Here is a 53,795-nt window from a genome sequence, read left to right on the forward strand (position 1 = left end):
GTCCTAAAAAAGTGACCAAGGACAGAGTATGAAAGTTCACCTCCACATAACTGGGGCCGTAAGGCTGAAGGAAGGAGAGCTGCCAAAAACATGTCAACATCGATTTTCTTTGGTTTTCTGTTGTTTTGTTCTGTTCTGAGACAAGGGCTCATGTAACTCAAGCTGGCCTTAAACTCACTATGTAGCTGAGGATAAGCCTAAGCTTCTGCTATTCCTGCCTCCACTTCCAAATGGCTGGGATTACAGGCATTAGCTAACACAGTTGGGTAGAAATTTAATTTCAAAGATAGAGTAAATTACTTGTGATACCATCCCAGTGATGCACACACACACACACACACACACACACACCAATTTTGTTTAAATATTATACATATACTTTGTTGTGGTGTTGTTTGGGAGGTTGGTTTTTTGAGACAGGGTTTCTCTGTGTAACCCTGGTTATCCTGGAACTCACTCTGTAGATCAGGCTAGCCTTGCAACTTACAGAGATCCTCCTGCCTCTGCCTCCCAGTGCTGGGTTCAAAGGTGTGTGTCACCACCACCTGGCTGGATGAAAATTCTTAACCATATCATCAAAGCTTAGCTCTGCTCTAGACAGAAGAAAGATGGATGACTGTTACTCTTTCTTTAGGTTCTCCTCTAATAAGCATGTACTCATCATGTAGTCAAGGCTAGCCTTAAATTCAACATCCCCCTGCTTCTTCCTCCTGCATAGAGAGACTATAGAAAAGAGCTACCACTCCTGGCTTCATGTACTTTCTATCAGAAAGATAGATTTACCCTGAAATTTCTCATTTAAGATGACAACTTTTGCTGGGTGGTGGTGGCTCCCAGCACTCAGGAGGCAGAGGCAGGTGGATCTCTGTGAGTTCCAGGACAGCCAGGGCTCAACAGAGAAACACTGTCTCAAACAAAACAAAACAGAGGGCAACTTTCACTCCTAGGAAAAGGCTTACCCTTTGACGGCAGCCTCGGAATAAGATTCCAAGCTAAAAGCAACACTGTTCTGGAATGGGCGTCTACAATGAAGGCTCAGACTGGCTCTCTGCTCTGTACGCTGCTAGTGTTCTTGCACTGGACCTTGCTGGGGACCCCGCTGGAGAGCCAGCTCTTGCAAAGCTATGGAAGTGACTCAAAAGTTGCTACAAATATGTGAAAACACAAGTCACAAGTTATATTCAGTGACCACGTATAAAAGTTGCTTATTTCTTAAGAATGGTTGTAAAAACAATACTAGGCACTAGCGCCACCTTGTGGGAAGCCTGGCAACTACCGTGACTAAGAAGCAAGCTGTTCTGAGTTCCCTCAGTCAGGCTTTCTGATAATCTGCTAAATTAAACATAGATTCCCCAAAGGAGCTGGTACTGTTTGTTTGTAAGAATGTCTAGTCTTGATTCCAGAAATGCCTGTGAGAGGAAAAGTGGGAAGGTAGGGCAGAGGGACAAGAATGCAGCACACATGCGTTTGTGGACTACAGTGCGTGTGGTGTCCATGTGCAAGGTCACACTACTGCCATGAGGCAGGGACTCTGCAGAATAAACAGCAACTCCCCCACGAACTTACTATTTTATAATGTCAGGAAGAAAAGTCGCGCATTTACAATCACTGAGCCTTGTGCTGTGAAGTTGTTTTATTTATCAATGACGGGTCAGTTATAATCAACTGGGTACAATTCCAAAATAGAACTCTTGTTGGATTCTGGCCATAAAATTCTGTTCAAGCTTGTTAAGATCTTATAAAATAAGAAAGTTTCCCTAATAGTTTAGAAAAAATACTAATTGCTAATAAATTGATTTTATACTCAAAGTAGTAGTCTGTAACATTTTGAAAGATGAAACATTACCCTTTTTAAATTCCTAATGTTATCAGTTATCTCAGTGTGCCAGGCTCCAGGGGAGGTGAAGTCCTCACACTGTAACCTGGTCAAATGGCTCTGGGAGTGAACTGATTGCTAAGGATCTCAAATGCAATGGAACGTGAACATTGAAGGGAGTGGGCACTGCCTCAGAAGCAAGTCAGGAGATGTGCAACAAGCAGACATCCTGAGGAGGAGAGGGAGGCTGAACGCTGTATCTAAGAAAGGTGTATACTTGTCTGCCCCACCCAGCTGAAAACCCATTTTCAGAAAAGGACTTCCCCTGAGATAGGGAAAAAGCAAGCTGGGCTTTGGTCCTGTATACACAAGCAGGAACATTTTCAAGCATGTAAAATAAATCCAAGTGATAAAGTTGGGATGGACCCCAAACAACTGAATATAGAAAGCAGGAAAGATCAAAATCATGAGGTTGAACTGGGAATATGAACCTGACTCTGGGTCATTCTTCAACTCCCTGCCCCATAAGATGCAATGCAGTGGAGAGGTGAGAGAGTCACAAACATCTTCCCAGGGCCCAATTTACTCCAGAGAGCAGTCTTCATTTTCCCTCTTAACAGGAAAAGCAGAGTGGAGAGTGAAAATAAAAGCCAAGCTTTCCTTGCACACAAAAACAGGAGAGAAAGGAGGAGAAAGAATAGACTCCTCAATTAAAATTCCAAACCATAGACTCCCTTTAAAACTACAGCCTTGCTCCATCAGAAGTACCTGGGGTTAGTGTAGCTTAGCATTCTGAGCCAGCCACCAATAACATTAAGCAGGAGGAGGTAATTTTGACCTTGGCTCCAGCTCCCATCTGTCCTGACCTGCAGGAAGCAGCAATCATGACAGCTTGATGGGAATGTCATCCCCATACTTTCGGAGCAGCTTCTGATGGTTATAGTCCACTGACCACTGCTGGGGCAGGTGCTTAGGCTTCATGGAGTCCAGGAAGTGCTGACGCCAGCGGCTCTCCAGCTGCATGAGGGAGCGCAAACCACCCTCAGTGTGACGCTGTACCACCTTCAGTCCATGAGGAATGTAGCTTTTATTGTATATCCTGTCAAAACATGAAGTTGCAGAGGGTCTGAGCTAAACAAGCATTGGGCAGTCGCACTGGCAGATAAGAGAAAGACGAACCCCAAAGGACATAGTGGTTTTTTTGTTTTGTTTTTTAAAGATTTATTTATTATGTATACAACTTTCTGCCTCCATTTATACCCACACGCCAGAGGAGGGCGCCAGATCTCTTTACAGATGGTTTGGAGCCACCATGTGGTTGCTGGGAATTGAACTCAGGACCTCTGGAAGAGCAGACAGTGCTCTTAAACACTGAGCCATCTCTCCAGCCCAGGACATAGTGTTTTAATGTTTTTAAATATCTTTTTTTCTCACCTCTTAATACTTAGCATATAAGGCACACACTGAAGGCATTTCGGGTTTTGAATTACACTGACAGGAAGGCCTCACGCAAGCAACCCTATAGGGAAACCTGGCTGGTGATGGGTGAGGAATATTGATCTTGTATTTGCTGGACCAAAGCTACTCAGGGAATAGCTTACTTCTCTGTAAGGCATTGATGATTTATTCTAAACCATACTCAGTATTAAAATAAGGTGTTAAATCAGTCTACATAACCTGGCTTCTCAGAACACTTCCAAACCTGGATTAAAATTCAAAATGGTCTACTTCTTTAGTGCTTTCTTCCTCACAAAAAACGGACCACATTGGCACGAATGTTTCAGTCACAGGGAGATGTTCCTCTGGCTGCTCAGCTGTGCCAATGGTGTACTGCAGAAGATGAACCCCCTGCCTAGTTCCCAGCTAGACAGGAAATCAGAAAAACTGCTGAAACTCTGTGGACAGAGCTTCCCTCCATCTCCTTCAAGGGGGTAAAAACACCTTTCTCAGAAAAGCACCTTGCTCCCAAGCCTCTTTCCTATCAATATCTGTATTTCCAGTCCTTCATCCAAGCCCCCACCAGTTTAGCAACTTTGGACTCTCCCAATGTTTGCAGGTGTTTTATTATTTGCGTCGTCAGCTTCCCACTTCTTTTTTCTATTTTGCTTGCTTACTTGTTTGTTTGTTTTTTGGGATGTGGTGTTTCTGTGTAGTCCTGGATGCCCTGGAGCTCAATATGTAAACCAGGCTGGCCTTGAACTCACACAGACCACCCCCTCGGCCTCTGAGTACTACCAGGCCCAGCCCCATACATTTTAATCTGTCTTCAAACAGCCTGTTCTCAATCTCAATCCATCATCTGACTCAATGACCTGCTTATTAGAAAAGTCTAATAAGTCTAGTAAGAATCTTCTTAGAAAAGGCATGGTGGTGCACATCTTGAATCCCAGGACTTGGGAGGCAAAGGCAGGAATATCTCTTTGAGTTCAAGGCCAGAGTGAGTTCCAGGACACCAGGACAGCCAGAGCTACCCAAAGAAACCCTGTTCTGAGGGGTGTGGGGGACAAAAAACCAAAACAAAACCTCTGAACAATAAAAAAATAAATAAACCGGGCAGCGGGGACAGACACCTTTAATCCCAGCACTTGGGAGGCAGAGGTAGTTGGATCTCCAGAACAACCAGGACTGTTACACAGAGAAACCCTGTCTTGAAGAAACAAAATCAAATATGTGTGTGTGTGTGTGTGTGTGTGTTATATGGTATAAGTAAGAAGTCATTAAGTATGTATTAGGAATAAAAAGCAACTGATGTAGTTTCTGAGTGTGGTGCAGCAGGCTTCAGTGTATCTCTAATATTTGTTCAGGAAATCTTTGCAGTATCTCTGAGCTGTGGAAGATCAGTAGTATAAGTGAAATAAATACTTTTTGAATAAAGAAATAAATATTTGCTACCATAAAGTTTTTATATTTTTTATTATTGAAAACAAAATACTGTAGGCAATCAGCCTCATTATCAGTTTTATAGACCTCTAATCCTATAGAAAATAATAACTGCATAGTAATCCACACTGCTTATTGTTGGAGCCATGTACACGTTCATGCCTCGGGATTAGAAACTTCTTGTTTAGAAACACTAAGTTATGTTGTGCTAATTCAACTATGTACTCATAGGGAAGGAGAGGAAAAGAGGAAGGAAGGAAGAAAAAAAGATTAAACAGGACAGCAGTTTGCTCAAAATTCCATCCAGTGAGTCCAGACACTACACGCAGTGAGACAAGAAATGTGAATGAATGCACTAGCTGAGAATCTCCCGGATCTAGTATAAAGTGAGAGACACAAAATCACATATACTCTACTTCATGGCAATTCAGAGATCTCAGGGTATTCACTGGCTATTACTTTCATCTTACGTGCTGACTTTAGATTTACCTCTACAGAAGAATGTGTGAGACTCAACTACACTTGACCTTGTAGAGTCAACAACAGATACCTCACAATTGGCAATCTCTCAAAAAAGAGTCAGATCTTATTTAAATGTGTGTGTGTGTGTGTGTGTGTGTGTGTGCACACATGTGCACCATGGAACATGTGTGGAGGTCAGAGGACAACTTTTGGGAATTGGTTCCCTCAATCCACATACAGGTCCTAGGAATCTGAGTAAAGCTGTCAGGGTTGGCAGCAAGAACCTTAACCTTCTGAGCCATATCAGTATCTCTTATGAAAAGGAAATTCTCAGATTGTTTGATTCTACCCCATGGTATCTTAAATGGAGACTAGATGAATAAGCATGTGGCTAAGCACTGGAACCGTGACGAGCATTTTCATGAAGGCTGCTGTCACGGGGTCATCCCTTATCCTTTCTCTGAACAGAATAAGGTGAACAGTAAGCTGTACCTGGTCTCCAGGCTGGCAGCCTTTTGAAGCATCTCTTCTGTAACAACATCTGTGTTATAAAACTTCCTGAGTGTGTGCAGCAGCTCTTCTTTCCGATGCGCAGGCAGGCTCTCGGCATTGAGCAGGGCTCTGGCTCCGGAACGCACCTGCCTAAGCTCTAGATCTTCCAGCAGGCGTAAGCCGTCCTCTGAGCCAATGGGAGCCTGGAACTCCTTGGCCAGCTGTTGCTTCAGATGGTTGTCATAGTAGTTGGAGATGGCATGGCAGGAGGTGCAGAGTAACAGCACATCATGGGAGTTGTGGTCCTTCATCTCAATGGGGAAATGCTTGCGGTACTCATGTGGGATGATGTTCTTCCTGGAACAAGCCCGCCGCAGAGCAGTGCTCATTAGCTTATGCTATAGAGACATACAGAGTCAGCAGGAGAGCCACTCAGAGCCTGACCTGGGCCTGCACATGACGGGGAAGACTTCTAACAGGAAGGCAGTACTATCTGTCACTCTCAGGCCCACCTGCCTGCCTTATCTATCTCTGCTTTCAGAGTCCTCTCTCCTTGAAGTAAGGACAGACTCCCTGATGTCAGGCTTCAGTGGCAGAGGCTAGTAACAACCACTGTGGTCCTAGAAAGGAGAGTCTAAGAGAAATGAAATATTATCATAACTCTTGATAACTTACAATAACTCTCAAAAAGTCTGGAGGGCTGGGCAAACCAACTTCCTTTATCTGAGGACTCCCTCACTCTAACATTAGTTCCTGGCTCGCCAAGGTCTGCCATCATTTTCTAAGCAGAATAAAGTCCTCAGGAAAAGCTCTCAGTGGCAACAGTTGTCCCACTTCGCAGAGAAAGGAACGAGGAAATGAATTACTAAAGGACAGCATGATGGCACATGCCTTTAATTCCAGCACTTGGAAGGCTAAGTCAGGAGGACAACCACATTCAAGGCTATATAGAAATATTCTGTCTCAGTCAGGTGGTGGTGGCACTCAGGAGGCAGAGGCAGGTAGATTTTAGAGTTTAAGGCCAGCCTTGTCTGCAGAAGGAATCCTGGGACAGCCAGGGCTATACAGAGAAGTCCTGTCACAGAGAAAGAAAGGGGGGGGGGGGGGGAGAAAGAAAGAAAAAGAGAAATATTTTGTTTCAAAATGAGGAAAAAGTGATGACTGAAATAAATTAAGGTGAAAAAAAGAAAAAACAACAACAAAACATACCAGGAATGGTAAGAAGAAGAGAGGGAATGGGAAAGCAAGGAGGGAGGGAAGTTGGAGGAAAGAAAAAGAAGAGAATTACTGCACAGGGGCCACGGAGAAAGCCCAAGCACAGGTACTTGAGCCTAGCGGTCAGCTTCGTGCTCATTAGGTAACCCTAATGTGAAAGAACAGTCTTGGGAAAATCTATAAACAAAACTAAGGCTCAGAAACTTGAGAGTTTCAGGTGGGGATACAGGGATACTTTAAGGTCTCCCTTAAAGGGACAGAGGTCATTAGAAATGGCCAGGCAGAATGCTGAAACTGTTAGGAAAGCTGGGGCATTTGTAGAGCTAAGTCTCTCTGTGTGGTGGTTTGAAAGAAAATGGCCCCCAAAGGGATACTACAAATAGGTAGTATCCCTATGAGAAGGTATGGTCCTATTGGAGGAAGTATGTCACTGTGGGGGTGGGCCTTGAGTTATCCCATGCTCAGACTACACCCAGTGAGACAGTTCACTTCCAGTTGTCTACAAGGCAAGATTTAGGAGGTTAGGCTACTTCTCCAGCACCATGCCTGCCTGAGCACCACCAAATAGCAACGATGAAAATAATGTACTAAACATCTAAAAATGTAAGCCACCCCAATTAAATGTTTTCCTTTATAAGAGTTGCCATAGTCATGGTGTCTCTTTACAGCAAAAGAAACCCTAAGATACTGCCATTTGGGAAAGCTTAACCAAGGCATCTTAGGGCTCAGCATGTGATTCCCCAGGCAATTCTATGGGTTAATTAGTCTAACACTATACTCACCGGATGTAGGTATCTGTCTTGCCACATACAACACACAGGTTCTCTTTAATCAACAAGTAATAATCCGCTGGGGATTCAGGTCTTCCTGCAGGTTCAAATTGTAGCCTGACCACAAAAGGTTCTTTACTCACCAGCTCTTAGGAAAAAGAAAACACATCAGTGCTGGGCTGTCCCCACCTCTGCTACCAGGAAGCACTCTTTAACAGTTATTTGTTATGTGCTAGCGGAGAACTCCGGGTTATGACTCCCTAGTCCTACACATCTCCATTCACTCTCTTCCACACCCACTCACGTCAAGACCCTAGTTATAAATAAATATGGCAGATGAGTCTCATACCTCCAATGCCTTTGTCCAGGTACCACTGAGCTTTTCTCCGGTCACAGGTGCAAAGAGGTTGTCCATCAGGGGCTTGAAGAAAGCAGTTATCATAGAGAGGGGATTTTCTGCAGGGAAAAGAAATCTCGCACTGAAAGCTGTTGGTCAAGTTACCCAAGACATTCCCACACTCACTTCTGAGTGACTCAAACTATTCTCAACACCATAATAAAACACATCACATATAGGAAAACAAACAGGCAGGAAGCCACAGTCAATCCTCAATAGGCAATGGCTAGGGAGCAGAGCTACAAATGAACTCTTAATGCCTCTGGTTCTACACTTATGGACTGAGACACTGGGGGTGATTTGGGAGTTGTTCACAGAGCTCTGCTGTGAATGAAAACAGGAACAGAGCACCAATAAACTGCCAAATCACTGAATTAAACAGTAAATTAAAACTGTAAAAGTTCAAGATAAAGTAATGAGGGCCATGTGGGTTGATTTCTGGCTCACATGCAATGCTTCCTTCAATTTAATCTTCTAATTCCTGAAGGTGTCATGCTCTAGGGATGCACTTCTGCTCAAAATCACTTACAACTCATCCTCCTCAGGAGGGTCGGTCACACAGGAGATTCTCACTAGCTACACAATACAGTCGGTGTGGGCTGGAAACACGCTAAGTGAACAAGAAACCTGAAGCATTTCTCCTGGTAAGGATGAGGACTTTATATTATTCATGTTCATAGCATTCTTAAACAACGGATAACAATTATATCCCCTTCAACTATCTCATTATCACTATTCATTCTGGGGAGAGGCACACACATTGTGCACTAGGAGATTAGTGGACAACTTTGCGAGTCAGTTCTCTCCTTCCACATGTGGGTCCTAAGGACTGAACTCAGGTCATTAGGGTGGGCAGCAAGTGTCTATACCTGGCAGCCATCTCTATAGCTCTATACCTCTTTTATAGGTAAAGTTACAGGCCTAAGGTTGCACCAAGGTCAGTGACAAAGCTGAGGTAAATTCTCTTCATTTCTATTTCAATTGACAAAGTAAAAGAAAAGTGAAAGAAGGGAAAGAAAAAAATACACAAATGAAGAGAAGTATAGTCCAAACGTCACTAAAATCAGGGAAAGGTCCAGTAACCCTGGAGAGCCTCTGCTGCCGGACTCAGGGTAAAGCTCTTCATCAGCAGGGAACATATGCGTTACCTGGCAGAATAGCCCACCCCCAGGGGCTTTCTTTTGTGCTTCCTGGGGTCTCTCCCTTGGTTGTTGCCTGATACCATTCCATCAGGCTTAGCCTTCCTATTTCTTGGCTTCTGTTGAGATTCCAGTGCTTCCGCATTAATCTCTTCACACAGTCGTCCAAGTCCCTTGCTTCGGAATGGGATGTCTACCATAGCCCTGCATTTTTCCAAGACTTTCCGCCAGCTGATTTGGTCATTTTCTTCCTCCTCATAGGAATTTCTAGAGAAAGGGTATCCAAGAAGATGGAGAAAGAGAGCCACTGAAATCTGTGCATCCCTGGCAGCATAAGTTACCTGAAGAGAAAAGTCAGAGGTCAGCAGGATGTGGAAGACAAGTAGAGAGAGTACCCTCACAGTCAGTCACAAGTGCCTTGGAAACACCACTCAGGGTAGCACTTGCTTAGTATAAACCCCTCAATTCACCCCCCATTTTCTCTCAAGCATTTTGCCTTTAATCCCAGCACTTGGGAAACTGAGTCAGGAGGAATGCCTCGAGGTTAAGGCTGTGTGAGCTACAATGTGAGGCTCTATCTCTAATACAGAACCAAACAAAACTAACAGTCTACTATGGCAGTTGAATAGATAGTTCAGTAGGTAAAGTGCTTGCCTTTACATGAAGATATAAGTATGATTCCCAGAAATCACGTAAAAGCTTTGTATGGTGACATTTACCTGAAATCCCAGAACTGGAAAAACAGAGATGGACAAATTCCTGGATCTCCTAAACCTGTCTAGGATTAGTGGTATGCCCATCTTTGTCCTTTTTGAGACAGAATCTAGCTATATAGGTTGGAATGGTCTGAAGTTAGAGACACTCCTGACTTGAGTTCCCAAAAAGAATATTCGAGATATGTGTTATCATGCCTGACATTTTTTTTTTTTTTTTTTGGTTTTTTGAGACAGGGTTTCTCTGTGGTTTTGGAGCCTGTCCTGGAACTAGCTCTTGTAGACCAGGCTGGTCTCGAACTCACAGAGATCCGCCTGCCTCTGCCTCCCGAGTGCTGGGATTAAAGGCGTGCGCCACCACCACCCGGCCATGCCTGACATTTTAAACAGGTGAATTTTATTATACAGAAATTGATCTTAATAAAACCATTTTTCACTTGCCACCACTAAAAAGAAAAAATAAGCCAAGTTTGGTGATACATACCTTTAATCCCAGCAGAGACAAGCAGATCTCTGTCAGTTTGAGACTAGCCTGGTCAACACACATTTCCAGGTCAGCTAGAACTACCCAGTAAGACCCTGTCTGGAATATCAGTCAGTGTATCTCTCCAGCCCTCATGATTTAAACTTATTATTTTAAGGCAGGAAGAGGTAGTTTCTCGGCCCTGTTGTAAAGATAAGTTGATATGTAATTTATTTATTTATTTATTTATTTATTTTTAAGACAGGATTTCTCTGTGTAGTCTTGGCTATCTTGGAACTTGTTCTCTAGACCAGATTGGCCTCTAACTCACAGAGATCCACCTGCTTCTGCCTCCCAAGTGCTGGGATTAAAGCTATCCAGCTTTATTTACTTATTTTATTTTATCTTATGAGTATTTGCCCGAATGTGTGTATGTGTGACTGGTGTCTGTGGAGTTACTGTAGCCTAAAATAGAGTTATAGGTGGTTGTGAGTCACTACGTTTGGAGCTGGGAATAGAACCCGGGTCCTCTGGAAGAGCAACAGTACTCTTAACTGCTGAGCCGTCTCCATCCCCCATTCTCTGAAATCTTAACCGTTATGCTTACAGTTAGAAAAAACAGCATTGTTAAATATTTTGCTACATTTGTTTATATGTATGTACAACATGTGCCACAGTGTGTGTGTGTGCGTGTGTGTGTGTGTGTGTGTGTGTGTGTGTAGAGGTCAGAGGACAACTTGCTGGAGTCAATTCTCTCCTTCTATCCAATGGATCCCAAAGGTTGAACTAAAGTTTTCAGGCTTAGCAAGCACTGTTATCCACTGAGCCATGTTGCTGGCCCCAGCTAAGAATTACTAACTCTCAAAAAAGAAGAATTATTAACTAACAATAACTTTTAAAAAGTCTCAGTTTCCATAGCAAAGAGAATCATAAATTTGGCCTTATATATGGTAACAATTAACTTTCCCCACTAACTTTTAATTTTCAAAGTTTTCAAGCCACAGAAAGGCCAAGAGAATATGATAATTGCTATTAATAACTGTTAGTAAGTGCTTTAATGCTCATTTTTATGTATTTTGAGGCAGGGTCTCACTATGCAAATTGCTATGTAAACCAGTGTGGCCTTGTAACTTGCTTTGTAAACCAGTGTGGCCTCAAACTCACAAAGATCAATCTACCTCTGTCTCCTGAGTTCTAGAATTAAAGGTATGTACCATCACAGCTGACTTTTATTCTTTTTTTTTTTAAAAAATATTTATTTATTATGTATACAATATTCTGTCTACCTGAAGGCCAGAAGAGGGCACCAGACCTCATTACAGATGGATGTGAGCCACCATGTGGTTGCCGGGAATTGAACTCAGGACCTTTGGAAGAGCAGGCAATGCTCTTAACCACTGAGCCATCTCTCCAGCCCAGACTTTTATTCTTTATAATATAAATATCACACTTTTTTGCTAGATGCCTATTAAAGTTAAGTTATCCTTATGAAGATACTTCATCTTGGGTCACTAAGAGGGGATCAGTGGGTACAAGTACTTGTTGCCCAGCCTAACCACCCAAGTTCAAACCCAAGGACCCACATGGAAGGAGAGAACGATTCCCTCAAGTTGTCCTCTGACCTCCACAAGCACACTGTGCTATACAGGAATACACACAATAAATACAAATGTAATTTTTTTAAAAAAAGATATATCACCTCTAAATATGTGAGCATGTATATTGCCTAAGACCAGGGAATTCTCCTGCATAATCCTAACACTAAGAATAACACAAGAATATTAGTGGTATTTAGCTCTACTGTCTCCAATGGTCCTAATGATATTAGTCTTTTACAAATTAAGATTCCTGATTCAGTATCTAGTCAACCATCATAAATAGAGCTGAGGCTATAGCTTAGTAGACTGCTTGCCTAGTACACAGAAGGCCCTGGATTCAATTCTCTGTGCCAGAAAAAAATTATAGTAGAATCACACATGTTGACACCACAACCAATAAACTATTTTTTACATGATAGCTTTAATGAGTTCTAAGCCATGAGCCACAGAATTTACTCAGGTATCTAGTTCAATTATTTTAGCATCCTGACAGAGCTAAGCAATTATAAACAAGAATCAATTTTAGGACCAATATACAAAGAAACTTTATTCCTCACTGAAGCAAACTAATTTGGATGTTTCATGGAAATGGAAACACATACTTTATAATTTCTGTGGCTGGCTTTTCTCACTTAGTATAATCCATAGTCTCATATTCATTTACATTCATTCTCTGTTTCCTGAGACAGGTCTCTTTGTAGACCAGCTTGGCCTCAAATTGCAGTGAGCCTCCTGCCTCAGCATCTTGGTAGAGACAGGAGACAGACAAACCTGTAAATGAGTCAGACATAGACAAGGAACCTCCAGATGAGAAAGCTTCTCGGCTACTATGACATGGGTACACAACTCAAAACAATCCCTGACAGACCTCCAAAACCAGACTTGTTCCCTGAACACTGCACAGCAAGTTAGGTCTTCCTACTCAGAAAGTTTTCCCTAACTGGTCCCCACTTTTCCTCCCATTTTACAAGCCAACTGGAATTACCTTCTTTGCTTTCAGTTCAGAACAGCGATTCCCTTCTTACACCCCACCCCATGACTACCAAGAGTTTCTTTGGCTTTCATTAAATAAATCCCCTATCTTTTGTTCACTCCTAATTGTCTATGTAGCTCAATCTTCTTGACCTGGAGACAAGAAGCAGACAGGAAAGAAAAATTTCCAACAGTTACAGTTGTGAGCCACCACGCCCAGCTTCAATGTGACATGATACTGTCAATATTTACCCACGTTAAAGCTGGGAAGTTGGCACATGTCTGAAATGCCAGCACTTGGGAGACCAAAGCAAGAGGATCACAAATTTATAGCATTCATCCTTTTTATCTGTTGAATATTATGCTATCGGTACCTATACCACATTTATTCATTCATCAGCTGATGGATCTCTCTCATCAGATTTTTTGTTTTGTTTTGTTTTTTTGAGACAGGATTTCTGTAGCCCTTGCTGTCCCAGATATCATTCTGTAGACCAGGTTGGTCTTGAACTCAGGGACCAGCCTGCCTCTGCTAGGATCAAAGGAGTACACTACCACACAGAGCTTTTTTTTTTTTTTTAATCAGCTTTTATGTCTTTTTTGTTTGGTTTTTGGGTGGTACTGGAAACTAAGTCCAGGCCCAGAGCATGTCATGAAATCTACATCCTTTACTCTTATGTCTCATTCTTTAATATGGATGGACAACCAAGGTTCTAAACATCTGGAAAAAACATGAAAGCCAAGGACCAAAACAAGCATTTATGAGAAAGAATGTTGAGGAAAAGGAGGTGATGCAGGAAATGGAAGAAATCCTCACTACTCTATGTCGGGATAGTATTTGTGTGAAGATATGTCTCTGTCTTACCTCACCTTCCTAAGGCACCTTCTGATTGGTTTAATAAAAAACTGAACAGCCAATAGCTAGGCAGGAGAAGATAAGTGGGACTTCTGGGGGAAAAAATTAGAGGCGGAAGAGATTCATCAGCCAGACTCAGAAAAAGCTGGACATACGGTACTAAGGAGAGGTAAACAAGCCACATGGCAAAATGGAGATTAATGTAAATGGGTTAATTAATATAAGTGAATCTACTTAGAATAAGCCTAAACTAAGGCCAAGCTTTCATAATTAATAAGAAGTCTCTGTGTCATTATTTGGGAGCTGGTGGTCCAAAGAAAAACCCAATACATTTGCCCCAATACAAAGATATTGCATCCATTAAATAGAAACAAAAAGCTATTTTAATACTGTGTACTCGGGGCTGAAGAGGTAGGCTATAGGTAAAAGTGTTAGCTGTGCCAGCCTGGTTACCTGAGCTCCAACCTCAGAACCAGATGCAGTAGCATGAATCTAGCACACCTACCCCAAGATGGAGACAGACAAGACAGCACAAGACTCTGTCTCAAAAGGATCAATTTGTGGGATCCAATCATCATCATCAAAAAAAAAAAAAAAAAAAAGGTTCTAAAAACAAAAAAGGAGAGTAGGAAATTTTCAAAGAAAATAATCTGAGTATTCTTTCCTGAACTGGAAGATAGGGGAATGCAGACAGAAAGGGTCCACTAATGCCTACCACCATGAGTGAGTCATCAAGGATTTCAAACAAGAAATGACAAAGAAGAGCAGTCACACATTCGAATGTTAGAAGTGAGAACACAAGGAGCAGGCCCTTCAGAGTTCTGAAGAAAATGGCTTCTGCCCTAAACTGCTAATAGCTAAACCACTGGCTAAGAGAGGGAAATCACTTATTCTTTCAGACATGCAGGGTAAGAAAAGGAAAAGACATGGGATTTAAACACCGCAGGATTTACTATAGAAGTGAGGTAGAGAAGCCACAAGCTCAGCCTGTGGTGGGCAGTGTGTCTGGAGAGCCAACATTCCTGACCACAACAGGGCAGCAGAGGATTGTAGGAGAACAAGCAAAGGGCCACAACAGAAGACCGTAGGGGGACAGCAGAGGGCTGTAGGGACAGAACCACAGGAAACAGGACAAGTGTTTATAGTTACTCAATCTGGGACAGCCAAGAGAGCCACAATTCTGCTAAACAGGCTGGAGTTAATTCAATAGTGTAAAGAACACTAAACAAACAAAAATACAAACATTATATCTTGGGAAAACAAAGTATTGTCCCTGATGAAAAGACTATCTATCTATATTGGGGATATTGGGTATGGAATAAACTCTTGTTTAGGACCCAGGAACTGAAAGAGCCCTAAGTAATAACTTTTGTATAAGAAGTCAAAACATGGTCAGGCAGTGGTGGTGCTTTAATCCCAGCACTCAGGAGGCAGAGGCAGGTGGATCTCTGTGAGTTCAAGGCCAGGCTGGTCTACAGTGTGAGTTCCAGGATAGCCAAGGCTATGCAGAGAAACCCTGTTTTGAAAATTCAAGAAAAAGCCGGGGCGGTGGTGGCACATGCCTTTAATCCCAGCACTCAGGAGGCAGAAGCAGGCAGGTCTCTGTGAGTTCAAGGCCAACCTGGTCTTCAAGAGCTAGTTCCATAATAGGCTCCAAAGCTACAGAGAAACCCTGTCTCAAAACCAAAAAACAAAACAAAACAAAAAAAAGAAGAAGAAAGAAAAGAAAAGAAAAAAAAAGAAGTTGTCTGTGGTAGTTTGAATGCAATTGGCCCCCATAATCTCATAGAGAGAGGTACTATTAGGAGGTATGGCTTTGTTGGAGTGGGTATGGCCTTGTTGGAGGAAGTGTGTCACAGTAGGGGTGGATTTTGAGGTTTCCCATGTTCAGGATACTGCCCAATGTCTCAGTCTACTTCCTGCTACATGTAAGAAGTAGGACTCTCAGCTACTACTCCAGCACTGTGTCTGCCTGCATGCTGCCATGCTCCCCATCATTGATAATAATGGACTGACCCTCTGAAACTGTGAGTCACCCTGACTAAATGTTTTCCTTTATAAAAGAGTTGTCATGGTCATTGTGTCTCTTCACAACAATGAAACCTTAACTAAAACAAAGTCAAAACATACTATGCACAAATAAGAAAGAATGACACATGTATGTAATCTAGAAGTATAATGGTAACTACCAAAAAAAAAAATTAAAGTGGTCCCCTCTAAGAAGGAAGAGCAAAAGAAGGAATGGGGTAAGACAGGCAGAGAACTGCTTACTGTTTCTTATGGTGAGAGGTATAGCACTTTAATATTTATGCATTTGTATTTTTAGGAAAAAAAAGCTATATTTTCTGAAGTGCCCAGCACACTCAAAACTAAAATACAATAGGACTCTTGAGTGTTTTATTTAAGCAGCATGAACGTTATTACCTTGAGGATCATCTGATAGTCAGTCTACTTTAAGGTCTTTCTACCCAATGCTCACATTGAAGGTTAAAATCAACTATTCCGATAAAAAGTACCTGGTCTTCAGTAAGAGTCTCAGCATCCCAGTTGCTGCAACGAAGTAGAAGGGACTTGTCAAGTGGAAAGTTCAAAACAGTCTCAGCAAGTGACTTCAGGCTAAGCCCATTACAGAGTATATTGCTTCTATAAGAAATAAATAAAAGCATATATCAAAAATGGGCAAATGGCATGAATAGAAAAAATTTTTAAATGACCAATAAACAGAGGACAAATAAGCAAAAGAAATCAAAGAAAATGGTGATTTTCTATCAGATTTACAATGTTTTTTTTAAACAAGTACATCTAGTATCAATAAATTTGTGAACTGGACATCTTTATGATCATTATAGAAACAGTTTAATAAGAAATAACTATCAAAAACTCAAATACAAAAATTCTCTGATCTAGCATTTCCTTTTCTGGTAGTTTAGCCAAAGGACAAAGATTCTTAAGTGGATGGATACTCACTGCAGCACTATTTGTGGCAAGAATTGTAAACAGACTAAGAGTCCTTCAGTGGTACTCATGCCTTACTTTTATATATGAATAAATATGACAAAGCTATTGTCATCTAGGAGGTAAGGGTATAAAAACCAATAATTGTTTCTGCTCTTCAAAACTTTCAGATTAAAACTGCTGCAGGGGGCTGGAGAAATGGCTCAGAGGTTAAGAGCACTTGCTGGTCTTGCAAAACCCAGATTTGGTTCCCAGCATCTATGCAGCAACTCATAACCATCTATAACTCCAGTTCCAGGGAACTTAACACCTTCTTTGGCATCTTCAGGAACTGCACACATGTGGAGTATTATATATACATGCAAGGGAAACACTTGAACACATAAACAAATAAATCATTTGTAAAAATTGCTGTGGGCTAACAAAAAGGATTCCATTGTTGATCTTCTAAAATCAGAGACTAACCAAGAGATACATGTAGAATTAAGAAAACATCAGTGGGCCAGTAAGACGGTGCAGGGGTAAAGGCACCTCCCACCAAACCTGACAATTGAGTTTAATCACCAATCCACAAGGTATAAGGAAATAATGGACTCATGTAAGTTGTCCTCTAACCTCCACATGTGTACCTCGGAAGGGGGAGACTCCCCCCCACTCACACACACACAAATAAAAACAATTTTAAGTAAATAGAATGAAATTCACATACACAGAAAACACCAAGAGAGCAAGTGTGGTGGGACATGTTTGTAATTCTAGGACTTGAGAAGTGGAGGCAAAAGATCAGGGGCTCAAGATCATCTTCAGCTTCATGGAGGTCCTGACCAGCAGGACTACTTGAGACCTTATTTATTACTTCATCTGAAATATTTAAATCTTTGGGCATGTATATGTATGTACATGTTTGTGCACATCCATGTTAATGTAGGTGTACATGTGCCACAGTATGCATTTGGAGGTCAGAGGTAACCTTGAATACCTGTCCTTATCTTCTCCCTGCTGCTCACAACTGCATCTGCCAGGCTAGTTGACTCAGGAGCTTCCTGGGATTCTGTTTCCACCTCTCACATCATACAGGGGCTCTGGGATTTAGATACGCACTACTTCACGGACTTTATGTGGCTCTGGGGATTCAAATTTAGGTCTTCACACTTTCATGGCAAACACTTTTACCCACTAAGTCATCTTCCCAGACCATGAGACCATGTCTTTTTTTTTAAAAAAAAATACATACTTTTAATCCTACATATGGAAAGCAGAGACAAGAGGATCTCTGTGAGTTTGAGGCCAGGCTGGTCTATACAATAAGTTCCAAGCAAGTAAGAGCACATAGTTGAGAACCTGTCAAAAAAAAAAAAAAAAAAAAAAGCCTAATGGACACACCTTTTTTAAAAAAAGTAGGCAAGAGATATAGTTTCAGGTTAGTTCATACACACTTTCCTAGCATGGAGCCCTGGGATCAACCCCGTCAGCACTAAAAACAACAACAACGTGAAGGACTGCTTGCCTAGCATGCACAAGGCCCTGGATTCAATCCCTGATAACAAAATGGTAACAAGGAAAATCAGTACATGAAAACAGACAGCATGTGACAATGGTCCAGAGTGAGCATCTGGAAGTCACAGAGCAGCAGGCTGGCAGGCAAAGGCCCCTGTCGGTGTAACAGCATAGTTCTCTCACCACTGTGATGAGGAAGAACTGGAAGCCATCCCTTACCAAACAAGCAGTCAACAGTCACATCTCATTGCCCGAGACCGAAAACACAAAAAGGCCAGGCACACTTGAGTAAAATAAACAGGTCTTGGGCGGGAGAGATGGCTCAGTGGTTAAGAGCATTGCCTGCTCTTCCAAAGGTCCTGAGTTCAATTCCCGGCAACCACATGGTGGCTCACAACCATCTGTAATGAGGTCTGGTGCCCTCTTCTGACCTGCAGACATACACACAGATAGAATATTGTATACATAATAAATAAATATTTTTAAAAAGTTTCATTCTTGTTCTGAAGAAAATACTCAATAAGTAAAATGCTTACCATGTAACATAAGGACCTGACTTTGACCTCCCAGACCCCGTGTAAGGCTGGGTGTGGCAGAATGCACCTGTAATCCTGGTGCCAGGAAGCAGAGAGAGGCTTGTTGGCCAGTCAGTCTAGTCAAATCTGTGATCTCCAGACTGAGTGAGAGACTCTGTCTCAAAAAATAAAGTGAAGGCTGGGCAGTGATGGTACACGCTTTTAATCTCAGCACTTAGGAGGCAAAAGATAGGCATGTACGACTCTGTGAGTTCTATCTAGTCATGGCTATATGTTGAGACCTTGTTTCAACAACAAAATGTGATGAAGAACAACTGAAGAAAACACTCCACAGTGACCTCAGCCTCCACACATGCACACATGCATGTGCACCCAAACACACATTTTTATTTCTAACCACAAATTGTACATTATCATTTCATGATAATATTCACCTTTGGCCTAATTCTCTTTTGGGGTGTTTTTGAGACAGGTGCTCATGACCTAGCCCATGCTGGCGTCAAACTCATACTCTCCTGCCTCATCTCAGAGAATTCAATGCACTTTCAATTTACATACATTCATTTTAAGTGTCTCCAAATGTACAGAGAGTATAAATGAGGACTGTGGTTTCTGGAGAGATGGTTCAACAGTTAAGAGCATTTGATGCTCTTGCAGAGGACCCAGGTTCAGTTCCCAGCTCCCACATAATGGCTCACACCCCTCTGTAACTCCACTTCCAGGGGATCTGATGCCTTCTTCGGGCGTCCACAGACACAAACATATAGGCAGGAAAAACACTCATACACATAAAAATATAAATAAAGAAATAAAATTTAAGTAAGTAGATAATGGATGAGGACTGTGCATGTACCTGAGGAATTAAGTGCGACCCCGAAAGACGGAATGAAACAGTTTCCACAGAAGAAAAGGCTAAGAAGAAAAGCCTCTCTCTCCAAGTGAAAGGCAAGACTGACCATTATATGGGCCCAAGGTTGGTTTGCAAATGCAAGTGCTGACCACAAGTCAGGTTTACCACAGGAATGGTGAAGACTTGGAAAGTTAAACTGAGTACAGAAATCAAAAAGGGAAAGCCCCCTACAACTCAGAACTCTGAAGTCAGGTCATTTCTGAAGAAAAGCCACAAATACAGACTCTTATGCTTAGTTTTCTGGATATAAAACAGACTTCACATGGAAAAAAATAAACTCTAAAGCTCCAACTTAGCCAGTGGGCAACTGGTTCATAACCACTTCTTCACAAGTGATTAGAGGTTTATCAAAAAAGAAATTTTAGTCAACTGAACTTTTCTCAGGCATTGGTATGTCTCCTCACGAGTTCAATATGCATTTTCAAAGCCTTTAGTACCGGTCCCCAGTAACTACAACATGTACAATTTTTCCCCGCCGTCACAGGCATCCTGACATGTATACAAACCATACCCCTGCTTCATGGCTAGGTAGCGGAGGTCCAGACACCCCCTTACAATGAGGCCATAATCCTGCAGAAGCTTGTTGGCATCTTCTGAGCATCCCACTCCTACTTTCAAGATGGTGCCATCTGCCAGGATGTCCAAGAGCGTTCTTGGTAGTGTTTTGCCTCCACAGATCAGCCGAGGCAAGCGAACCAATACGCAGAAGCCACTCGGGGAAGCCATCTGTAGGAGTGACAAAGGACTGGCTTTGCCTTCCAAATTCACCTGGGAAAGAAACAAAACAGAGCACAGTTCACATCCTTGCACAGCAGCACGACAAAAGGAGACTGACTAAAAAAACCAACCTAAGAAATATGTCCTTAGCTTCCCAAAGGAAGCAGCAGAATGGATTTGAGGTTAAATGCAAGGAGAACCTGTTCTAACAGATGAGGCCTTATAAAGCAGCAGTCTGAATAAATGTCATAGGGTCAGCTCCAGTCCACAGTGACCAGCTTACTCAGGAGCTCTGGGGCCCACACTGTCAGTCAGAGGAAACATGCTGGGCTCCAAAGGCTAAGAAAAAGTCTAAGGGCAGAGTACTAAATGGCACCATACCTGAGTGCTCTATTACACATGTCCTCATTTGCCTTAAAAGACAAGTTTCAAGGGGGCTGGAGAGATGGCTCAGCGGTTAAGAACATGGACTGTTCTTCGGGAGGTCCTGAGTTCAATTCCCAGCAACCACATGGTGGCTCACAACCATCTGTAATGAGATCTGGTGCCCTCTTCTGGGGTACAGGTATGCACACAGGCAGAACACTGTATACATAATAAATAAATAAATAAATAAATAAATCTTTAAAAAAAAAAAAAAAAGACAAGTTTCAAAAGGAAGTAGAGGCCAGGCAAGGGGTGCTTGCTTTTAATCCCAGCATGGGATATGGGGTAATCTATGAGTTTGAGGCCAGCCTGATCTGCATATTGAGCTAAACCACCCAAAGCTATATATTGAGAACCTTTTTCAAAAACATAAAATAATGCAGAGCACAACTCTGCCGGCATAATAGATCCTGGTGGGACAAAGTCACAAACGGAGTTTTATCAAAGAAAGAAACAAAGCACACATACTGAACATAAGGAAGGACTACTATATCTTAAGAGAAGAAAATATGCATATTATCTATATACTTACAATAATGTTTAATCTTTGGGGGGTATGACCCCCAAAGGAAAGTCTGAGAAAATGTTGTCTCTAAAAATACATACAGACAACACTTGTTCCTGTTTTCAAGGGTTTAGAAAGGATTCCAAAAGCAATCCACAAAACAGACAAACACCCAATAAATTCCTTCTCACTTTTTAGGAAAAGAAACTTTCAGCCCATAAGTAAAACAGCTTACCAAATATGATGGGATAATGGCAAGTCTGACAGTAACATTCAAGTTTCCCAGTGTCTACAACAGTAATTTTGAAGGGACAGTGATCTTGCCCCCATGGGAAATTTAAGTCTGGAGAAATCTTTGATCATCACAGTACAAGAAGGGAGTATGTAGGCATCTAGCAGGCAGGAGGCAGACACTGCTGCGCGTCCAACATCACAAGACACCCAACAGTACCCATCTCACAACAGCTACTCACAACATAGAACCATCTGCCAATCATGTCAGCAGTGGGGAGGCTGAGGAGCCCTGCCTGCTAGTCATGTGTGAGGCTCACAACACTATCTACAGTTACAGCTGGCACCGTCCTGGCCTAAAGGACTTGGAACCTTTCAGGAAGTGGAGACATATAGACCAAACTCTCACACACAGAAAGTGACATGGTAAAAGCAAAGGTATTATCAAACACAGTGTCACAAGTACTGGGAAAAAAATATTTCATACTTGAAGCAATCAAGATTACCAAGAGAAAATAGTCAATACCATCAAGAATTGTTACTAAAAACAAAATGTCTTTGCTCTTAAATTCTACCTTATGGTTCAGCACAGCCATGATTAAACTCACCAAAACCTTAGACTTTCTTCTTAGGCACTGCTTTACCAATTGGAGCTACTCACATATCCTCAGAAGAAAGTTGGTTCCATGTGTGGTGAAACACACCTTTGATCCCAGCACTTGGGAGGTATAGGCAGGTGGATCTCTAGGAGTGTGAGGACTACCTGATCTACATAGCAAGTTCTACGTCAACTGGGGCTACATAATGAAAACCTATGTGTCTCCCTGTCTGTCTCTCTTTCTCATATACACACCACAAAGAAGAAAATAAATTAAAATAAAATTTTAAAATGATAAAAAATTGTTCTCATATCTGATAGCTTTCTTTTTTAAAAAAAAGATTTATTTACTTGTTATATATACAGTGTTCTGCCTGCATGTATCCCTGCAGGTCATAAAAGGGCACCAGATCTCACTACAGATAGTTGTGAGCCACCATGTGGTTGCTGGGAACTGAACTCAGAACCTCTGGAAGAGCAGTCAGTGCTCTTATCTGCTGAGCCATCCCAGCCCCCTCTGATAGCTTTCTTACTCCTAAACTGAATCTAGACTAAGCGCATCTTCAGAGTTATGGAAAAATCGATTACTTGCAAAGAATCAATAAAATAGCAATGATTATCTTCAACAGCAACAATGGAAATCAGAAGACAATGAAACACAGTCTTGAAAATGGCAAAGTTAAAATTCTACACTCAGAGAAAATTTTGTTTTGTTTTGTTTTGAGACAGGGTTTTTCTGTGTTAAGAGCCCTGGCTGTCCTGGAACTCACTTTGTAGACCAAGCTGGCCTCAAACTCAACAGAGATTTGCCTATGTCTGCCTCCTGAGTGCTGGGATTAAAGGTGTGTGCCACTACCACCTGGCAAGAGGAAATATTTTTACAAGACTGAAAGAAAAAAAGATATTTTCAGAACAGTGGATATCTTATTATCAATGAATACTAGAAATAACTTCTAAAAAAATGGCATAAGGCTTAGGCATAGTGTGTATGACTGTCATCCCAATACTCAGGAGGTTGAGGCAAGAGAACTGCTACAAGTTCCAGACCAACCTTAACAATGAAGTACCAGGCTGGTCATGGCTATAAACAACATTCTGTCTCAAAAGAGTCAACCAACACACAAAAGCAAGAATAACTTTAAGAGTCAGGAATAGACAGATGTGACTCAGTGTTTAAGAGCACTTACTGCTCCTGCACAGACTCAAGCTGTGTTACCAGCACCCAAATGGGACTGCTCACAACTGCCTGTAACTCTAGTTCCAGGGAATCCAATGCCCTCTTCAGACTGCTGCTGCACCTGCACACACACACACACACACATACACAAGATAATATAAATTTCAGGGTTAGAGGGATGGCTCTCTCAGTGATTAAGAGTACTGACTGCTCTTCCAGAGGTCCTGAGTTCAATTCCCAGCAACCACATGGTACCTACAACCATCAGTAATGGGATCTGAAACCCTCTCTCACAAGCAAGCAGGCAGAGCACTCATACCTAAAAAAATTATGCAAATAAATTAAATCTTAAAAATATATAATATAAATTCATTTTTTAAAAGAATGAGGAATGAGGAATATATAATCCTAATACTCAAAAGTTGAAATTGGGGATACAGGGTGATGTGGGAATGATTTCTTTCTAATCTGTTGCTTTCATTGGTTAATTAATAAAGAAACGGCCTAGGCCCATTTGATAGGCCAACCCTTAGGAGAGTGGAGTAAACAGAACAGAATGCTGGGAGAAAGAAGCCGAGTCAGGCAGTCGCCATGATTCTCCCACTCCAGACCAGATGCAGGTTAAGATCTTTCCTGGTAAGCCACCTTGTGGTGTTATACAGATTATTAGAAATGGGTTAGATCAGTATGTAAGAGCTAGCCAATAAGAGGCTGGAACTAATGGGTCAGGCAGTGTTTAAAAGAATACAGTTTCCATGTAATTATTTCGGGGCATAAGCTAGCCGGGTGGCGGGACACAGCCCCGCCGCTCCACACTACAATAGGGTTTTGGGCTTGGATAGACAGTGAAACCCAGTCTGAAAAACAAAAAACAGTTAATAGGAGCTAGGGAGATGGCACAAGAGGTAAAAATATTAGCCTGTTGTGGAATAATCTTTTTGTACATTGTAAAAATGTGTCTTTGCCAAGGCACCTTCTGATTGGCTTAATAAAAAGCTGAGTGGCCAATAGCCAGGCAGGAGAGACTAGACAGGACTTTCTGGAAGACAGAGGAACTCAGAATGGAGGAGAGGTAAAGAATCACATGGCAGAACACAGATTATTAGAAACAGGTTAATTGTGGGAGCCCACAGAGTGGGTCTGTTCCACTTTGACTGGAGGTCAGAGAGTTCAGGCCTATTCTTGCTCCTTCAAGGCTACTGACAAGAGGTTTGACATGAGGTGTGGCTACTAACAAAGATATCTTGACCTAGGGTGTGGTTACTTGGTGTTTTGGGTATTAAGATGGCCCACAAAGGTGAACCCAGTCCACCTAGTCCAAAGTTCAGAGTTCAAGCCTATTCCTGCTCCTTCAAGGAGATGACAGGAGGTTTGACCCAGGGAGTGGCTGCCTACACGATACTTGGTCTAAGGTATGGTCACTGAATGTTCTGCATAAATAAACAGAATACTTAACTCAGGGTATGTTTCAGGTACTGAAGAGGCAATTGCTCTGTTTATTCTTTGTGTAATGAACACAATCTTTTTCCTTCTTCCCCCCGTTTTTGGATTGGGGTATATAAGCATATGGAAAATAAATGTGGGTGAATTCAGTATTCACCGATTGCCCTCTCAATTCTAGTCTGTGTCTGTCTTTTTCGTTCATATCTCTGTTCTGTCTACCTGGCATTTCTAATCCATATGCCCCTACCCTAGAACTTGCAAACCCCGTCGAGGCTGGACCCTGACAGTTAATTTAAGTTATACAAGCTAGCTGGGAATGAGTCTAAGCTAAAGGCCAAGTTTTCATAATGATAAGTCTCCATGTCATTATTTAGGGGCTGGCAGTCCAAAGAAAATCTGATGAGAAAGCCCAACCATATTTAACATTCAACATGGAGGCCCAGCCCATATATCCAAATGCAGGGGTCTGATAAAGCTAAGAAAAGTTCCAGACACGGAGCCCACTGATCATGGCGACAGAGTCAAGGCTCCTTTAATAGGCCCTGCTATACAGCAGAACACTTGAATGACAGGCTACCAACAGGAAACCAGTTAGAAAAGTCTGCCACAGGGCAGATCCAGACACTTCTTTCCAGAACTGGGGCAGATAGATGGGCTCTAGGCTAGTAGCCCATAGGCATGAGGCTTGGCTCTCATCAACCCAAAAGGGGTGGAGCCAGCTACCAGATCCAAGTGTTAAGAGATCCACAGTGGGTAGCATAGCTATTGTCTAGTCATTTAAGGTTTGATTCATGTGGTCAGAGAAATGCTGCAGACACAAAAAAAGTCAGGTCCAGACTAAGAAAATCTCTGAATAAGTACAGTATGCTTGAAAATGTGCTTAGGTGCTAAAGAAAGAAAAGAAAATGGAGCTGGGCAGTGGTGGCACACACCTTTAATCACAGCACTCCGAAGGCAGAGACACGTAGATCTCTGTGGGTTTGAGGCCAGCTTGGTCTACAGAGCAAGTTCCAAAGCTACAGGGAAACCTCTCTCAAAACAAACAAACAAACAAACAAAAGAAAAGAGAAAAAAGAAAATAAAAGAAAATGGGTATAGACAGTTATAGAAAAATATTTTGAAAATAATAAAGTCTTTAAAGAAAGAGTAAAGTAATATAAAAGAATAAGCCATGTTAAGAATGGGAAATACACAGGGCATCTGGATCCTGTATGGTGCTTTGTTGACTTTGATTTTTTTTAAGTGTTAATGTGCAAAAAAAACAACAGCTTCTGAGAGATATTAAATTGTGGGAAAAAATGCTGAATTAAACAAGTCTATATATTTTAAGGATGTCTTAACTTTATAAAGGAAGTCAGAAAATGTGTTGTGTTGGGGGAGAGATTATGCCTTTGTTTCCACAGGAAATAAAAAGCTATGGGTTTATTCAAAATTAATAAAGATCAGATCTGACCCTGGGAAACTTCCTGAAAATCTTGACTACAGACATGAAGGTAGAAACCAAGAAAAACTATAAGACAGGTGACATATAAGCTAATCCCTTTACATGGGAACAGCTTTGAGATTAGACCAGACATAATAAACATAATAAACATTGTTGGTCACAGAGTCCTCATGACTTATTATTGCCTGGATGGAGATTTATATTACAGTTTAGTTACACTGTCACACTGCACTTACAAAGTTGATAGATGCCTTTTATCTGCTCAAACAGAAAACAGAAAATCATCTTTAGCTGACTTGTGCACACCACACATTCCACACTTATGTTAATGCAGATATGTATGCTACCTTTAAAAGTTTGAGTGTTTTCAGAAAAAAAAAAAAAAAAGATAGCAATGAAGACAATTAGCCCAGGTGATCCAGCTGCTCGGAATCCTTCTGTTGCAGTTTCCTCAAAAATCTGCATCCAGAACAACTTCAAAGCAGCTAGCTGAGATGGTCCAGTCTCACAGACTACTTCAACCAGAACTTCAGATAAGCTCTGAACTTTCCCATCACATAGAGACTAAACAAAGAATAATACAGTTAGCTCTCCCAGGATTTGACCATTATCTCATTTTCTTAGGGTCCAAAGATGACGTAGTCCCCAGACAACAGGAAGTAATTTTTTTTTGGGGGGGGGGGGTTTCGAGACAGGGTTTCTCTGTAACTTTGGTGCTGGTCCTGGAACTAGCTCTTGTAGACCAGGCTGGCCTCGAACTCCCAGAGATCCGTCTGCCTCTGCCTCCCGAGTGCTGGGATTAAAGGCGTCCGCCACCACCGCCCGGCCAACAGGAAGTAATTTTAAGAACACAATGCTCACTTGGGAGGCAGAGGTAGACAGATCTCTGGGAGTTCGTGGCCAGTCTGATCCAGAGCTAGTTCTAGGATAGCCAAGGCTACATAAAGAGACCTGTCTTGAAAAACCAAAAATCAACTGTAGGGAGATAAGGCCTACAAGGCCGAGAGATGAGCCAACCTGCAGCCTGCTTGAGAGCCTAACAACAGTTGCTGTCAGAGGTCCTGATCGTGCCTAGCCAATGAAGGGTGACCACACGATGTCAATGGATCAGAATGTAGGCTGGGTGCTGAGAGGAAGGTATATAAGGCTCTCCCCACTGCTGAATAAAGGAGTCTGCTGTTTGCCTTTTACCTGACTCCCAGTGTCTGTGTTTTTGACACATGTCTTCTCACCCTCTCCCCAAGTGAGCCTTTAGGACTCAGCAACAAACAACAACAACAACAAAAGGAACATGATGCCCACATTCCCAAGACTTGGGGAGGATGGCTTTTGGTCATTCAGTGGGTTATGGATGTTTGTCATCATTTAGGGGGGTTGGTTGCAAGTTGTTACTGGTCACATTCATGGAAAAAACTAAGGAGAGGAGGTTAGATTCAGGGATCTCTTTTCAAAAAGAAAATAGGGGGATGTGGGAATAACAGAATAAAAGGGTAGATTATTGAATCTACTTTTAAACTAAAAAACAACTATTAATCTCAAATATTTTACATTGGTATGGATTTTCCTATATTGATACAAATTTAAGGTTGTTTTTGTTATAACATACTATAAAATATTGTGAACCTATGTGGTTCATTTAAAATTGTAATGTAAAGTTCTAGTCTTTGAAAGCTATTACTATAAACTGTTTAGAATAATTAATAATTACAGGTTAGTAGTTACTAACCATACTTGTAGTCATGTTAGGTATGTTTTCAAGGTCAAATAGAGATATATTTTGGATACAAAGGCAGTCTTCAAACACTTCAGAGACCTACTGAACAAGGCATTTAAGATGCTTTAATAGCATAAGGCTTTTTATGACAGTGAGGTAAGTCTGCTCCTGGCAGCACCAATCTACTTTAGAGAAGATGATGGGCATCAAAGAACCTCCATATAGAGTTTGCTTTGTATGTGGCAAAGCCAGCCATTGGGGAACTGTCCTTGCTTCCCTTGACTGCTGACAATATGCTCTCCAAATTGGACAAGCAGGACACAAAAGACCAAATTTTGCCAAGACAAGATAGGACAGTTCTTCAAAATTCCTGATTCACACAAAGTCTGTCAGATATTCTAGGCCTGTAAGTCAAAGATGGATGTCCCAGTGTTGCAGAAGAACCTTGGGTGACGATCCAGATAGCCAGTTTCCCTGTCATTTCTATAGTTTTGGAAGTTGTTTGCTCTGCATTTCCTGTTTGTTCAGGTAATATTTTATCCTTCTCAGGTCTCTGATGTAATCAAAGACTAGACAGTTATACTTTTTTTTGTTACCAAATTCAGAAAAGAAACTTACAAAAAAGGTGTAAAGTATATAAGCTGCGAGACATAATAGATTAAGCTGTTTATCTAAGAAAATGTTTTAAGATCTAAAACGAAATCCCAGCACTTGGGAGGCAGAGGCAGGCGGATCTCTGTGAGTTCGAGACCAGCCTGGTCTACAAGAGCTAGTTCCAGGATAGGCTCCAAAACCACAGAGAAACCCTGTCTCAAAAAACCAAAAAAAAAAAAAAAGATCTAAAACGATTTTATTTTTTAGGTTGGTAATACAAGTTATGATAGAAAGTGGTTTAGGTATAAAACTTTGATAGGATAGACAATAGTTTCTTCAAATTTGCCAAATACAAATGGACTGGACATTGTGAATGTAATTCTTACCCGATAACTGTTCTACTGTATATAGCTTTACTGCATTAGGGTTAATACCTTTCCTTCTTACTTAGACAAAATAAGGGAAATGTTGTGAGATAATCTTTTTGTACACAATGAAGGCAAGGCACCTTCTGATTGGTTTAATAAAAGAGTCGTATGGCCAATAGCCAGGCAGGAGAGAACAGGCAGGATTGTTGGGTAGAGAAAAGAACTCAGGATTGGAATCTAGGTGCACAAGAGATGTCAACAAGACACGGAGGGAGTTGGACATACAGAATTGAGGAGAGACAGAACTTACATTAATAGAAAACAGAAATTATAAGAGCTAATTGGGAACAAGTCTAAGCTAAAGGCCAAGTTTTCATAATAAGTCTCCATGTCATTATTTAGGGGCTGGCAATCCAAAGAAATTCAACGAGAAAGTCCAATTACACATGCAATCTTAACAACCTGAGTTTAATCACTGGAACCCATGTAAAAAGCCAATGCAGTGCTATACATCTGCAATCCCAGCACTCCCATAGAGAGATAAGAGGCAGAGACGGAAGAATCACCTGGAAATTCTTAGTGCAATTCTTTTGTTATATTGACTATTTTCTCTTTATAATCTTGGCCTCCTCCCAGTAGAGTCCTCTGTATGCTGTGCTGGGTTGTACCCAGGACTTTACATACTAGACAAATGTTCTACTAACTGAGCTCTAGCCCTAGCTCCTCAGACATTTCTTTGAGGATTGTTTTTCTTGAGTTTGTGTTTTTGTCATTTGTATATGCATATGTGTATGTGTGTGAATGCACATGTGCCATGGAATACATGTGAAGGTTAGAATACAACTTTGGGGATATGGAAGGCATGGCCCTAGCCTAAAATACTTAGAATTTTGGCAGGAAGAGAGGACATACAAACCAAGCTCATATACATAGAAAATATCAAAGGTATTTATCAAATACAGAGGACATAGTAGCGCACACACACCCATAAATAATCTTTTTAAAAAGTATTAACAAGCCAGTGGGGTAGTGTACATCTTTGATTCTAGTATTTAGGAGGTAAAGGTAGGAGAAGCAAAAGCTCAAGGTTATTCTCAGTTACACATCAAGTTCAAGGTCTGATGGGGAAACTATCAACTAACAGTTTCAAGCAAACACATCGAGTTAGGGTGTGGCTACCTAGAGCCCAGGTAGAAAAACCTGGGGATGCAGGTGTGCGCTCTCTCTACCGGATTTCCAAACTCCCATTCTTATAGTGTAAGTTTCCCTTCTTTAACCATTAAAGTATTCCTGTTACTCTTGAGCTAGCCTGATTACTTATCATACTGACCTAATTCGCGACACTTGGTACCCACCTGTCTCAAAAAACAAACTGAAAACAAAAAATAAAATAGGTAGGTAGTTGATATGGCAGGTTTTGCTTTTGTTTGTTTGCTTGTTTGAAGACAGGGTCTTAATTTATAACCCAGGTGATGGAGGAAGGTCATTGGTTAATTAATAAAGAAACTGCTTGGCCCTTATAGGTTAGAACATAGGTGGGTGGAGTAAACAGAACAGAACGCTGGGAGGAAGAGGAAGTGAGCTCAGATGCAGGGCAGCTCCTCTCAGAGCAGCCAGCCGCCAGATCAGACATGCTGAATCTTTCCCGGTAAGACTAGTACTACACAGATTATTAGAGATGGGTTGATCGGGATATGAGAATTAGCCAGTAAGGGCTAGAGCTAATGAGCCAAGCAGTGTTTGAAAGAATGCAGTTTGTGTGTTGTTATTTCGGGGCATAAGCTAGCCAGGCGACCGGGAGCTAGGTGGCAGAAATGCAGCCTACAGCTCCCCTCTACACCCAGGATGACCTCAAATTCACAATACAGCCCAGGATAGCCTCGAACTTGCTGTGGCCCCCCTTCCCTTGGTCTCCCAGAGTGCTGAGGTTACAGTTGTGCACCAGCACACCTACCTAGCAGCTGAATGAGCACTTGCTGTATATTAAACTGCACTGAAGCCTTTATAGGGATTATCTACTTGATTACTTAGAAGTCACTAGAAGAAGGTGCTCATACATTCCTATTACAAAAAACAAACAGATTTGGAAAAGCTAATTATCTTGTCCAGTTTGGAAAATAATCAGTAAAAGTGAAACTCATGCAGGCCCACCTGACTCCAGAATAACAATTTTAAGGTCACCCCTATCCTGAGAGCATCAGCATCATCTGCTAAGTATACTTATAAGCAAGTGAAGAACAAAGTACTTCTCCTTTCAGCTTATTCTATTCTTGACCACCCATGTCCTGAACTGGGAAAGCTAATGAGATTCTTTTTTTTTTTTTTTTTTTTTTTGGTTTTTCGAGACAGGGTTTCTCTGTGGTTTTGGAGCCTGTCCTGGAACTAGCTCTGTAGACCAGGCTGGTCTCGAACTCACAGAGATCCGCCTGCCTCTGCCTCCCGAGTGCTGGGATTAAAGGCGTGCGCCACCACCGCCCGGCCTAATGAGATTCTTTTTCAGTCACTGCCTTTTAACTTACCCACTCACAGTCGATTCCAAGTACTGGAAAATCTGCCAACTCTCTTCGAATGAAGGGCTGGATTTGATTCCACTCTGCCTCCTGAGATACTGTCACCACCTCTGCCTGGAGTATCCTCTCTTCCCATGAGGTTCTGGGCATTCTCAGGCCACCAAAGGGTAGCTGGGCAGCTTCTGGAGGGGGCCACTCCCTCCTACCAAGCGCTTGCTGTTGCTGCTGCTGTTGTTGCTGTGGTTGCTGCTGCTGCTGCTGCTGTGCCACTCTGCTTGTCTTTCTCCATCTGCGCTGGATGCCTTTCCACAGTACAAATCCCCCCATGGCCACACCCAGAAGGGTGGTCACTGTCAAAGCTAAATTCTGTCTAGACATCTTCAACCTTTCACTAATCCCACAACCTGCAAAACAAATGTCAAAAATATGCTTACATATAAAATACAAACTTAAGTACAAACAAGTTTCCCCCTAAAGTTTAAATCTCTGTACCCACAAACTGAAAAACTGATACAAATTTTGATACAGAACAGTTAGTATTGTGATTTTTCCATTTTTATACTTTTATTTTTTGAGATAGGGTCTCATGTAGCCCAGACTTACTTAAACTTATATAACTAGGGATGACCTTGAAAGCGCTGAAATTATGAGTGTGTACCACCAGAGCTGGCTCATCTTTATACTTGTTTATCCCATTTCTATTTCCACCCTTGCTTCCACAAATTCACCTGCGCTCTGCCAATTGCTTAAGACTCTCTTGTTTTTGTTTTTCGAGACAGGGTTTCTCTGTGGCTTTGGAGCCTGTCCTGGAACTAGCTCTTGTAGACCAGGCTGGTCTCGAACTCACAGAGATCCACCTGCCTCTGCCTCCTGAGTGCTGGGATTAAAGGCGTGCGCCACCATCTCCCGGCTTGCTTAAGACTCTCTTAATGATACAAAATGGAATCAAGAGTAAAGGCTGGCAAGACTGCTCATTGGGTAAAGGCACTTGTTGGCAAGACTGATGACCTAAGTTCAGTTCCTCAGACCTACATAGTGAAAGGGGAACTGACTTCCAAAAGTCTTCCCTCTCTCTGTCTCTGACACACACACACACACACACACATTGAATGAACTTAATTTAAAAAACTTATGGACTGGGTTATAGCTCAGAGGTAGATGGTTTGCCCAACATATTCAAAATCCTAGGTTTAGGGCTGGAGAGATGGCTCAGTGGTTAAGAGCACTGCCTGCTCTTCCAAAGGTCCTGAATTCAATTCCCAGCAACCACATGGTGGCTCACAACCATCTGTAGTAAGTGCCCCCTTCTGGCCTGAAGAACAATGTATATCTAATGAATAAATAAATCTTAAAAAAAAAAAATCCTAGGTTTAGTCTCCAGTACTGAAGAAGGAAAAAAGCCTATGGTGGCATACACCTATAATCCAAGCATTTGGGAGGCAGAGCAAAGAGGATTAGGCATTTTCTAAAAATTGGGAGGGTATAACGCTGGAGTGATAGCTCAGTGCATAAGAGTGTTACTCTAGTAGGAGACCAGAGTTTAATTCCCAGCACCCATACTGGTGACTCATAACCACCTGTAATAGCTCTCAGGAATCTGACACCTTCTTCTGGTCTTCATAGGCACTCACAGACACGAGCATAAAAACTGAAATTAGATCATTTTAAAAATGGTAGAACAAAAGCTAGGCAGTGGCAGAGCACACCTTTAATCCCAGCATTTGGGAGGCAGAGGCAGGCAGATCTCTGAGTTCAAAGTCTACAAAGTGAGTTCCAGAACAACCAAGGCTACTCAGAGAAACAGTGTCTCAAAAACCAAACAAACAAAAGGTAAAATACTTGCTCTAAGAATGAAGTATCATCATATAGAAAAAAATGAGGCTGGAGAAATGGCTCAATGGTTAAGAGTGCTTACTGCTCTTGCAGAAGACTTGAGTTCAGTTCCCAGTACCCATGTTAAGAGGTTCTCAGATTCCTGTAACTCCATCTCTAGAGGTATCTGACTCTAGGTACCTGCTCCTGCATACATGTGTACATACCCACATGCATATACACAAATAAGTTTTATATAATTTTTAAAGGCTCAATCTAAGTTGGTTGGCAGGAAAACTGTTTTACCCTTTGAGAAGTGTGGGTAGCGGATGGAGTGGAGAAGCCAGGGCTCAAGTAAGCCCATTTCTGTTTGCTCCAGAAGCCTCAGTAGTTCTCCATAAGGAACTGATTTAGTTACTAGGGGGTAAAGTATAAAAGAAAAGGGGATTATAAAAGAAAAAGAATTAGATGGCCCTTAGATACTCAAGATGTCCATAAAGAGGGCTGGAGAGAGGGCTCAGAGGTTAATAGCACTGACTGCTCTTCCGGAGGTCCTGAGTTCAATTCCCAGCAACCACATGGTGGCTCACAACCATCTGTAATGAGATCTGGTGCCCTCTTCTGGCCTGCAGGCATGGAGGCTGAACACTGTGTACATAATAAATAAATAAATCTTAAAAAAAAAAAAAAAAGAGGTTTCAAACTGACTTGTCCACACAGCAGGAAACTTAAGACAAACAAACAAGACACAAAACAGTCCTCTCTGCCGCTCTATCACAAGCTTTCACCAGTCACGCCTGTGAGATGTCAGAGGAGCAGCAGGAGGCAAGCGACTTCAGGAGATCTGTCCACCGGAATGCAAAGGACTGACGGGTGAATCTCAGATAGACAAGGCCCCAAGGGTTTCAGCTCCAGAAGGTCTCTTGCTACTGCTGTGCCTTTACATGTTTGCTGTTTGTCATCTCTCTCTGGTATCTGGCATGGTGTGCATGGGTGTGGGGAGGTCCCCAATGCCTGTAATGTAGTGCGATTATTTCATGGAAATACTCAATCTAGTGTGATGTGGGATAATTGTCTGTATTCTGTCAATCATGTTTTAAATAAACCCCGATTGACCAGGCAGGAAGTATAGGTGGGACAACCAGACAGGAAGTAAAGGTGGGGCAATGAGAACAGGAGAATGCTGGGAAGGAGGAAGCCCATTCCTCCCCAGTCCTGCCCAGACCACAAAAGAAGCAAGATGTGACTTGCCCAGCTGAAAAAGGTACTGAGCCATGTGGCTAACATAGATAAGAATGGGTTAATATAAGCTACAAGAGCTAATAAGCCTGAGCTAATGGGCCAATCAGTTTATAATCTTATGGAGATCTCTGTGTGATTTTCTTTGGGGGCTTACCAGCTGTGGGAACTGGGCAGGACAGAAACCTCGACAAGCAGGACCTCTTGTTACACTAGTGGGCAATTTTACCTGTAGACTATTATGAAAATGATTACCTCTTAAGCTGTACTGTTAAAGTGTTGCCCCATCCCTGATAAAGCAAGGGCTACAGGAGATAGAAAATAAGAACAAGGAAGTGTCACACAGCTCAAATTTATACAAATAAATCTAAAAAGTATTTGATTAAAAAAGTAAGTAAGCAAACAAACATTTAAAATACAAAAGAACTGAGCTATAGATCAGTAGTATAACACTTGCCTCAAATCTGCAAGGTCCTAGGTTCAATCCCCACTACTAGCAGGAAAAAGTAATAATAATAATAAAAAAACAAACCAAAAACTTTAAAGATGGGTACTCAGTAGGTGGTTGCCCAGTGTTTAACTGTAAACATTTAAGAAAATTTAATTCGGGGCTGGAGAGATGGCTCAGTGGTTAAGAGCATTGCCTGCTCTTCCAAAGGTCCTGGAGTTCAATTCCCAGCAACCACATGGTGGCTCCCAACCATCTGTAAAGAGGTCTGGCGCCCTCTTCTGGCCATCAGGCATACACACAGATAGAATATTGTATACATAATAAATAAATAAATATATATAAAAAAAAGAAAATTTAATTCACTGTTAGACAGCAAGAAGGGATGGATCATAGGTATTAGAAACACACAAAACCCATCACCAGGTATCAGAAACACACAAAACTCACTAGAAAGAGAGTAAAATTCAGTCAGTGACCAGAAGTCATACCAGGCCCAGAACCAGGCTGCCTCACATACCCGGGAAGGATAGTCTAAGTCATCAGCCATGGACACAATGGGACACGAGGTGGGGTGCCCTGACTATGAAGAGACCTAAAAGTGTTCACACTCTAGCCCATGCCAGGCTGAGGTTATTAAAAAAGCAGGTAGTGGTGCCACACGCCTTTAATCCTAGCACTTGTGAGGCAGAGGCAGGTGGATCTCTGTGAGTTCGAGATCAGCCTGGTCTACAAAAGCTAGTTCCAGGACAGGCTCCAAAGCTACAGTGAAACCCTGTCTTGAAAAACAAACAAAAGAAAAAAGAAAAAGAAAAAAGAAAGAAAGAAAGATCCCTAAGGAGAGGACAGATACTCCTTAAGTTTGTAATTATGACAGATGCAGGGCCCAAGTTCATAACATTCTCATTAAAAAGAAAATCCAGAGCCAAGGACCTAAATTAAGACTGGTTCAGAATTGGGGAACTCTCTTAAAGTAGCATCACCATGGAAGCGATATACAGAATCCATGTGCTTCTAACACAGAAAACATGTAGAGCTTCTGGGAGACCAGTGGCTGGAATCAAAACAAAACTCTAACGAAGGATAGTAAAAATAGAAGCTAGGCATGACAGCACACACCTGTTATCCCAGAAATATTAAGACTGAGACGGAACAGCAAGTTTGAAGCTAGCCTGAGTTACCTACCAAATTCCAGACTAACTTGATTTATAGAGAGAGATTCTGTCTCAATACATACATACATACACACATACATACATAGTTGCTAAGGGTGTTGTGAAATATTATTTTAAGATGTGTTATATTTGTTTATGTTGTGAAACATTTGTTTAATGATGCAAAGGTGGGTTGCCTTCTTTTATGTTGCATTTGTTTAACTCTATGAAGCTGTGTTACTTAGCCTGCCTAAAATACCTGATTGGTCTAATAAAGAGCTGATCAATAGCTAGGCACGAGAAAGGATACGCAGGGCTGGCAGGCAGAGAGAATAAGAGGAGAAATCTAGAAAGAGAGGATCGGTGAGGAGTGAGAAAAAGGAGAGGAAGACATCAGGGGCCAGCCACCCAGCTACACAGCAATCTACACAGTAAGAAGTTAAGAAAGGTATATAGAATAGAGAAAGATAAAAGCCCAGAGGCAAAAGATAGATGGGATAATTTTGTTTTGTTTTGTTTTGTTTGGTTTGGCTGGTTGGTTGGTTGATTGGTTTTTATTTTGAGACAGGGTTTCTCTGTGTAACAGTCCTAGCTGTCCTGGAACTAGCTCTTGTAAAACCAGGCTGGCCTTCAATTCACAGAGATCCGCCTAAGAGATCCACCTACCTCTGCCTCCTGAGTGCTGAAATTAAAGGCATGCACCACCAACGCCCAGCTAGATGGGATAATTTAAGAAAATCTGACTAGAAATAAACCAAGCTAAGGCTGGGCATTCATAAGAAAGAATAAGCCTCTGTGTATTTATTTGGGATCTGGGTGGTGGTCTCCCCAAAAATATTAAGAGCAAAAAGGAAAAATACCAATTACATAAAGGAGCTGGGATCCCCCAGATTACCTTTCCAAATCCCAAATGACCTAAGGACTCCTGTAAGACCCCATCTTCCACAGGGCACACCATCTCCCAATAGTGCTTACACTGGGGTTTACTCCTTCACCACGTGACACTTTGGGAGAGGCCACATCCAAACTACAGTAGCTGTTTTCTAAAAACATGAATTCAATGTAAACCAAACTTTTTAAAACCTTTTTTGATGGGCTGGAGAGATGGTTCAGAGGGTAAGAGCACTGGCTGCTCTTCCACAGGTCCTGAGTTCAATTCCCAGCAATTTGTAATGAGACCTGGTGCCTTCCTTGCCAGAAGTACATTATATGCTTAATAAAAAAATCTTTAATATATATATAAAATCTTTTTTGAAAATAAATTGGCTACCAAGATATCCCCAAAAGACCCTGAAGAACTGGAGAAAATATATGCAAGCCACATATCTGCTAAAGGCATGCATTTAGAATATAAACTCTTACAACTCAATAATAAAAAGACAAATTAATTAAAAACATGATTAAGACTATGAATAGAGATATGAAAGACATTTGAGCAATGGTCAAATAGCACATGAAAAGCTCCCCAATATCATTAGCCATCAGGAAAAATGCAAATCAAAACCACAATGACTAATGGATCTCAAAAAGGCAGATAATAAGAACTGGCAATATTGTGGAGAAATGAGAAACTCTCACACTGTCAGTGGGAATGCCAAATGGCACGGCTGCTTTGGAAAACAGCCTGGCGGGTCCTTGACAGTTAAGCATAAAGACACCACAGGCCTCACATTTCCACTACAACCACACAGATGGGAAATGAACACAGGCACAGAAAGTGCAGAGCAGCACTGTCTGTAACGAGCCCAAAGTGGAAATAAGTCAAAAGCTTCTTAACTGACAGACACATAAAACAGCTTACTATAGGTTGAGTTGAGCTATTCTACCAAAAGGGTAGTTGCAGTTCTACCCTCAGAACCTACGCCTGTGCCCTTGTTAGGAAATAAGGCCTTCCAACATTATCAAGATGAAGTCACAGCAGGTGTCGTGCATGCCTTTAACCCCAGCACCCAGGGAGGCAAAAGCAGGTAGATTTCTGTGAGTTCCAGGACAGCCAAAGCTAGAGAAACCTTGTCTCAAAAAGATAAAATGAGGTTATACTGGTGTACAGTGGGACTTAATCCAGTGTGACTGGTATCCTACAGGAAAAAGAAAAAATAAAGACAGAGGGAGACCCAAATGTGAGAGACACATGGGAAAGAAGCCAGAAGATAGAGGTGGACACTAAAGTCATGCAAATCAAAGAAAGTCAAGGATCTTTATCACTAGTAGCTAAAAAGCAAGGAAGGATTCTCATCCTCAGCTCCCCACCAAGGAGACAGTAAAATCCTCCTTAATCCTTAATTATGGACCTCTCTTCTCCTGAACTGTAGAACTAATTTCCATTATTTTAAGCCATCCAGTTTGTGTGCTCTGTTACTGCAGTCTTAAGGTCAGAGAGATGCTCAGTGGTTAAGTGCCCTTGTTGCTCTTTCAGATGATCTGAGTTTGACTTCCAGCATCCATATCAGGTAGTTTACCCCCATAAATCCAACTCCAGGGGATCCAATACCCTCTTCTGGTTTTGCAGGCATGTGCATACAATACATACATACACACACACACACACACACACACACACACACACACACACACACACATACGCACAGTGTTTTTATGGGATTCCTGAGTATTCAAACAAGTAGGTCGCTGACTCTTGTGTCTTCTCTTGGTCTTTTTCTTCTGTTTGTTTTGTCCAACTTCGTTTTGATGGTTTCGTTTTATCTTATCTTGTTATATTTTATTATTATCCCTTAGAAGCCTGTTTGTTTTTCAATGAATGACAGCAAGGGAGTGGATCAGGATGGGAATGGAGGTGGGGAGAAATCGGGAGGGACAGCGGGAGTTGAAACCATAATCAGGATATATTATGTGAGGAAAAGAAAATCTATTTTCAATTAAATAAGTAAATGGCACTAGCTGCTTCTCCGGAGAACCTAAATTTGGCTCCTAGCACTCCCATCAGGCAGCTCAAACCGTCTGAAACTTTAGCTCCAGAAGATCAACGCTTAAGGCAGAATGCACTCACACAGATACAAACACACAAACAAAAATAAATCTTGACAGGTGTGGTAGAACAAGCTTTTAATCCTAGCACATGGAAGGCAGAGGCCAACAGATATGAGTTCCAGGCTAGTCAGGGCTACACAGCGAAACCCTGTCACCACCACCCACCACCCACTCCAAAAAGTTAATAAAAACAAGAACAGTTTTTGTGTTTCCAAGGAGGAGCTATATAAGGGAATTTGCGTCCAATCATATATCAAAAGCTTATAAAAGCTTGGGCTGTCTGAATTTTAATGAACAGATGTCAATTTTGAATAAATAAGGCTTAAAGTTCTAGTTTGATCTATCCCGCGGAATGCCGGCAAACGGCTCGGCAGCGGTGTGCGCCGGTAGGTACTACCCGGGTGGGGCACGTCTCGAACGCCGGGAGGAACGGCGGTGGGGGCTGCTTTTTAACTGACTGGGTCAGGAAGCCTCGAAGGGTGGGTGGAGGCTCCTGACGAGAAGCCGGGCGGATGGAAAGGGGCGGCCCGGGAAGGCTTAGGGACCAATGGCGGGGTGAGTCCTCCCCGAACCCGAGGACTCAACCGCCCACACCGAGTGAAGGAGCAGGAGGCCGCGCCTCAGGGCGGGGAGAGGGGCAGGACCAATAACGCCCGGGGACCTCGGAGCCCAACAGTCGCCCACGCGCAAAGTGTTGCCTCCAGCATCACGAGCCTCTCGCGCCACACTGGAAACCCCTCTCCCGGCACACGGTCCCAGAAGAGACTTGGCCAACCCGAGTCTCGCTTACCTGCGGCCTCCAGCCTCGCCCGAACACCTGCGGCACCTCACGCTGACAGCCTGGAACCCCCGAGGCGGCCTGGCCGCACCCACCCGGATGCATAAATGCCGTAGCCACTTCCGGCCGAGTGGCCGGCCAGGAGGATGTAATCCCCCCACCATGGCGTGTGCCTACGGGCCGCGCCATTTTGTACGGAAGCCTGTAAGGCCGCCGTTTCCGCCCCAGGTTCTCTGTTACAGGACGGGTTACAGTTGCAAAGATTTAATTTCTTTAGAAAAGTGGTGCTTTCTGAGATAGCGCTTTTGTCTTTTGGTTTTGGTTTTGAAGGAAGAAGCCTACTGAATTTTCACAAATAAGACGTAATTTTTCTCTTTTACCTTGGGTACTGTTTTTCTACTACATTAATTTTCTTATATACGGGCTGGGAAATAAGAAAGCTGTTTAAAGAATATGCTCTTCATTAAAATTATATATTAGCCTATGGCCATTAATAATTTATACCATTTTTTTTAATGTGGTTTGCCTCCATGCATACCTGTCCACCACCACATGCGTGCCTGAAGAGGCCAGAAGAGGGCGTTGAATCTATCCCCGGCAACTGGAGTTATAGAAGGTTGTGAGCCACTGTGTGGGGGCTGGTAATCGAACCTGGGTCATCTGGAAGAGCAGCCAGTGCTCATAACTGCTAAGCCATCTCTCCTGTCCCTTATATCCTTGTTTAGAACAACCACAATATTGTCTGTATATGAAACCATTCATTTAGGAATGGTGGGTTTTTGCGGGGGGAGGGAGGTCTTGTGTACCATACTCTGGCCTCCAATTCTCAATATATAACCTTGAGTTCTTGATCCTCCAGCTTCCACGTCCCAAGTGCTAGTCCAGGCAGGCATGTGCTACCGCACCCTGTTTATGCAGTGGTGGGGATGAAACCCAGGCTACGGTGGTGAATTTGAGGCCAGCCTGAGTTATAGGAGACCGTATCTCAAGAAGGAGGAAGAATTGCTTCTATAAACTTTAATGTTTTCTGTCCACTAAAGAAGCTGTGGAGCTAATTGGAAACACGCACATGCACACACAAAATGTTAGAAATGAGAAAGAATATCTTCTTTTGAAGATGGGAATTTTGGAAAATGTCTATAATAATCTTAGACTTCACAAAGTTCTTAGACTGGTGGTGATACTCTTACCCACTACACAACGGCACAACTCACTGACCAACCATGGGCTGAATCAGCACTCCTTTTGTTCTTGAGGGAATCACTCAGGGATGGAGCCGAAGATGTGTGAATAAGGAGACAAGAATATCCAAGGCTCTGCATGAGGTGATGTGACACCTGTCTATAATCCCAGCACTTGGGAGGAGTAGGAGTGTAAGCATTGCAGCTCAGATGGAAAGGGATCCTGGCAGTCGGGAGCCAAGGAATACCACAGGTCACAGTAAGTGTAGCAGCTTACAGCCCTGCTCCAGGGAAAGGTTTTCCTAATTTAACAGCTCTTCTCTAGCAGGGGAGGGTTTCCCCAAGGAAGTTCTTCTCGGGTCCTGGAGTGTAACAACTCTGCCAGTGAAATGGTATAGCCCTGCTCTGCTCTGGCAAAAGTTGTTACTTCTCTCCTCCGAAGCTCCTGCTCCATTCCAGGGAAGGAAGGTCTCACCAAACCTCATTCAAGAGTTTTATTGGGAGGAAAGAATCCAGGAAAGTGGCTGCCTCTGCCAGGGTGGAAAAGGCAGCAACAAGGAGCTGGAGAGATTGCTCAGAGGTTAAGAGCACTGACTGTTCTTCCAGAGGTCCTGAGTTCAATTCCCAGCAACCACATGGTGATTTATAACCATCTGTAATGATATCTGGTGCCCTCTTCTTGCCTACAGGTATATATGGAGGCCAAATGTTGTATACATACTAAATAAATCTTTAAAAAGAAAGAAAATAGAAAAGGCAGCAAAAAACTGAACAAGTACAGGGCTTATAGGGCCTCTTAGGGGTGGAGTTTTTCCAGGGAGAAGATTTTTAGGGTGGGAATTGGTCAGTTTTCAGTCCCTTGAGCTCAGATAGGTTAGATCTTGCACTCAGGGATTGGTAGGTTTTCTAAGAACTTCAGGGATTGGTTGGTTTTCTGCTTAGTTGGTCAGGGCAGATTTGACTCTGCTTTCCAGACCAAAGTGTGTTTCTTTCATTGGCCTTTTTTAGCCTTTTGACTTTAATTTCAGGGCCAAGGCATATTTCTTTCACTGGCTTTGATTTTAGGGCCAAAGTGTGTTTCTTTGGCACTGGTTTCAGGGTCAGGGTGTGTTTCTTTCGTTCTGGGTTCAGGGCTAAAGTATTTCTGTCACTGACTTGCGTCTCAGAGCCAGGGTGAATTTATTTCACTGGCTCTGGTTTCAGGGCCGGTGGGGGTGTGATGATGATATGTCTTTGACTGGCCCTTTTACCCTATAAAGAAGACACCTGAAGATCAGCAGTTCAAGGCCATTTGCTGTACTAATAGTGAATTTGAGACCAGTTTGGCCTATTACAGACTTTGTTTTAAAAAGGTAAGTAGTGGGGATAGAAAGGTGGCTCAGCCGTTAAGAGCACTGGCTGTTCTTCCAAAGGACCTGGTTCAATTCCTAGTACCCACATGGCAGCTCACAACTGTCTGTAACTCCAGTTCCAGAGGATCCCATGGCCTTTCTGATCTCCTTGAGCACCAGACATACGTGAGGTTCACAGACATACATGAAGACAAACAACCATATGCATAATGTAATAAATAAAAGAAAAATATTTTTTGAAAAAAGGGAAGGAGGTAGAAAGGGTAAGAAAGGAAGGAAGACAGACTCAGCAAAGAATCAGCAAGTCTAAACTTCTTGGGAGGAGAGTGTATCTATAGAAGAGAGATATTAGGGTAAAGAGAAAAGTTTAAGGTGTTTGGTCTGCCAGAGACAAAGCTCAGTAAAGTCTCAGTCACTCCGTACTGATTTTGTCCCGGTGGAATCTTTGGAGGAGTTTAAACAGATACAGAATTCTGAATCCAGCTTTGCAAGAAAACAACACAAGGCCATTTCTAGATCTGCCGGAGCTAGAGGGTGAAGAGAAGACAGATGACATGTAAGTCACAGAAGAAACACACAGCAAGGGACTCAGCTGAAGGTGCTTTATTGAAGCTGGGTGTCAGGTTACAAGTCAGCTACCTGTAATAAGCAGGAAGACCAGAAGTTCAGCCATCCTCAGGTATATGCAAGAGACTCTGTCTAAAGCGCGCGCGCAAGCGCGCGCACGCACGCGCGCGCACACACACACACACACACAGAGAGGGAGGATAAGGAAGAGGAAGAAGGGAAGGAGGGAGGGACGGAGGGAGGGAGGGAGGCAGGGAGGGAGGGAGGGAGGAATGGAGGAGGAGGGAAAACCACACACAATTCCATTTCTTTCTGAAACAATTGTTAATGCTCCCTAAAGGACAAGCGTGGTACATACTCTTAATCCCAGCCCTGGGGAGGCTGAAGCAGGAGTTTTAAAAAGAGCTACTCTGGTTTCTTTTCTTTCTTTCTTTCTTTTTTTTTTAATATTTTTATTTATTATGTATACAGGGTTCTTCTTGCATGTATCCTGCAGTACAGAAGAGGACACCAGATCTCATCACAGATGGTTGTGAGCCACCATATGGTTGCTGGGAACTGAACTCGGGACCTCTGGAAGAGCAGCCAGTGCTCTTTACCTCTGAGCCATCTCTCCAGCCCGAGCTACTCTGCTTTCTATATCAAGTTCCAGACCAGCCAGTACAACATAAACAAGACCCTATCCCAACCATGCCCCACAAAGTGCATTCAACACATAAAGCTTTAAGGTAGAGGACTGGAGAGATGACTCAGTAGTTAGGAGCATTTGTTACTCCTACAGAGGATCCTGGTTCAATTTTTAGCACCCACATGGGAGTTCATAAACATGAAAACTCTAGTTCCAACAATCTTTTCTGACCAGCAAGCTCCAGCCCGGTGATTTTCTTGTCTCAGCCACCCACAGTGTTGGAGTCACAGGGGAAGCCACACCCAGTGTGGGCCAGTGATGGATATTTGAATTCAAGTCTTCGTGTTTTCAAGTCAAGTACTCTTTACCCCCGAGACACCTCTTCAGCCCAGGGGTCATTGCCAAAAGAGTCCTTAAAAGTAGAAAACTCCGCTTCCCCTCCTCCCATTTATCAGGTTCTATGGGACCTATACTTTTCTTTGTGCTGTTGAAAAGTTCTGAAGCCTTACAGGTTACTGGAAAACTGAGATAAATACAAACAGTTATTTTCAGACAGTCAAATAAGTTCCTTTTGGTGGGTTTCCGATGACGTTTCTTTCCCCACTGTGCAATAGACCAGTTTTGTACCAACAAAGGAAATTGATTTCCTATCTGGGGCTGTAGTGACCCAGTAGAATCCTTGCTTCCCTCAGATGATGCCCTAGCTGCAATCCCCATGGTGCCAAAGGGAAGTGGGGGAGGGATGGAAGAGGGGAAAGGAAATGAAAAGGGAAGACGAGGAAAACTTATTTCAGCGTTGATGAATGGTTTATATATTTGTCTGGCCTATGCATGCTCCTTTGAACGCACTGTAACATTATCTCCGGGTTCTCTCGTTCATTAGTGAGTTAAATAAGAATCGTTGAGCCATATTCATCTCATGTGTGCATGAGAGTCATGATTTTACCCTTTAAAATTTCTTCTCTCTTTAATAGGAACAATTTAAAGATTCACTTTTGGTAGAGTTTATTTATTTTCTATCCACAAGTAGGACTTTTTATTTATCACTCTAAAAATCTGAATTTTAGGGCTGGAGAGATGATTCAGCGGTTGCTCCTCCAGCACCCACACTCATGTGCACATACCCACACACATATATATAAAACTTAAAAATAAATCTTTTAAAAATAATAAATATCAAAATCTGAATTTTAAACAGATTCTTGAACTAGTGTTACAGCTCGTTTAACTTCAGCACCTGGGACTGGAGAGCTAACTCAGTGGTTGAGAGCACTGGCTGTTCTACAGATGGTCCAGATTCACTGTCCAGCACCCACGCTGCCTCTCAGATCTCCTAACTCCAGCTTCTGGGATTCCAATGCCCTCTTCTGCCCCCTGCTGGTACAGAATGCATGCGCATATGTGCTTGCGGACAGAACACTCAAATACATAAGATGAAAATAAATAAACCTTAGAAATACCTGAAGCTCTAGCACCATCCCATCACCAGCAGCTTTTCCGGAACTACCTGGAGTTTTCTCCATTCAAACCTGGGCATCTTTCGCAATTACTTGTCTAATAACAGCAGTGAGGACACATCTGGCAAACCTCTTCTATCTTCCCCAGTGCTGTCCGCAGGCAGTTTATTAGCTACTTCTCTGAAGTCGTTTGCACCCCTGGGATTATGATTTCCATCATCTTCTGGATCTGGCAGATCTGCTGTTGCTGGAGGGGGTCTCAAGTATACGGCGTTGTTTGTTTTTAGTAAAAACCAACACAGAACAGATGAAGTAAAAGAAAACGTCAATTGTCTTGACATCCACAAGAGAGTCAATTATGGGCTGCTAATTTCTCATCATGGAATACATTTTGCCTAGGCAGCACATTTAAGATTCATGCCACGGAAGCCAATCAGATGGTTTGTGTCCTGAACATGCTCGGGAATTAGCTCTAATTTCCTTTTTCTATTTCTAAAAAAGTTTTATTTGGCCAGGCAGTCGTGGCCCACATCTTTAGTCCCAGCATTCATGAGGCAGAGGCAGGCGAATCTCTGAGTTCCAGGCCAGTCTACAAGAGCAAGTTCCAGGATGGCCAGGGTTACACAGAGAAACCTTGTCTTGAGAAAAACAAACAAAAAAGAGTTGTTTTTGTATATGGGTGTTTTTTTCTGCATTTATATCTGCACACCAAAAGAGGGCATCCAACAGTTGTGAGCCACTATGTGGGTGCTGAGAATTGAACTCAGGACTTTGGAAGAGCAGCCAGTGCTCTTAACTGCTGAACCATCTCTCCAGGTCCAGCTTGAATTTTCTAAATGCAGCTTCACTAATCCATACCTCCGGAAGGCTTACCCCAAACATACAATCTCTGAAGCCATCAGATTGAATTTTCGTGATTTTCATCCCTGAGATTGGTGTTTTATTCTTTTTTTCTTCAGTATTTCTAATATCAAACACAGCTGGCACTTTCATAGCACACCAGTCTTTCTGGGGTTGAGGAACCTTACTTAATAGTACACATTCTAAGCCTGTTACTGGCATAAAACAGATAGATCAATGTAAAAGAATAGAGGACTCAGAAAAAAAGTAACAAAGCTTAAACTAAGACACACACACAAACACCCACCCACACATACAAGAGAGCTCACTATCATTTGGGTCAAGAATACCTCCTAAAAGCCCATTTATTGAATGTTTCATCCTCAACCTGGTGCCAAGGTAGAACCTGTAAGAGGTGGGGCCACCCCTCTGAAAAGGATATCGAGAATTCCACCTCTTCCACCCTCCATTCTGAGCTGTAAGACAGACTTATTAGGACATACATTCTCTGTCATGAGCGACCACCTCACAAAGACACAAAGGCAGTGGATATGGTAGCCTGAGATTCTGTTACCATAAATTAAGAGAGACTTTTCTGTTTATTTTAAATATGAAAATCACTTTATTGTAATGAAATCACAAATGTAAATGTCACACAACCAGACAAACATAGCCATTTAAATAAACACTTGCCCTGACCTGAACTCTGTCCATCTCAGTGAATGTCTATAGAGTTCTAAAGGCCGCTCTAAAGCCAAGGAGCTTCGCTTAGGGTTTTACACTTTCCCTGTCAATTACACATCTGTGAACTTATTCAACACATACACACACACACACACAGAGGACAGTTAAAGCTAGAAAAACAATTAGTTTTATATTCTCTTTCACAACTCCCGTCTTTTACCTGCATTGTCCTTCATCACCTAATGGTAGCCCTCCTGACTCTATTCTCCAAATCCTATGTTAGCACGCATTAGTTTACACACACATAATATAATGTTAGTTTACATATATAGGTATACATTATAAGCTAAGATTCACACATGAAAGAGAACATGTGCTTTTTCTCCTTTTGGAGATGAGGGGACCTCACTTTAAAAGTACACATTCTAAGCCTGGTATAGAACAAGTAGATCAATGTAATAGAATTGAGAACTCAGAATTAAACTGACAAAGCTCCAATGACCTAGTTTTTAACAAAGGAGGCAAAAACATACAATTGGAAAAGGATAGCCCTATTCAACAAACAATACTGGGGAAACTGGATCTCCACCTGAAAAATAACGAAATTAAATTAATATCTCTTACCTTGTATAAAAGTCAACTTGAAATGAATCAAAAACCTTAATTAAAAACCTAAAATGTTATGGGAAGGTGGTGGCACACACCTTTAAACCCAGCACTCAGGAGGCAGAGGCAGGCAGATTTCGGTAATTTCAAGGCCAGCCTGGTCTACGGAGTGAGTTCCAGGGCAGCCAGGACTGTTAACACAGAGAAACCCTGTCTCAAAAAAACAAAACAAAACAAAACAAAAAGCAAACTAAAACAAAACCCAAAAACCCTGAAATGTTGAAGGTACTAAATGAAAGTGGGAACACACTTCAAGACATGGGGGCAGGCAAGAACTTTCTGAACAGAACTCCAACAGCAGAGGAACTAGCCCCAAGTATCAACAGGGGGACTATCTGAATATAAAGTCTCTTCACAGCAAAGGAAACAGCCCACAGGATGGGAGGACATCTTTACCAGCTAGACCACAGATGAGAGGCTACTACCAAGAATTTATAAAGAACTGTAGAAATTAAATACCAATAAAATAAAACTGCTAAATAACAAATGTGTTAATAAATTAAATAGGTTAAAAAAACTCACTACCAGGCAGTGGTGGTACATGTAATGGATGAATTAAAATGCTGCAGGATCTCCAGTGGCTGCAGCGGCAGAAACGCTGCAGGTCTCCAAGCAGTGGCAGTGGGCAGCGGGTTCTGAGAGCAGCCAGTCCCGGGCAGGGACAGTGTAGTTTCCTGAGTGGCTGCAGCAGGCCATAAGGAGAGATAGGCAGATGGGCACACCATGAGACCACGCCACAGGTCTCCCAAGGCAGCTGGTCCTGGGCAGGGAACCATGTGGTGGGCGGGAAATAGACAGATAGGCACGCCATGCAGAGTCAGGTTGGATATTTATTCACTGGGTTATGGAGGGGAAAAGAAGAAGGGGAGAAGAGGAGAGGAGTGGAGAGAGAGAGAGAGAGAAGGAGAGCTGCCTCTTCGAGGTGGAGACAGAAAAGGAAGAGTCAGGTTGAAAGCAGGAAAGAAGATCTGCCTACCTCAATGGATAGGGGAGGGAGTGGGCGGTGTCTTGCCTCTTAAAGAGACAAGACAGACCATTACATTCGCATCTCTTTTTTATAATAAAAAGGTGGGAGGTTAGGCACTACAGGTTAAAGGAATTGGGGCAGCAGATTCTCAAAACTTCTTCCTGCTTATCTGTGGGCATCGTCTTTGGGGGGGAACCTGAAAAGGCTGGGTGCTGGTAACATCCTGGTGTAGCTGGTCTGTTTGTTCCTGTCCGGCATTTGTGGTATGGGAATGTCTGATGTCTCTTACACCTGTTTAAGGTATTGGCAGAATAGAGGACAAAGTTAAGTTTAGGGAAAAAAAAATTTTAGGACCAGGGAATTGAGAGGGGTGTATCTGAACTGTTTAAGGAGGATCCTTCAATTCGGCCCCCTGGAACTCACAAGAATTCTTTGGGTTTGTAAAAACAGAAGTTTTAGACATATACATTGTATAAACAACAGCATATTTATGTCAGAATGACTGTGACAGACATTTTTGCACAATGAAAAGTATTTTTGAGACTATGGAAGGCAGCATGAGAGAGAAATTTGATAACTTGTATTTGTCCTCACACCTTTATAACTTGCAGGTCTTGTATTTGTATTTTACTGAAATTTGTTTGGTGAGGCTGTCCTTTTAAACTGACAAAACTTCTCAGCTGTCAAACTGCATCAGAGATCTTTAAGAAGGATAAATTTTTACTTGAGTTACAGATTAAAAAACGACAGAGAACTTACTTGATTGGCACCTAGGGCTACTCTTCAGGGTCCTCCATGGTCGCTGAAGATCGTATTTGCCTTTTGCTGTTTAGCACAGGGCTTGCTAGGCTTCAGAAGATCCTGTGGGCTAAGGTATCTGTAGGAAGACAAGCCTACCTTGACCTGAGCAGCTAGGCTGTCAATTCCAGAGATTTTGTCCATGTCTGGAGATCTTGTTTAGATGAAAGGCAGTTGAAGGGAATTGCTGATGGACATCGTTCTGTGCCCATTTGTCTTCTGTCTTCTTTGGAGGAAATAGAGTGCTGCTGCTAGGAGCCAACCCGTCTCTTTTTGTTATAAAAAGTTTTTAATAATTAAATATTTAAATGCCATGTTCCCCAGATCTTTGAGCAGTTGAGGGCTGTTTATCAGGTAAAACTACAATATAGAATCTGCCTGAAGAGCTGGATCTGAGCTTGACTATACTGGCTCTTAACAGGTAAGATTTACACTCGTAAAAAGACAGAAAGAAGAAAAAACTGCTTGCAATAGAAAGTTAATGGCAGAACTGACAATAGTATAGAACATCTTAATATATTTTAAATGAGGGTTGAATTAAATATAAAGTATTTTTGTAAGAGACTTAAAAGTACATACCAGTTTAAAACAAGAGTCTTATTGTTTTTGTAGTCTGAAATGAGATGCAATGAACAGACAATTATAACATTAAACAGTAAACATAGGTGCTTTTAAGTTACATGTATGAACATATACACAAAGTGAACAAAAATTGGGTGAAGCGGATGTCTTGATGGGCCCTATTAAAGGCATGCCACTGCACAAAACACACATGCAACAGAGTCAGCAAGAGGAATATAGAGACAAAAACGTAAGTAAACCAGGGAACCAGGCAGGGTATACTTCAGTAAAGATGGCAGGACTTGGTCACCTGACCTGGCTATCAGTTAAGATGGTGGTGAAGTCACCTGACCTCAGTTAAGATGGTGGTAAGGTCACCTGACATTAGTTAAGATGGTGGTAAGGTCATCTGACCTCAGTCAAAATGGCAGCGGTCACATGTTGTATGGGAAAGCCACTCAGTTAAGATGGCAGTGAAGTCACCTGACCTCAGTCAAAATGGCAGCAGTCACTAGATAAGTACTCTACCACTGAGGTGTAACCACGACCCTGTATTCTAAATTGAGATTTCAAGTAGACTTACTCATAACTGTGGGGGTCTCTGCAAGTCTACTGTCACCAGAGAAATGATCAGGGTGAGGTAAAAAGGAAAACTTGGCTCAGTGTGCCTGGGCTGGATCAACCTTCTAGAGTCTAAAACCAGGTGGTTTATTTTAGACATATTTTAAGATGTATTCACTTTTAATTTTTTTATGTGTATTGATGTTTTGCCTGCATGTATATCTGTGTAAGGATGCCAGATTTCCTGGAACTAGAATTACAAACAGTTGTGAGCTGCCATGTGGGTGCTGGGAATTAAACCCAGGTTCTCTGGAAGAGCAGCCAGTGCTCTCTACTACTGGATATCTCCCCAGGTCCCTATTTTAGACATATTTAAGTATAGTATAATTTTGGAAAAAAGTTTTCTGGTAACAACCATCCCAATCTCATGTGCACAATGAAACTTAAGGTGTGACTACTCTTTTGCAAAGTACATGTTGTGCTTTCCTGTCCCTTTAAGGGACAAGCCACGCCCACTCCCATTACCTCTGACCTGCCCGCGCCATCTTGCCCCTTCCCTCTTCTGTTTCTTTGGCATGTGCACGAGTTTTTCTCTGTCTCTTTCCCTCTTTCTCTCTCTCTCTCTCTCTCTCTCTCTCTCTCTCTCTCTCTCTCTCTGTCTCTCTCCCTCAATAAAATGCTTTATGCCTATCTTTGTGTTATGTGTCTGTGACCCGCCGCCACCGGCCCTCCCGCTGGTGGGAAACTGTAGCCACTTGTCGCTGGCTCCGCCAGCCCGCCTCGGGAAACATTTTAAGAATAAGAGTACATGTGACCATGAAGATGGGTTCTACAGCTTTAAGGACCTAAGATCTGGTGTGATCTCTGAGCAAGATATCATAGAGGTCAGCAGGCTATAAAGTACATGTGACATCTCTCCTAAGGAGGGGTTCTATTGATTGAAAAACAAAGCTGAATATAAAGGTGTGGTGTTTTTAACTAAGTCTCTATCATTAACTAAATCTCTATCTATTTTATCAATAAAGACTCGAGAGCCAGATGCTGGTATGAAAACCTGCTAGCTAATGCGACAGAAAAAGCACCCAGATGCTTCCTCCTCCGCCATCATAGAGAGCCTTCTCCTACACAGTCTGAAACAAATTCCTCCAACCGATGACCCTTCCTTCTACTTCCTATTACATCCTATGTTTTTTTTGTTGTTGTTGTTGTTAACTGGTTGCTTACTCTACCTCTTGATCTATGTTGATTTTATTTAACCATATTTACAATATTCGAGCAGAAAGCTGTGAGAGTAAAGGTGTGCACTACTGCTGAGCCACATCACAGCTAGAAGCAGGTTATTTTCAGTAAATAATGCAATCTCGGGGTTCACAGTGTGATCAAATATCCTGAAACAGTCTAGGGAGGAAGAGTCTAAGATAAACATTCTGGAGGGTTTGGGTGACGGTTAGCTCTATAGATAGCAAAGCTCACCAGGTTATTAACAACATCTACTCGCAGCATCCAGGTGGAAAAGAGGTATCCATTTCCTCCATCAAGGGAATAATCCTGTATGATCAACTTTCCTGGTTTCTCCAGTGCTTATCTTTTTTGCCATTTATTTATTTATTTATTTATTTATTTATTTATTTATTTATTTATTTATTATACAATATTTTTTCTGCATGTATGTCTGAAGGCCAGAAGAGGGCACCAGATCTCATTCTAGATGGTTGTGAGCCACCATGTGGTTGCTGGGAATTGAACTCAGGACCTTTGGAAGAGCAGGCAATGCTCTTAAGTGCTGAGCCATCTCTCCAGCCCTCCAGTGCTTATCTTAAGCACTCATGCCTTCTACACACTCCCTTACACTCAGATGAGGTGTTGAGTAACTTATCAGTAGGAAATGTACTAGACTAGCATCACAGATAACTGCTAACTTTTAGTCAACTGTTGAAGGGTTTATAAAAACAAGTAATTTGGGGACTGGAGTGATGGCTCAGAGGTTAAGAGTATTGCCTGCTCTTCCAAAGGTCCTGAGTTCAATACCCAGCAACTACATGGTGGCTCACAACCATCTGTAATGGGTCTGGTGCCCTCTTCTGGCCTGCAGACATACACACAGAATATTGTATACATAATAAATAAATAAATATTTAAAAAAACAAGTAATTTGGAGCGACATTTGATTTTTAATAATTCTACAACTGTAGGTTGGAGGTGACCTCATTTAAACACACTGAAGAGTTGAAGAAATGAAACATTCAAGTGATTAAGCATTCAGTTTATGTCAAAGAAAACAAAAATTTTTATGAAAGGCCTAAGAGAAACTCTGATTTTTGTCTCTACAGATCATTTTTTTTGTGAAAACTCAAACACAAAATTTACTTATGCAATTATCAGAATAGAAAAGTTAACTTCACAGTCATGCTAAATCTCTTTAGTGAAAAATAGGGCACTTATAGGTGGAGTTTCTCTGTGTTCCAGCAGCCAGTCCTAAATAACTATACAGACACTTAAAATTTTATAAATGTACCGGGTGGTGATGGCGCATGCCTTTAATCCCAGCACTTGGGAGGCAGAGGCAGGCAGATCTCTGTGAGTTCGAGACCAGCCTGGTCTACAAGAGCTAGTTCCAGGACAGGCTCCAAAACCACAGAGAAACCCTGTCTCGAAAACCCAAAAAAAAAAAAAATTTATAAATGTTCAGCTGATAGCTCAGGCTTATTACTAATTTTTTTTTTGAGACAGGTTTTTTTTTTTTTTGGTTTCTTGAGGCAGGGTTTCTCTGTAGTTTTGGAGCCTGTCCTGGAACTAGCTATTGTAGACCAGGCTGGCCTCAAACTCACCGAGATCTGCCTCCCGAGTGCTAGGATTAAAGGCATGTGCCATCACCACCAGGCTCAATTTACACCTCTTTTGTGAGTTTCTTTTCTGAATTTGGTAACAAAGATAACTATAACTATCTAGTCTTCAACTTCATCAGAGACACAAGAAGGATATAATATTACCTAAGTAAACAGGACTGCAAAACAAACAACGTCCAAAACTAGAGAAACAATATAAACAGCTGACTGCCTGGACAGTCACCCAAGGTTCCTCTGAAATATTGGACCATCTATATTTGGCTTATGGGCCTAAAATATCTGACAGACTTTTCTGTAAAGCAAAAATTTTGAAGGACTGTTATGCCATGCCTTGTCTTGGCAAAGTTTGGCAGTTGCTTTCTTTTGCTTCCTAGTGGTCCAGTTTGGACAATATACTCTCACCAAATGAGACAAGGGCAGTTTTTTTCCCAAATGGCTAGCTTTTGCCATAAAGAAAGCAAACTACCCATCTTTGATACCCATCATCTTCTTTTGAAGTAAATCGGTGCTGTCAGGAGCAGATGTGTCTCACTATCATGAGAAGCCTTAGATTGCTAAACATATTAAATGTCATATTCTGTAGATCTTCGAACTGTTTGAAGATCATCTAAATATTTCTGCTTAACCTTGAAAATATACCTAGTATGATTACAAGTTTGATTACTATACATGACTATTAACCTGTATTTCTTAATTATACATTAAAGTTTTTAAAAAGCTGCATAAGCACAATACCCAAAAAAGTAGAAACATATATACAGTATAACAAAACTAACTTTACAATTGTATCAATAAATCAAAATCCATATCAATGTAAAATATTTTATATTAATAGTTGCTTTTTGGATTAAAATGAATTCAATAATCTAC

The 53,795-nt window shown here is 42.0% G+C and overlaps 1 protein-coding gene across 1 annotated transcript; it reads right to left on the reverse strand.

The window, feature by feature from the left end:
- Positions 1 to 1,596: 1,596 nt before the first annotated feature.
- Positions 1,597 to 39,955, reverse strand: Exd2 (exonuclease 3'-5' domain containing 2). The gene is made up of 9 exons (XM_057783433.1): positions 39,830 to 39,955; positions 31,408 to 31,802; positions 20,183 to 20,439; positions 16,290 to 16,416; positions 9,181 to 9,512; positions 7,985 to 8,091; positions 7,648 to 7,783; positions 5,651 to 6,007; positions 1,597 to 2,915 (listed from the first exon to the last, which is right to left on the reverse strand). The coding sequence occupies exons 2-9, from the start codon at positions 31,774 to 31,776 to the stop codon at positions 2,699 to 2,701; spliced, it is 1,902 nt and encodes a 633-aa protein (XP_057639416.1). The 5' UTR covers positions 31,777 to 31,802; positions 39,830 to 39,955; the 3' UTR covers positions 1,597 to 2,698.
- Between the last annotated feature and the right edge of the window lie 13,840 nt (positions 39,956 to 53,795).

This window comes from Chionomys nivalis, chromosome 10, assembly GCF_950005125.1.
Source record: "Chionomys nivalis chromosome 10, mChiNiv1.1, whole genome shotgun sequence".
Lineage (NCBI taxonomy): Eukaryota > Metazoa > Chordata > Mammalia > Rodentia > Cricetidae > Chionomys > Chionomys nivalis.

Excerpts from the sequence above, each read along its gene's own strand:
- Exd2 (XM_057783433.1), bottom strand. The coding sequence starts at position 31,776 with ATGTCTAGACAGAATTTAGCTTTGACAGTGACCACCCTTCTGGGTGTG. Across the intron at positions 9,513-16,289 it reads AGACTCTTACTGAAGACCAG|GTAACTTATGCTGCCAGGGA; the intron begins GTACTTTTTATC and ends TTTTCTCTTCAG. Across the intron at positions 7,784-7,984 it reads CCTGGACAAAGGCATTGGAG|AGCTGGTGAGTAAAGAACCT; the intron begins GTATGAGACTCA and ends CTTTTTCCTAAG.